The 60,948-nt window shown below is 32.8% G+C and overlaps 2 protein-coding genes and 2 long non-coding RNA genes across 5 annotated transcripts; 3 read left to right on the top strand and 1 right to left on the bottom strand.

Moving 5' to 3' along the window:
- Nucleotides 1–9,260: 9,260 nt before the first annotated feature.
- LOC101267619 (26S proteasome non-ATPase regulatory subunit 6 homolog) lies at nucleotides 9,261–15,278 on the bottom strand. The gene is made up of 8 exons (XM_004242796.5): nucleotides 14,934–15,278; nucleotides 14,713–14,827; nucleotides 11,701–11,791; nucleotides 11,450–11,595; nucleotides 11,128–11,347; nucleotides 10,875–10,983; nucleotides 9,730–9,898; nucleotides 9,261–9,644 (listed from the first exon to the last, which is right to left on the bottom strand). Exons 1-8 carry the CDS (start codon nucleotides 15,067–15,069, stop codon nucleotides 9,470–9,472), a joined length of 1,161 nt encoding a protein of 386 aa, XP_004242844.2. The 5' UTR covers nucleotides 15,070–15,278; the 3' UTR covers nucleotides 9,261–9,469.
- A 2,096-nt stretch (nucleotides 15,279–17,374) lies between these two features.
- On the top strand, nucleotides 17,375–20,963 carry LOC138337128 (uncharacterized). The gene is made up of 3 exons (XR_011210554.1): nucleotides 17,375–17,643; nucleotides 17,802–18,087; nucleotides 20,352–20,963. It is a non-coding gene; the product is annotated as an uncharacterized lncRNA (long non-coding RNA).
- Nucleotides 20,964–25,788: 4,825 nt separating this feature from the next.
- Nucleotides 25,789–27,453, top strand: LOC138337272 (uncharacterized). Of its 2 annotated transcripts, none has more exons than XR_011210853.1 (2): nucleotides 25,789–26,077; nucleotides 26,222–27,453. It is a non-coding gene; the product is annotated as an uncharacterized lncRNA (long non-coding RNA). The 2 variants fall into 2 exon arrangements; XR_011210854.1 differs by having other exon boundaries at nucleotides 25,789–26,083.
- Nucleotides 27,454–37,389: 9,936 nt separating this feature from the next.
- Nucleotides 37,390–38,304, top strand: LOC109120671 (uncharacterized). Its single transcript, XM_069286827.1, has 2 exons — nucleotides 37,390–37,719; nucleotides 37,912–38,304. Exons 1-2 carry the CDS (start codon nucleotides 37,390–37,392, stop codon nucleotides 38,302–38,304), a joined length of 723 nt encoding a protein of 240 aa, XP_069142928.1.
- The last annotated feature ends 22,644 nt before the right edge of the window (nucleotides 38,305–60,948 follow it).

Genomic DNA, 60,948 nt, shown 5'->3' with positions numbered 1-60,948 from the left:
CAAGAGTGGTTGGATAGATTGTCTATTGTATTGCGTAATAATACTATTGTTCCTATCACATCTGAGCAGCTTACTGCATACATGGCTGTCATCGAGCTGAAAAAGTACCATGCCGCACTCATTGCATTTGCTAAGATTGCGAAAGGTTGCTCAAAGGTACAAATCAAATTACTCATATAGAGTTTGGACCACATGTTTTTAATCTAACATGTATTCACACTTTTATTTACTCTTTAATCTTCTCTTTTTGTTGATCTATAGATTTGACACAATACCGTGTAAGTTTTTGAATTAATTACCATCAAATACAGTTGAAACACCATTGTTACCAAAATTGAGTGATGTTTTTAAATGCTACAAAAAATGACCCATATTATAAATGGCATGTACATATTATATCACACTGTAAAACAATCCCTTAACCCTAGGCACTAACTGACAACCCTTAGAGTTGCAACGGATCTCCCTTCTTCTACATCCTTTCCCACTCCCCCCCCCCCCAATACTCATTGTCCAACCACCTTTTCCTCCTCAATTACCATGGAAGCCTAGGGATATATATGTTTTTTGATTAATTACTATTCTTTTATTAACTTGTTTCTTTGTTATGTACTCAAGGAGTTGATCATCTATCACAAACTCATAGACGATCAATTCCATGAGTACATAAACAAGAATAAAGTTAATAAAAGAATAGTTATTAGTCTAAAAACATATATATACCTTAACTTCCATGGTGACAGACAAGGATTAGTTGGTTGGACAGTGAGTGTTGGTGGGGGGAAGTGGGAAAAGGATGGAGAAGAAGAGAGATCTGCCGCAATTCCAAGGGTTGTTTTTAGTGTCTAGGGTTAGGGATTGTTTGAAGTGTGATATAATATGTACATGTCATTTATAATATGGGTCAATTTTGGTAGCATTTAAAAACATCACTCAATTTTTGTCATAATGGTGTTTCAACTGTATTTGTTGGTAACAATTCAAGAACTTACCTGGTATTGTGTCAAATCAATAGCTCAACATAAAGATCAATAAAAGTGAAAACCCTTAAATCTGAAATGAGTTAAAATATTTCAATTATTTAATGTTCTCGGAAAGTTTTTTTAATTTATTGTTCTGAGTTAATGAAACATTAAAGTACTATAGCTTCTTTTTAAACTAAACTTTTATCTTCAAAATCAAAATTAATGATGTGAAATTTAATAATGAAGTTCTTAAATTTCATCTCTATCTAAAAAGAAATTCATTCTAAAGCTAGGAAACATAAATGTTGATGACTATTCAAACAGTTAGAGAAAAGTTCTGGTGAATCCCTAATAAAGTTGAATATTATCATAAGAGAAGCGGACATTACAAATCATATCTAATTTTAGTTGATGCGTAATGTCTTTTTGAATGGTAAAAATATTTCCTTGAAGAAACCCTAGAAGTTATCAAATATATAAACATGAGTGATAAGAATGTTAATGTAGTGGTAAAGTTGGACATGACTAAGACATATGATATGATCACCTAGATTTTCTTAAATAAGGTCCTAAGGAAGTCTGGTTTCTCTAAAATTATTGTTGATATGGTCCTGAGACTTGTGTCTAATAATTGGCAGTCTATGCTGATTAGTGATCAACTTCATGACTTTTTTCCTAGTCTTCTGTGGCTTGAAACAAGAAGACCCTCCTTTCCTAACTTTATTCGCTATTGCAACTTTGCAAAAAGTTTTAGCTAAATGACTTGACAGTTTACAGAGGAATGAAAATTTCAAAAAATATGAATTACAAAAGTTGATCCTAGAGATTAATCATCTATCATATGATGTTGAAGTTATTCTCTTCTACTCTAAAGATAGAGTATCAATAATTAAGATGATGAAGGTGTTGAAAGTCCCTGAAAATATCTCTCGTTAGATGGTTAACAAGTCAAAGAATTTTTTCTAATCATGATAACACTCTTTCAATAGTTGCAATCAAAATAAGAAGATTTAATTTTCATGGCTTAGAGACATTCATTTTCCTAGAAATATTGTGATTGATTTGCTTCAAAGTTATGAACCTACACTTAACTATCCCACAATGTAGTGGAGTTTTTCAAAATAGGGTGAGTAAATGTAGCACAAGTATAGCCAACAAAGAAAACACGAGTCGAAGATCATATAATTTTTTTATAAGATACAATAATAGCGATCTAATTTATGTTGAGGCACAAAGCATAAAAATGACTACAAACATGTAATAAGAGATGACAACAATTTAAAAAGGCTTTATACATTGCCTAAACCAAGGATTTCACCAAATCAATCTAGAGAAAGATTCTCTCAGTCACAAACTATGAAAATGAGGAATTCGAAGAATATCTTTGGAGTTATAAGAGAGGATGGAAAACTTACTTGAGATTATGTGTCAACGAAACATTCAAATAAGACGCATATTCAGAGAAACTCATCACTTAGTTGTGGACTTCATAACAAACACTATGATAAAAATGGTAAAACACAATAATTTCATAATTTTAATAAAATACCAATCATGGGAAAGAAAATCTTGGACATGAATAAATATCACATACCAACAATTAAAATTAAATCAAGAAGTATAAACAACATCAACAACCTTTAAACAAATGGAAAGACACAGAGTCTCACATCCATTATATTTACTAGATAGTTTATGGCCATTTCAAGGGAAATATAATTGTGAGAAAACTAACCTAATATGTCAGCCAAAAACAAAAAGTGATACAGTCACCAACAAAACACTTGATTTCAGGTACTAGATCTGCCTTTTATATTCTTGTATCCAACCAAGATATCAAGATGAAGGAGCTAACCTAGATTTCTCCGCCTCTACTTCAAATGAGAAAAAAAAAGTTAATCTTGTAGATTAATTGAAATAAGGGTGAAGAAAAATCAAGAAATACTTACAAAGATTTACGAATTTTAAATACAAGGTTCTAACTCTCTTTCAAGTTTCTCACAAACTCATGAACCCCCACCGGATGATACACCTTTAATGGAGTAAAGAACACCAAAGCTACTTCGAAATCAAAAGGCAACAAAACAAAAAAGGAATTCACCATTGGTTGTTGAGCAAGAAACAACACATCTATCGACTATGAAGAATCTTTAACACGCACTAAAGAAGGAAAAGGAGATTAAATTTGAAAGAACCAATGCACACATACTTAGTGGCGGCAAGAAGAAGATAGAGAAGATGAAAGGACTAGGGTTTATATTATAAAACCCTATTATTTAGGGTCTTGTTATATACCTCAACTCTGTCATTTTTGGGCTAACTCAGTTGTAAGTTTTTTTTTTTGGTTATATTTGCTTTTTTTATGGGCTCCTTTTTGGAGCCCAAAAGAATATATTTAATTAATAAATAATAGGGCCCATGACAAAATTTGATTTGAAAAAAAAAGTTAGTAAACTAGTCACAATCCCTAATATAATTATTAAAAACATCTAAACTTTAAAATAATTATTAAAATATCAATATGTCAATATTTTAGTAAATAAATTATATCATAATATAATTAATGTCCTTTCATTTTATTTCTCAAATCAGGCCCACATTGGACCATTTTTTTACTCCCCTATCCGGTAAAAGAAACTCGCATTACCCAATTACCCCTCTTTCTATGTTTTACCCCAAATCACTTCTTTCTCTCTTTTACCTTCTTCACCATTGTTATCTCATTTACTTTTTCAAGAAAATCAACTCTTTGAATTTTCAAAACTTTGTTCAAGAAACAATTAATTCTATATATTTTTCACGATTGGTTAAGGTAAATTTGAAGTCAACAAGTATTTTATGAGATTTTTTGTGATTTTGTTTTCATATTCACCATGTATTTTGTATTTTAGATTTTCCATCTTTTAAACAGTATTATTAAAAAAAAATTTGAGTTTGTTTTCGTATTCACCAAGTATTTTTTGAGATTTTACCTCTTTATATATTTCAAATTTTTGGTCTTTTAAACATTATTTTTTTTAATTATTATTTTCATATTTGAGATTTTAGTATATTGTAGTAATCTACATTGGTATTTTTACATCATATATTATTTGATTTTTTTATACATTTATATTTAATAATTTTGAATTTTGCTTATAGCATTACTAATGCACAAGTGAATACGGGTTCGAATTTGGGTTTGGCGAACAAAAAATCGGAGAAGGAGGAGGAGGAGGGTGAACAAAAAATCGGAGAAGAAGGAGGAGGAGGAGAAAATTGATTTCATATTAGAATTATATTCATAAAAAAAAATTGTCAAATGTTTTTCTTTTACTCAATATTTTTTTTTATTAAGAACATTGTATTTCTTTTTTAGTTTGTAGTCATTCCAATAGGTATGCCAAATGGATTTGTATTTTCTAAGCATAGATGTATCCTATTTTTTTCAGAATCAATTTGTAGTTTTCTTAGAATATTATATCCTTCATATTGTATTATTTTCACTAAGTATGTTGTTTTTTAGAATCTTTCATCCCTATTTCTTTCATATTCATTACACACACACACATATATCCCGAACTTTTTCTTTTTTTTTTTTGTAAATTTGTGCACCTTTTTGGCTTACATGACATCCAAGTATCTCCCACGCGCCTCAATTGCGTTGAGTCACGGAGTGTGCCATGTAAAACAAAAGATATACAAAATTAAAAAAAAAAGTTCAGGGGGGTAATAAGACCTTAGTATAGTTTAGGTGTCTCTGAGATTTTGGTCATAGGGGGTACTTGTGCATTAACCCTTTTGAATATTATATTCTTCCTCAACAGATTGTATTATTTCCATCATGTATGCTATTTTTTTCAGAATCTTGTTCCCTTTCATAAATCATATTCATATGTAATAATTAGATTGTATTGGGATACAATCAGTAATATTTTTGTAATACAAATAAAAGAAATATATATTTTGCTGTCATGTAATACAATTTTGATTACGGAATACAATCCATGATTAAGATTTTGATAAAGGAGAAAATAGAGATTGAAATTGTTAATCTCGAATGAGAAAGGGGATTTCTTTGAAATAGTAACTGATGCGAATTTTAAGTGATATGTTTCTTTTTTTTCTTAATGTTTTCTCCCCTGATTTTCTCCTTTCTGTTATTGAATAATTTATTTTTGCAAAATCAAACAAATTAAAAGATATATAAATTAGATACATAACAAATTAAAATATTTACATTTTAAATAAATATTAAAAACATGGCTAAGGAGTCCTATTAAATATCAAAGAAATGACATTTTGAAAAAATTCTCAAAAAAATGCATAAAGGAAAAATTATTTTTAGTTAATAGAGTCCAAGTTGATAAAATGAAAGAAGTAATTAATTTTTGTCATCCAAATTAAAAAATAAATAATAGAAATGAAATAAAGAATATGGGCTTAATGAGAATGTAGGAGAAAAGACATATGATGAAAGCATATGTTGAATGAATAATGTTATGCTCATTTATATAGTATTCTTCAAAATGTAACGATAAAAACTCCTCATGTTTTTTTAAGTATGAGATTGTCTCCTTTTAATTTCTTATGAATTGAAATAAATATGTTTCTACTTGTACATTAAGTAAGGAAGATTTTTTTTTTAAAATGGTTGTAAATGGGGAAAAGTATATATGTGATTAAGATAATTAAAACGTGTAATGAAAAGAATTAACAGGGTGACTTTTAATTTATTTATTTTAATATAATACATAGCATACTAAAAATAAAATAATTAAAAACTAAAATTAATTAGAAAAAATTGACTTGGTCCCAAACTGGGGTTCCTAAATATTCTCTAACATATTGACATTCAATATATCCATGAGTAACTCTTATAAAAAGTAATTTTATAAGTAATTTTATACGTCTTGACAATAAAATAAATTATTTACCGCAAGTAAATTGATATGATAATAAAATTACTTTTTTTTTATATAAAAAAATAGTGGAGTAAAGGATGAGAGGGCAAGCATTAAATCAAAATCATGACTTTGGTGGAAACTTAATAGCTACACATCATTAAGAAGGTGAATTAGTGGTAAACTATAAGTTGTGTTCATGCCAAATAATTAAAAGTTATTGTATATAAAAACAAATGATTTTTTTTTTTACCATAGAAATATGTCCTTCACTTGGACTTCCTAAATTTTATTGGTTTAGAGTTTATATTTATCACCAAAAATTAAATTAAAAAAAATAAAATATTAAATAGAAATTCTAAAGATTGCAACTTGTAATAACTATAGAATATGAAATTCCACCACACTAAATGAATATAATTATCTATTTTCTCTTGTTTAATTTTGATTAAACATTATTATTAATAGACAGGTGAAATTATTTTTTAATACCAAAAATTAAAGGATTAGTGTCTAATTGCATGGCCAATGAACTCTTAAAAGTGGTTTTCTTCCAAAAAAAAAGTGGAATAGTTAGATTTGAGATATCCAAATACTAGGAAAATAAATATATGATATTATTATCCAATGAGAATTAATTTTTCATAAGTATATAAATATACAAAAAAATAAATAATAGATACACAAATATCTAAATATTTTATTTGTGTTATATACATATATACAAAAAAAATAAAGTATCAAAAAATTATAAATCGATACTTAAAATTTTATCTATGAAACATATAGGAATGTGTAAGACATAAAAGTATCAACAATATTCTGTGTTCCATGAGTGCAATGAAATAAACGATACTTTAAAAAAAAAAATCATCCAACTACTGAAAAAGATACAAAAATCAGGATGGATAGAGATACAAATGTTGATACCGTAGGTGGTGTTGGTCGAATGATCGGAGGTGCCGCCTTTCTACCCCTTTTCTTTGGGGTTTTTGGGTATTTTGAAGTTGATGCATGTCTATTCTTTGAAGAAGATCTCTTGCTAGAACTTGGATTTGTCATGATTATAGAGTCATGCAACGATTTAGAACTCAAATCTTCAAAACTTTCGCTTCTGGAAAAAAACAATAATTTTTTTAGAAAAGGAAGAACATTAGATACACAAGAAATGCAAAAAAAAAAAAAAGAGAAAGTAAACTTACTGGAGAAGATGATAAACAAATTCTGAACTCTAAATCGGATGAATAAGGATTGTTATTTCGATCTTGTTAGGGTCATGGAACAGTTTAGAACTCAAATCTTCGAAACTTTCGATTCAGGAAAGAAATCTATAAATTTTTTAGAAAATGCAGAACATTACATACACAAAAATTTTTTTAAAAGAATCGAAGAAAAATTACCTGAGAAGCTCTAAAGCGGAAGAATAGGGATTGAATTTTTTTGAATTTCAAATTTAGTTTAAAAATTTATCCAAAAATTTTAGGGGTGGGGGGTGGAATTTGGGCGAAATTTTTGGGGATGGGTAAGTTCAAGTTTTGATTTCCAACGTAAAAAATTAAGTTCAGTACCATTGGGTGTATAAAAGGGATTTTTGAATTTTAATAAAAGAGTAGGGAAATATTGGAAATAGGTAAAGTAAAGTTGTGTAGTTTAGTAATTATTCCTTATAAATAAGATATTAAAATATCAGAAAGCACAACATTAACAAATAATTTTTTTTTTCATGTTTCTTGTAGATAAATGTTTCTGATTATTTATTATTACAAAATTTTACATAATTTTATAAATATCCATTGATTCAATAAATCAACACTAATAGTAACTAATTTTTATAATATAATCGCTCACATTCTACAAATCATTTCTTCATGTGGAGGTCGGATCTCTTTTGCAAAATTAAAATTATGAGCCTTTTTTTGTATGTATAGCTCATGTGTCAAGCTTTAAATTTATAAAAAGTGAAACTACAAACCTAGAAATGAAATTTTATTTTTAAGGTAAATTTGGTATTTGAAATAATAGTTGAATTTTTTTTTCAAATTTCATAAAACAAACACTGATTCAAATTTGAAATCTCAATTGCATGGCTAATGAACTCTTAATATTGGTTTTCTTCCAAAACAAGTGGAATAGTTAGATTTGAGATATCCAAATACTAGGAAAATAAATATATGATACTTTTGTCCAATGAGAATTATTTTTTCATGAGTGTATATATATATACGGGGATAATGCACAGGTACCCCACTCAACCTATAGTATAAGTGTGTTTCTGAAATTTCGGACATAAGTTGAGAGGGTACTTGTGCATTATCCCTCTTATTTTCGTTGTCTTTTCTTTTTTGTTGTTTTTTGAGGAAATTATGATTGTTTCGACGGTGCAAGAAAAGAAGGTACAAATGGAGAAGAAAATAAAAGTAACCGTGAGGAGGAAGAATATATATATATATATATATATATATATATATATATATATATATATATATATATATATATATATATATATATATATATATATAGGAAAAGGGCATTTTCGACTAATTAAGTAATAATATAAGCATATTTTAATCAAAGTATTGATGGTAAGGGTACTTTTGGACCATAGTATTGATGATAAGGATATTTTAAATCAAAATATTGACTGCAAAAGCATTTTTAAATCAAACTATTAACTGAAAGTATTTTTGTTCAATTTCTCTTAATTAAAGGATATTCTTGATCATTTTCCATTAAAAAGTATATCTCAAAAAATAAATTACAAAGACTAAAAATAAAAAATGTAAAAAAATGAATTCTTTTTTATTTACCCATGTACAGTTACCAACATTTCTGTACCCTCTCTTAAAAATTGAAGAGTATGATTACTTTTTTTCATTTACGCACTATCACGTGTTGATCAAGTAATTATTTATTCACACAAACATGTTAAAACAGTTAATTATACACAATTATAAGCAAACTTTCAAAGTTAACTTCTAAAAAGGTTCAACTTAAATTATTAAAACCTTATCGATCCTATTCTTCATATAAATTCCCATTAAAATATGTATAAATGATATTTCCTCCTTTCTAGTTTATTTATTGTACTTTCAAGATTAAAAAACAGAACAGAGTGTCACATTTTCATATTTAATTAGGTGGTAAATGAATGTATAAAACTAATAAAATGTTTAGTCTATAATTTAAAAAACCCACTAACTAATGCAGGTATAAATTACAAATAAACTTATGTATTGTTTTACGCAAATCAAATAACTAAAACCTTACCTAATTAATCCTCCATAAATGATACATATAAATTCTCTCATAACTAATCCGTGTATCAATTAACTCTAACTAACTACTAAACGGCCCCCTAAATGCATTATTTAGCTTCACTAGTTAGAATTCTCAAATCAATTTCAGCATCAGCTGAGCACAAACTTAAATAGGAAGTAACATTTCAAAAGATGCAATGCTTGTCCAAATATAAGAGCTATCCCAACACACAAAATCTCTTTGATTTCAGAAAATTACTAAAATAATACTCTCCCAAGAATTCAAAATGAAAAGGCAGAATATATCAATATTAGACCTACAGAGAGTTGAAGAAAACAAGTACAACGCCACAGTTTAACGGCTTCAGAGATCAATGACTCGAGAAAGCTTTTGAATGCGATTCAACAAGAAGTCCCCTTGCTTGATAGTTGCCTGATAAAGAGCATTCTTTGCATCAGGACGATTAGTTTCCAATACTCCTGCTACTTTATCAATCTTGCAATGCAACTTCCCAGCTGCAATGAACCGAGATAGTTCCCTGAAGTAAAACAGAAAAGTTCAATTATGTTACACGTTTTATAGTGAATGCACAGTCCATTATCTAAGCATGAAATAGCACTCACAAGTCGATGAAATCCTCAGACACCCCAAAAGCCTTGGCCATGGCCTCAATAGTAACACTCTTGTAGGACTCCAGGAACTGGGAATACACAACTGTTCTGACCTCCCTCATATAATATCTGAAGTGTGGTTGCAAGTAACGATCCAATTTAATATGCTCCATCAAGCCAGCTGAAACACACATTAAGGTAAAATTCAACCATTCTGCAACTGATATATCATTCATGGCCCACATACATGACCCTAGCAATCAACATATAGGTAAATCACAAATCACGAGTATATGACAGATATAGCATGTTTATCTCTCCTGTAACTCGATACTTACAGATCACATTTTAACGCCTGTCTATAAACACACATTTAGGTTTGTCAAATTTTTTTATAAAGGTATCAATCTTTTGTTTGTGTGCGCAAAGGTCAATTGGTCTCTCATTGCCCCATCTCCAATAATCAGTTGGGAAATTCAAGTGAATGTAACTGCCCTACAAATTTGAGTTACTGCTCTGAAGGGAAATCAGTTTAAGATTTTTTAGCTATTATTACGAGGAGAAGTGAGCAGACTATGCAAGCTAAGAATAACTGCAATGAGAATTACAAGTCCACCCACCTACCCCAACTCCCAACCCAAACAAACTCCCTGTCAAACTTAACAAAGATGACAAGATATTACTTTCTATGCAATTGTAAAAGAACTATTATCCCTTCGAAAAGTTTCAAGTCTCAGGAGCAGAAATAGCATCTTTTTTACTGTTTTAATATGTGCCAGAAAGAACATCCCTTTAGTCTAATCAAGCTAACTATACTTGCATGACTAATAAAGAGCACTAAGACCCCATACATTCGTGCTGATATTCAAAAGACTTTCAAACAAGAAAAGGGGGTACGTTTCTATACAACAGTTGTAACCTATTTCACTATCAAATTACTCCAAAAAGGAAACACTGTCATCTGAGGATCAAAACCTCCAAACTGGATTATCAATAATCAAGGCCTTGCAAATACCACTATTCTCAATCAAATTCTCAAGAAAATGCATCAGGGACCCCATCAGACATAATCTACACACTTTTGTGTGCAGACCTTTGCAAACTACGAAGACACACTTCACATACGAAAAGAAAAAATGAACAATGGAAAAGCTTACCAAATGCTGAGAAAAATGACTTGTATTGACAATCATATAACGAGTTCATAAACTCGGACAGATATGGAATCTTTCCAATTACAGTCAAGATCTCTGGCGCATCCACGACCTGCAAAATATACGTAATAAAAATGAATTTGCAAGTACATTCATCACAGTAACAACCCAGATATTCCAAGGGAACACAAATTTTGAAGTTAGAAAATTCCTCATACAGCAAACAAGGATATTAGAGGGAGTACATATTGACTACCTTTTGTTTCAAGGAAACCCGGTCCAAGGTAATGATGCTCGTAAGGACAGTATAAAATATGAAAGTATCATAGGGGAAAAGCTCATATGTGGTAAAAGTTGAGATAGAATCAAGGAAAAGATCTGCTGCTTTCTTGAAGTTACGAGTGGACATGCAGAACAACCCTTCATACACCTTCAACCTGTTCTTTCTCTCCCAGTCACCCCCCTTTTCAAATAATCTGTCAGCCACCAAACATTGGGAGTTAGCTCAATAACTAAAAAAGGCATTTAGAACATCATGTGTGATAACATCTGAACTGGCTGTGAACACTCCGACTTACTTCTTTGCCTTATCTATGCATTTAGAGATGAGGTCAAAATCCAAGTCAAATAATCCCATCTGCAAGGTATAGAACACCAGGTCCATCTTTTGCCCAACTGCAACAGTTTTTTTCTCAGTCACCTTGAGTTGTTCAAGTGCTTTCCCCTGAAATTTTAAATTCAACAAAGCTTGATTGAGATTTGCCCAGTGTGATCAAATGAACTCTGAACAATTATTTGAATGAATAAGAGAGAGATAGAGATAGCATGCCTTGTCACCAATCCTAATGTAGAACAATGATTTAGCCAAATGAGCTTCTCGAACTTCACTTTCACCAAGATTTTCTTCTGCATCAGCAATCCTTGACGAATATATAAAGTCAGATATGTGATTTAAGTTCTGAAAATAACAGTGAATCTCTATTCTATGTAAAAGAAACCAGACACCTTTCTCTCACTTTCGTTGACTATGAATAAAAAAATTGAAACAGCACAAGCAGGTATGCCCAAATTGGCTCAGAGCATCCATACATTGTACGCACTATAACCTTTTTAAGAATGATAATCCCATCCACTAAGCAAGTCATTACTTTCCCTCAATTATTGTAAAAATAAAGATAAACATGAACAATGAGTCAATTATACAAACCTTTTTTTTTAAAAAAGTTAACTGGTATTATAAACAGAGAAGATACCAATAGTGAACTCCTTTAGTAATTACATCAAAAGTATAGAGGATTTGTCAAAAAAGTCTAAACACCTATCTCCTTCATAAACTATTTAAGAATAGGGTGATGTCCCCCGGATCCTTGGGAATAGTATGACACGAACTGAGGGTTATCTGAGGATTAAGGACATTTAGCTCATAGTTTCACCTTACGTTGCTCAGTAAGGATGTTCAAATGAAACAGAAAAACCAAAACAAACCAAAAAAGCGAGTATACCCGACTATTAGTGAAACTGAACGGGTGGTGGACGATGGTGCCAATTTGCATATGTTGGTCGATTATGATAGAGAGAAAAGCTAGAATTTTTCAAGGCGAGCAGATTTCAACACAGAAGCTCAAGATGAGTTGTGTTATGTTGTTCTAGTTTTGGTGTAAAGAAGGTAGAGTAGAGGAGAGACACTCCTTGATAGATTTGATAGGCTCTCTGTAAGCTCCTTTTTGCACAGTAGTGCTCTTGGCTTTCTTGAAGGTATGGTGCTGGTGCTGCACTAGCTATAGCCTATATATATAACAAGGATTGATTGCAAAAATAGTTCACTTTGAAGTCATTACTAGAGGGGTTAAGAATTCTTGTCAAAAATCTATTGACAGAGAATCAATTATGCTGATATTTCTGCAAATACTTGGATGCAATAGGTCGGTATGATAAGTGGAGCTTGCATAAGTCTATAATTGGGAAATGAAGAAAAGTGGGTTAGTTTTGGTTTCTGTTTTTAGTCACATTGGAACAATGTTGGCATTTTGCAAAATGATGATTTCAATCAACTGACCCCAAGTTTATATATTTTGGTTCCTGCTTACCAATTCAACACTCTGGACTTTGAAATCAGATAATTCTCAAAGACCTTATCTACTTCTATTCGGAAAGGGGAAGAGGAAGTAATTGAGGCTAAATCCTCTTTGTTGCTAAACAGTACACTAGCATTCCAATGGTTGGATTTGACTGACATGTTTAAGATCATGTGATCCTTAAATCTTTAGAAATAACAATATATGAATAGAAAAGGAGTTCATATAGGATTAAGCAAAATTTCATGATACTGTTGAATAAATTTTGCATAAATAGGTCGTGAAAATTTTAATAAACATTAAAAATCAATAGAACATATACAAGAGTAGCAAAAACATTCTTTTTTAGGTGCAAACTAGTCAACAGATCCAGAACGTCTTACACCAATTTTGACATACACATTATATGTGACTTGACTTGCACTATTTTTGTCATATGTGTACACTGATTGCCAAGTTAGGTAGTATCAATTTTTTTGACTTATCAACCAAATCTACACAAAACTGAAAATAACCACAAAAAATTCGACAAAACTAAAACCAATGTAGTTTATACTACATTAGTTTTGTTTGGTTTGACTATCAAAAAAAATAATGTACACCCCCATTGCTCATACCCTTCAAAATCATTGCTGCATCCAAATCGATACGATACGATACGTTTAGGATGCAGGGGTGGTATTCAAATTAGATTTGCTGATTTGGACAACTTAGGTGCTTTAACTACACCTAGGCCAAAGAAGTATGGGATGATTGTGTACTTGGTTTGATTTTGCGTTTATGTCATATATGTATATGGTCACATACAGACATACTCACATAAAAGGTGGTAGGTAGCCCGTGGAATTCATAGAGGTGCACGCAAGCTAGCTGGACACCTAATAATGCATATATTCACATACAACACTAAAATACTTTGCTATTACACAAAACTTATGAATAATATATTAAATGTTTACAGAGAATTTGATTACACTAACTTTGATATTGTTTTAGTTGTCAAAATATATACACATAAATATGTATGTCCCCAGACTCTGTGAACTACACTAGGTATGTTCTTGTAGTATACATCGTATTATGCATGTATTGGTTGTATCCTAATACAGCACCCATACTCCTATACGTAAACCCAAATCCTATGATTTAGGTTATGACAAATCTGACTTCGGGATTCAGACCCTCATCTCTGAGTACCATAAGTTTCACCAAATTATACTCCACGTGTTCATCGAATATACCATAAAAAGAAAGTAGGTGGAGAATATGGAAACGCTCATGCCCCAAAAATGCAGGGCATACTAAGAAGCTAAGAACAGTGCTCCCGTCAGTATTACTTAACTCTAATAAAACTAAGCTTCTATGAGGTTGTGAGCATCTCTTTTCCATCAGCCCCTTCAGCCTCTATTTATAATACCAAATATGTATATAATACAGCCAGATCTTTAGATTATAAGTGGATCCCAAAATCAGAACTTCACTTCCAATTTCACTAATCTTTGAATGAAATATACCAACTTTCATTATTTTAGCTCACCAATAATGACCTTCTCAATGACTCTTACCTGATGGGAGAAATTATATGATCATATACTAAAATTCAATGCTCTAATTACAGATTACTTCAAATTTTTTACTCCAATACTATTATGTCGCCTCTTAGCCAATGTTATCTATACATGACTTTTTAACTTATAATTGGTATGCTCTAAAGGGACAAAATTCAAATTCAGAGATCACATAATATGCAGATTTAAAGTACTCACTTCTCATCGAGTTTTTTAAGCTCATCAGCATTCTTAACACGCATAGGATCAAGAACGTCCAGATTCAAACTAAAAACCCCTTTTGAAACTAGGGTTTCAAACAACGGAGCCATATCTGGAAGAGAAAAAAAACACCCCATTTACAAGCAAATCAATACAAATCCATAAAGCAAAACAAAAAATGTGAACTTCAAAAAGAAAACATTATGAATCAGATGTACCATTGGAGACCACAGCTTCCAAGACTTCTTCACGAAGACGAACTTTATCCAAGTCATTGACATCTGGATGTGTCAAAAGGAATAGTTTGTGTGCAAGAACTAGCTGGGGTTGCTGGGTTCCTTCTTCCGAATCCATAGTTCTCTCTCAAAGATTTCACTGTTTTTCAGATACTTTGCTTGCGAAAGGGTGTAAAAAGTTTTCTTCTATTTAGAAAAACTGTATAAGAAGGGTGAAGAGGGGATATAATATGGGCTTTAGAGTGGGCTAAACTTTGGGCCATAAGTTTATAAAAGAGAGATCTAGTATGTTCAAATATATTATGTATCGATTGTATTTAATTTAATATAGGTGAGAGATTTATATTTCATATTAATTGTGTTTAATTAAATATAGGGGAAGATTTCTATTTTATATTAATTGTATTCACAAAATTATTTTTTTATTTTGTATCAACTATGTTTGAATTTTGTATCAAATTTATTCCTGATTCATACGAATATGAATCTGTCTTTATCTGTTAGATATACATGTATTAATTGTATTCCATCAAATATAGGTGAGAGATTTATATTTATATCTCAAAGTACAAAGCTTGTCTTAAAAGACAAAAACTAGCTACCAAAATATAGATAGAGACAGGTAGTTTCAGGACGTCAACTGCTCACTCTTGCTTCTGAACCACTACTGGAATAGGCTCGAATATCAATTTTGGTAGTTGGTGATCGGACCCTTATCATGAAATAGAAGATTCAGCGTGTAGCATGATGGTTAAAAAAATAAATATTCAGTAGGCATCATAGGCAAAATAAGCAAGAGAAGTGAAAGCAACATAAAAAGTGAAAATAAAGCACAAACATAGGTCAAGAGCACGGAAAGGCAAAAGAAATGTACACCATTGTACTAATTTACTAAGGACATAAATGAAATATGTTTAACTAACTAAATCTAGTTGGACTCCTATAAACCCAGAAGGTACACTCGTGCGCAAGTTTAAATAAAATTTCAAATGGATTCCGTAAGCCCGACATGTACACAAATAGCTACAACTACTAAGAACGGATTAGGGTAAGTCTAAAGAAGAAAAAAGTGTAGCCTGAACCTTGAACCGTGGATAGCCTCTCATGTAACCAATAAGAGTCGTCCATAGACAAGGCGTTTAGAGTCTGGACCTCAAACAGTGGAGAACCTCCAAAGGGCATAAGATGTAGCCAATGTGTCACATCCCAACCCACCGAGCCATGCAGGCATCTATGTACCACCATCTAAGTAGGAGAACCCTCATGTCCCAATAATTAAAAACACTTGGAAATTAAATAAAACAGAATAAAGTGTACTAATGATATTTTATAAGTAGAATTTCCTTAACAAAATTTTGATTAAGACTTGTAAGCAAAGCAATTAACGCCCTAAGGATCTAGTCTAAATAGGTTCAAGAACTACTAAGAGTACAACTGGACATAATAAATAAGGACAACTCTAACCATGCAGAAAGAAAGTTGAAGGTTGCTGGAGAATTTTTTCGTTTTCACCTAATGAAACATCACTAACCTGAATCTAGAGTATGTCAAAAAACATAACAAGAATATCATCAGTATGAAACACACGTACTGGTAAGCCTCATCGTTCAACCCAACGCCCACCACATAATATAAGAAACCAACTAGTAAGATTATGAAATCAACCATTCGCTTCTCCACATTTACTCTCTTGAAATACATCGGGGTTACACTAGTACCCTTACGACTAACCAACATCTTAATTAACCTACTTACTAGGTTCTTGATCATGGCCTAACCATTCTAACACATACAAAAGTTTCCAAATATTATTACAACACTTCGACTACTCGCTCACGTCATACCTTTACTTTCTCTTCGTCTTCCAGCCATGACAACATAGCACATTAAGCTTTCTAACCACTAAACATAACTCATTTTCTCCAAAATCTACCCAAGAACTTATTTCACGTACACTACCCCCCAATTTTCACCCTTGCAACTCATACACATCCCTTACTATCAATTATTCAACCCTTGAACCCCTGCCTTTCCAATTCATTTGACAACACGATACACAACAATTTTTCACTCGAAACCAAGAACAATTGAATATAAGTCCTCATAAACATATAATCACTCCAAGAAATCATAATGTCATCATTATGACGAATAAGGTTCAATTTTGCAATTTTTAGTCATTGTTGACACTCAATTTTGGCCTAACATTTTAAAAATTCATGATTTTGAAGTTTTATTTATTTAATTGTTACATTTGTTAATATTTGTGTGAATTTAGCAATAGTCTAAAATAAAGTCAAATACAAAAAAAATTAATTAGGAATGCTATTCAGATAATTTTGGGCCACGATGCTAAGCCCGTCATTTGAGCCCATTTTGTGTTTTTATTTAAGTTATTAACTAGGTCAAAATATTAGGGGGGGGGGGAATTAATTTTTAGAAAAAAAAACCTTCCTCTTCTTCCCTTAGCCGCCCCTTCCCCTTCCTTTTCCTCCTCCCAGACGCCTCTCCTCCTCCCCTTTCTACATTCAACTTCTTCCCCCTCCATCTCCTAACCGGCGCCTCTCCATCTTCTAACCAGCAGCCTCCGCTATACTCTCCGGTGAAGAAATCGACAACACCAACAAACACAGCTACAATCTCAGCAGCAATTGCCCCTATCCCTTTTTCTCCTCCGGCGAAACCGGAAAAGGTATCAGTACCTCCTATTCTTCCCTCTCCCTTTCGTCTTCTCCCTTCCTTCTCTGCCCCTCTCCCGTCGCCCCTTCCCTTCTCCTCTTTCTCTCCCACTCCCAACAACGGAACAACCCTTTCCCCTTCCCCTTTTTCATTTTTTTGTTGTTTTTGCAGATAAACAACAACTCCAAACGGAGAGCAGCTCAAGCCATCTCCCGTCGTCCTCCTCCTCCGTTTTTTTTTCTCCTTTCTCGTAACATCAACCATCAACGAACCAGGAGTGCGAGAACCAGCTCCAACTGACGAGGATGAAATAGCAGCGCCGGCGAGGAGCACGACAGCCGACAGTCCGCTCGTCTGCTCCGTTTTAACGGCGAATTTAAGGCAACCAACAACTGTCAGCAAGAGCTGGAGGCGTCCAGCGAGGCGTCCAGCGAGGCATCAGCAACGTCACATAATGGTAAAAACCCAAATCTCTTACTTTAATTTTATTAAATTTTGCTTAGTGTCTCCTATTTTCTATGTTATTATTGTTCTTTTGAATTTTGTTTGCTTAATCTGTCTTTTTTTTGTCACATTTGGTTCATTGTTGTGTTAGTATTTTTGTTTAAATGCATTTTTTATGTAATTGTTCATGAGGTGTTTATTTCCATTTATGTTACTGCTTTAGTTTTGTTTTTGATTAGTTTTATTAGTGATTATTATATTCATTTGCTAACTAGATGCATCATTTTCTTGAATTTGTTGATTTATTATATTATTATTATTATTATTATGCTTTTATTTTCTTTAGTTTATTATTATTGTCATATTATTATATAATCATTATCTCTTCTTAAGATTAGATTATTAGTGTTATTATTATTCCTGTTAGTTGTGTTATTGTTGTTGAAATTGTTAAATGGGCTGATGAAAAATCTATCCGTCGGATTTAGAGGCTTTCCATTTTGAAAGGCGGAAATTAAATTAAAGTTAATAGTTTTATGTTAAATTTGTCGAATGAAAAAACTCTCTGTCGGTTTTGGAGGCCTCCCCAATATTAAAAGACGAAAATTCTAATTTAAGTTTATATATAATTTTAGTTGTTGGAATTGGCCGATGAAGAAATTACCGTCGATTTCCAAGGCCTCCCATGTTAATAAGACGGATTTTTATTTTTAAGTCATTATTTGAGTTATTCATTTTTATTTATTTGACACTAAGTCTTTTACTAAGTGTCTTTACAGGTACCCAAAACTTGCTTCCTTGAAGCCATTCGAAAAAGCTCGAATTATACTTTTATTTCATTATTTTGTGAATATTGACGTTAGGTAAACTTTAGGCCAATGATTATTATTTTATTGTGTTTATTGCATGTCTATTATACTTGTACATTATTTTATTTTCCTTCTCAATTTGAAAAAAAAATGAATTTAGTCGGGAACCACAATTGTGGATTCCGAAGGGTGCCTAACCCCTTCCCTTCGGAATAACTTGAACCCCTTCCCTAGAATCGAATTGGTTTCGTAGATTAATAATTGGTTTTCCTAATTTTCCTAAAATTAGGTGGCGACTCTTTTCAAAACTCGTTTATTTTTAAAACTTTGTTAAAATTGAATCAATTAATTATTTTTGAGTTGTCGCGACGTTTCGCCCTATTTTGATAGAGTAGGGATGTAAACAGAATGACGACTCTGCTAGGGAGTTTAGAGGTTTTAACCAATATGAATTTGTTTTTTTTTTCAAATTGAGGAAATTTTTGTTTTATTATACCTTGTATTTTTATATTTCAATGATTATTTGTTTATTGTATTTAATCATTATTTATTTTATATTGTGTATATTATCATTGCATTTCATGGCATAATTCCCGTCAAATGACAAATAGTTTGCATTAGGACAAAGGAAGTTACGTAGCTTACCACGACTTCCTTCAGAAAAACACACAAGTCTAATCTTTGGAAGTAATAAATGAATAGTTGGCTTGCGGTCATTCAACGTCGTTTATTAGCTTTACCCCGTTGTCTGTCCGACTCAGGTAACCGTCACTTCTAAACCAATTCTAGTCACCCTATGATAGAGCAAAACCAAATTCGAATTTAAGCATCAACCTTAAGTGACCCAACACCCAAGGCGTGTTGAGCTCATTAGAAGACCACCTTGAGTCCAAAATGACCCACGGCCTAAATGGACGTTCATACTTATGTGTTTCAATTTGAAGGATGTATACGTTGATTGAGAAAATCATTGTCTCATAGGGTAAGAATTAGATTATAGTTTGCTTAGGTTAAAGAAAGAGTTTCACCAGCTGCTAGCCTATTCGAAGTGTTGGCAATCGGAGATGACAAGAATTTCAAGAGGAAGACCCTTCGGCAAAGGCTTAGAATAGGATGGTACCCCTACGTGGAATTGAATATTTGTAATTTTTTTTCCTTCTTTCTTTTCCCCCTAACTTCATAATTCTATTTCATTTATTCATAAATTGTACTAAGTGTTTTGGGGGACAATGGAAGGTTATCAAAGGGTGTAATACATCCTTCGAATCGATAGGCCTACCCTAGGCATAAAAGGGTCACATAATCGTATAGGACGCGCAATAATTGTTTGTATGCTATGTGATATATTTTGTTTGCCTTTAATTAAAACAGTATTTATGTGATTGATTCATTATTTGTGTGATATTTTGCATTATTCATTATGTACAGGAACTAACACTATTACATTTTGAGTTGCTCTTCTTTACAGCGAAAAATTAATTTATGTTCAAATTCAGAAATCATTTTTTGTCCATAGTCGCAAGAGATAAGAGGATTAACGGAATTCGAGTCCTTGTATTTCACAAGGCATTAATATCAAGTCAAAACGATAAATCAGGGGAGTATTTGACTATGAGGTGGCACCCACTTATTTTTATTATTATTTTGTATGACGGTCCTGCTCTCACATATTTCTCATATTTTTGTAGGGATACCGTCTCCGACATCAGTCGGGGATGGTCATAACAGTGTCTGGATCTTGTAAAAATTGGAAGGAGACAAAGGTCCAAGGAAATATCCAAAAAAGTACAACAAATCATTACTGTAGAAATTCGTAGGGTACATTCAACAGACAATATAAATATTGACGATTAAGAGGTTATAAAACATATTGGTGAAAAAAAATCTTCATGACTACAAATTTTTAGTGGCGCTAGACCTAGGAATTTCTTTGAGTTGTCTAAAGCTTTAAATTATTTATGTCTAATCTGAACGAACTACGCATACCTGATTCTCAGTTTAATGAGATACGTAGGCAACCCTTCTTGGGTTCGGTATTATCTTCTTAAAAAAATAGTTTGTGCATATTTTCCAAGTCATATCTGCACGAACTACGCGTACTTGATTCTCATCTTAATGAGATACGTAGGCAACCCTTCTTGGGTTCGGTATTATTTCTCCAAAAAAAATTATAAAATCGTTTATGAATATTTTCCAAGTCATATTTGCATGAACTACGCACACCTGATTCTCAGTTTAATGAGATACGTAGGCAACCCTTCTTGGGTTCGATATTATCTTCTAAAAAAATAGTTTGTGCATATTTTCCAAGTCATATCTGCGAACTACGTGTACCTGATTCTCATGTTAATGAGATACGTAGGCAACTCTTCTTGGGTTCGGTATTATCTTCTCCAAAAAAAATTATAAAATAGTTTGTGCATATTTTCCAAGTTATATCTGCATGAACTACGCATACCTGATTCTCTTGTTAATGAGATACGTAGGCAACCCTTCTTAGGTTCGGTATTATCTTTTTCTAAAAAAAAAATAGTTTGTGCATATTTTCCAGGTCATATCTGCATGAACTACGCACACATGATTCTCATGTTAATGAGATACGTAAGCAGCCCTTCTCGGGTTTGATAATCATTCTTCAAAAAAAAATTGTTTGTACATACTGTAAGAGTCATGTCTTTAGCTCGGTCGAGACCTATGTAGTTAAGAGCATGTAAATATATTCGATATGATTGAAAAGACTGACTTTGCGGTAAACCATAGATTCTCGTGGTACCTCTTATCTGTACTTTTGTGATGCTTGAAAATTCTCTTGCATGCAATCAAGATAAGAATAAAACTAACCTTATGTTTCATGTGCATTGTGTGGTGAGATTTTGATCAAAGTTCAATTGTGTTACACTGTTGATCTAGAACTTGACCTTAATGTTTTTCGAGGCAAAATCATGAGTAATGTTTGGTTTGAAAAAGGATTGTAGGACTTTTTTGACCCGATTGTGCCTTTCAAAGCCTACCAAATTACATTAATCCCTAGTTTTCCCATTTTGAGCCTGAAACCTTTATTTGGACAACCACATCTTAACCACTACCCTTTTTGAGTGCTTACAAGTACTAACCTCTCGTGGCCCAACCTTCTTGAGTGCACCAGGAATGTGCAAATTATAAGAGGAAAATATATGTTTGATATTTCCAAAAGCAAAGATATTGAGTCTCCCAAAATCAAGGAAGCAAAGACTTCTATAGAAAAGAGAGAAAGGAAGAAAGAAAGTGGAAGAAATAAAGAAAGGTAAAAAATACCCTTGCAGGGTCAGTGAAAGGTGGGAAAGAAAATACTCAAACAAAAGGAAAAAATTATTATAATAAAGAAGTGAATAAAAGAAAAGCTCCAACGAATAAGGACTCAAAAAAAAGAAAAGGAAAAACGTTAAAAATGAGAATTCAAAAGAAGATGAAAGGTGGGAGAACAATGAAAAGGATCTAACGCCAAAGGCGTACCAATCATTAAGAGCACAAATTTTGTGTGACACTCAAAGAGGAATTAAGTCACTTTTATCTCAATTAAATATCCTACCCATCCCTAAGCCTACCTTATAAGCCAATGACAAGCCCTACATGATCTCATTCCAAATGTTCTCACATTAGTGGAGATCTACATAAGGGTCAAGCATGTGGTATCATAGTTGTGTGCATTGAACATTCTTGTGAGTGTGAGTGCATTTTGAAAAATATTCTATAATCAAATGTTTCAAATATGTGTGAAATAGGACTAGCATTTGTCGTGAGGGCACTTGAAACATGAAGATTGATACAATTCAAAACCTTTGTTTGAAACAAGATGAACGGATCTTGTTAATCCTTAAGTATATTTGAGGTACCACTTGAAACTATAGCGATTACCGTAATTCAATCTTAAAAAAGAAGAAGAGATATTTACCTGCAATCCTAAGTGTTGGTACCAATCGCGGTGAGGACTTGACTATCTCATCATCTTTTTTTTTATTTTGAAAAAAAAAATCGTCTTTTGATTTGTTCATTATAAAAGGTGTTGTTAAGTTAATCTTATATGTGTGAGACGCCTATTTTACTTCATTGGATTGTCCATCCCCAAAATGTGATATGTCTTGTTTTAGGTTTTGAATATAGCAAAGGATACCATTTGCATATTCCATCATGTTCAAATTGTGCATTTTTCTACTGATAGTCTTTCATATTCTTTGCAGCACTCATCATCCACAAGATTGGAATTATATTTGACTTGATTCCTGCCTCAACAGGATATGTAGGCGCCACGATGGCTCGGTCATATACCCAGTGTGATTATTACTTCTCATTACAATAATAACTTCGATAGAATTTTTGAAAATATTTCAAAAATTCACAATAGAGGTAGCCAACAAGTCAATATTGAAGATCATTTTGAGATTTGCCAAAATTCTAACTGGGACAGAATTTTGAGGAAGACCTGAAAATTCTGATAAGTGTTGCGAGAAGCTTGAGAGCAACTACAAAGATCATGCATCACTAGTTAATATTCATGCATCGAGAGTTAATATTCATGCATCGAGAGTCAATTCATGCATCGAGAGTTAATATTCATGCATCGAGAGTCAATTCATGCATCACTAGTTAATGTTCATGCATCGCGAGAAGATTTCATACCTCGCAGAAAATTCATGCGTCGCGAGAAGATTTCATACCTCGCAGAAAATTCATGCATCGCGAGAAGATTTCATACATCACAGAAATGTATGCATCGCAAGAAGATTTCATACCTTGCGGAATTTATGCATTGCGGGAAGATATTCATGCCCCGCAGAAGGTCATGCATCGAGAGTCAATTCATGCATCACTAGTTAGTCATGCATCACGAGTTAATTCATGCATCGCGAGTTAATATTCATGCATCGAGAGTTAATATTCATGCATCGAGAGTTAATATTCATGCATCACAAGTTAATATTCATGCATCGCAAGAAGACGCGAGAAGATTTCATACCTCAGAGAAATGTATGCATCGTAAGAAGATTTCATACCTTGCGGAATTTATGCATTGCGGGAAGATATTCATGCCCCGCAGAAGATCATGCATCGAGAGTCAATTCATGCATCACTAGTTAATATTCATGCATCGAGAGTTAATATTAATTCATTGAGAGTTAATTCATGCATCACTAGTTAATATTCATGCATCGAGAGTCAATTCATGCATCGCAAGTTAATTCATTCATCACTAGTTAATATTCATGCATCGCGAGAAGATTTCATACCTCGCAGAAATGTATGCATCGCAAGAAGATTTCATAACTTGCGGAATTTATATATTGCGGGAAGATATTCATGCCCCGCAGAAGATCATGCATCAAGAATCAATTCATGCATCACTAGTTAATATTCATGCATCGAGAGTCAATTCATGCATCGCGAGTTAATTCATGCATCACTACTTAATATTCATGCATTGCGAGTTAATATTCATGCATCGCAGATTAATATTCATGCATCACAAGTTAAATTTTATGCATCGCGAGAAGATTCAATTCCTCGCAAAAGTTTACATATCGCAAGAAGATTTCATACCTTGCAGAATTCATGCATCGCGAGAAGATTTCATCTCTCACAAAATTTTATGCATCGTGAGAAGATTCAATTCCTCACAGAAGTTTACATATCGCAAGAAGATTTCATACCTCGCAAAATTTATGCATCGCGAGAAGATTTCATCCCTCGCAAAATTTTATGCATCGCGAGAAGATTCAATTCCTCGTAAAAGTTTACATATCGCAATAAGATTTCATACCTTGCGGAATTTATGCATCGCGAGAAGATTTCATCCCTCGCAAAATTTTATGCATCGCGAGAAGATTCAATTCCTCGCAAAAGTTTACATATCGCAAGAAGATTTCATACCTTTCCGGAATTTATGCATCGCGAGAAGATTTCATCCCTCGCAAAATTTTGTGCATCGCGAGAAGATTCAATTCCTCGTAAAAGTTTACATATCGCAAGAAGATTTCATACCTTGCGGAATTTATGCATCGCGAGAAAATTTCATCCCTCGCAAAATATTATGCATCGCGAGAAGATTCAATTCCTCGCAAAAGTTTACATATCGCAAGAAGATTTCATCCTTCGCAAAATTTTATTTATTGCGAGAAGATCTCATCCCTTGCAAAATTTTATGTATCGCGAGAAGATTCCATCCCTCGCAAAATTTGCACATCGCGGGAAGATATTCATGCCTTGCAAGCAATCCTGCACTGCCAGAAAAAGAATCGTGCATCTCAAAGAAAATATTTATCCCTCAACGTTCACGTTATATGTCGAGGAGAGAAATTAAGTTTCGACACGGTGGAAGACACTGTCTCCCATTTAAATTGCATTTTTAAGCTGACGAGTATTATCTCAGTCTTTGTCAAGAACATTCGAAAAAATGAATTTCTTCAGAAAAAAATTTAAAAAAAAGAAAAAAGTGCAAACTACTTCAACAAGAACGCAACACATCATAGAACCTTTTGGAGACAAGTCTGGGATTGACTTCCACTACATGCGACCGCACTTCTCTACTAAGGTTACGTGTTAGGTCGAAATTGGGTTCGTCAATTTTCGTTGTCCACTATTTCTTTCATCAATCATACACAGCGAAAGGGACAACTGTTGACACCCAATTTTGGCCTAACATTTTAAAAATTCATGATTTTGAAATTTTTATTTATTTATTTGTTACATTTGTTAATATTTGTGTGAATTTAGCAACAGTCTAAAATATAGGCAAATACAAAAAAATAATAATTAAAAATGCTATTCAGATAATTTTGGGCCACGATCCTAAGCCCGTCATTTGAGCCCATTTTGTGTTTTTATTTAAGTTATTAACTAGGTCAAAATATTTGGGGGGGTGGGGGGGAGGGAATTAATTTTCAGAAAAAAAATTAGAAAAAAAAACTTAAAAAAAAAACCTTCCTCTTCTTCCCTTAGCCGCCCCTTCCCTTTGCTCTTCCTCCTCCCAGCCGCCTCTCCTCCTCCCCTTTCTACATTCAAATTCTTCCCCCTCCATCTCCTAACCGGCGCCTCTCCATCTTCTAACCAGCAGCCTCCGCTATACTCTCCGGTGAAGAAATCGACAACACCAGTAAACACATCCACAATCTCACAGCAGTTGCCCCTATCCCTTTTTCTCCTCCGGCGAAACCGGAGGAGGTATCAGTACCTCCTCTTCTTCCCTCTCCCTTCCCTCTCTGTCCCTCTCCCGTCGCCCCTTCCCTTCTTCTCTTTCTCTCCCACTCCCAGCAACGGAACAACCTTTTCCCCTTCCCCTTTTTAATTTTTTTGTTGTTTTTGTAGATAAATAACAACAACTCCAAACGGACAGCAACTCAAGCCATCTCCCGTCGTCGTCCTCCTCCATTTTTTTCTCCTTTCTCGTAACATCAACCATCAATGAACCAGGAGTGCGAGATCCAGCTCCAACTGACGAGGATGAAACAGCAGCGCCGGCGAGGAGCATGACAGCCGACAGTCCGCTCGTCTTCTCTATTTTAACGGCGAGTTTCAGGCAACCAACAATTGTCAGCAAGAGCTAGAGGCGTCCAGCGAGGCATCAGCAACGTCCAACAATGGTAAAAACCCAAATCTCTTACTTTAATTTTATTAAATTTTGCTTAGTGTCTCCTATTTTCTATGTTATTATTGTTCTTTTGAATTTTGTTTGCTTAATCTGTCTTTTTTTTTGTCACATTTGGTTCATTGTTGTGTTAGTATTTTTGTTTAAATGCATTTTTTATGTAATTGTTCATGAGGTGTTTATTTCCATTTATGTTACTGCTTTAGTTTTGTTTTTGATTAGTTTTATTAGTGATTATTATATACATTTGCTAACTAGATGCATCATTTTCTTGAAGTTGTTGATTTATTATATTATTATTATTATGCTTTTATTTTCTTTAGTTTATTATTATTGTCATATTACTATATAATCATTATCTCTTCTTAAGATTAAATTATTAGTGTTATTATTATTCTTGTTAGTTGTGTTATTGTTGTTGAAATTGTTAAAAGGGCCGATGAAAATTCTATCCGTCGGATTTAGAGGCTTTCCATTATGAAAGACGCAAATTTAATTGAAGTTAATAGTTTTATTGTTAAATTTGGCCAATGAAAAAATTCTCCGTCTGTTTTGGAGGCCTCCCCAATATTAAAAGACGAAAATTCTAATTTAAGTTTATATATAATTTTAGTTGTTGGAATTGGCCGATGAAGAAATTACCGTTGATTTCCAAGGTCTCCCATTTTAATAAGATGGATTTTTATTTTTAAGTCATTATTTGAGTTATTCATTTTTATTTATTTGACACTAACTCTTTTACTAAGTGTCTTTACAGGTACCCAAAACTTGCTTCCTTGAAGCCATTCGAAAAAGCTCTAATTATACTTTTATTTAATTATTTTGTGAATATTGACGTTAGGTAAACTTTAGGCCGATGATTATTATTTTATTGTGTTTATTGCATGTTTATTATACTTGTACATTATTTTATTTTCCTCCTCAATTTGAAAAAAATGAATTAAGTCGGGAACCACAATTGTGGATTCCGAAGGGTGCCTAACCCCTTCCCTTCGGAATAACTTGAACCCCTTACCTAGAATCGAATTGGTTTCGTAGATTAATAATTGGTTTCCTAGTTTTCCTAAAATTAGGTGGCGACTCTTTTCAAAACTCGTTTATTTTTAAAACTTTGTTAAAATTGAATCAATTAATTATTTTTGAGTTGTCGCGACTTTTCTCCCTATTTTGACAGAGTAGGGATGTAAACAATCATCACAGTTATATCAAGTAGGTTGTCCTATTATGGAACCCAAACCCAAAATGTTATCATACGGGACGTGGTACTCAATCCAATATTTATGTCGAAATGTGAAAACCGTCTAGTTATGCCAAAACGTGGCAATCGCTCTAGTTAGTTATGCTAAAACGAGGCAATCGATCCCAGTTAGTTATGTTGAAACATGACAATCGATCCAATTAGCAAATCACAATCACAATGTATATTCTAAAAAATCATAAAATCAAGGTAATTCATGGCATATAGTTTATTCGTTAATACTTACTTACAATTAATGTGATCAATAATGCAATATTCACATATACATATATGCGTCATAATGAAGCAATAACAAACATGTATCACACAATCATTAAATCATAATCATCACCTAATCCTAGCTCATCATCTAAGGTTTCTTAAGATTCAACTATATTTCATTCGGTGCACTAGAGCCTATGCATAATTCTACCATTGATTTATATATATTACGCGGTAAACACAGATTGATAACTACTCAATTCGTAAACTCTAGCCTTCGAAGGACCAAGCAATTGCACAGAGCTTTGGTCTTTGATTGTTGATTCCGAAATTCGTGATGGCGATCTTGATAGAAAATTCACAATCCATCGATATATTCACCATAGAAACCTCTCTCTCTCTCTTATTCTAAGCTTGCAACAACTTTTTGGGGGTTTCTAAGGCATTTTACGACTAAATTAGGTATTTTAGGAAGAAGGAGAAAATAGGATTTCACGTTATTTACCTTCTGCTCGCCTATCCCGCTCTGGTGCCAACTCACTCCACCATTGCGCCGCCTCCCTAGCGACATATGGCCCGCCTTGGCGGGAAAGTAGCCCAGTAACTTTCCAAATGTTTTCTTTTTTTAATTAATGACGATTCGGATCGTTACACAATGTGTATCAACTTCGTAGATGATAAAGAGCAGAATGACCAGACCTTGGGTCTAGAACAACTACCCAAGGATCTTATATCAACTCAACATCACAAAACCACCATAGAACAACATCCACTCTCAAATAATCAACACAATACTCCAAGCTCAAATTAATTTTAGTATCTAGTCGCGAAGCGCAGTTGAAATCCTAATCGTAGTTCATGGGGGCCATAGTAAGAGGGAGAATGTATAGTAGGTCCTCAAAGCCTAATCTAAGGCTCATCCTATTAGTCTCAAGTCTACTATACTATTCTACAAGGATCTAAGTCGTCCAAAATGACATCAGAAAAGAGTTTAAGGCCTATCGACTCTTAATATCATAAGTCTATGGCAAACACTAGTCTGGTCCTTGATTAAGGCTAAACATACACCAACAATCAATAACATCAACAAAGACACGCCACAAGGTAACAACAACAACTAATTTTACCAATCTCGAAAAACCTGGTATAAGCCTAAAAGATGAATTCAAAGCAGGTTAGTTTGATCTACTAGTACATACCCCCGAATTCACACAAAACAACATGTTTTCTCATAATCGAGCGCAATATAAAGATTGGGAATCTATATCCACCTTGTAGGCTGATTACGTTCTCAAATCACGTCCTCAAAGTTTTTCCTTTTGAGTGACCTTCGAGTATCGTCACACTATCATATATAGAATCACACTGTTAATACGATTGTTTAGACACTAAAATCACATAAAATAAAAACAAACCCAAATTGGAGTCAAAATGAAAAATCTGAGAACCACAATGAAATTTTAAAAACAACTGCGTCAAAAGGACTAAAGCAGTTCCCTAGACTTGTGATCCAAATAAAAAACAATTTAGAGCTTGGAACAACATAATTCATCAATATGCAACAAATTGATTGATATTTAAAGAACAAAAAATAGACTAAGGCAGTCCTTTACGACAGACTTTTGCCACAGATGACGAGCCTCAATGATCCCCGATCACATACCCACGTAACCTCGCATTTTCCGAACAATTCAGGCTTTGAATCACCAAATTTGGAGCTATAAAAGAAATCACACTTTGAAGTGTAACACCAAACCAATTGAACCTTCGTAAATGAGGATTGAAGGGCCCGTGAATATAGAAGCTCGATTGGATAAACCTTTGTGAACACGGTCCGGAGCCTGCAAACTCGAAGGCAAAGGAAACCAGAGTCCCCTGAACGCGATAGAGGACCCACAATTATAGAAGGAAGAGAGTTAGCCCATCGTGAATGCGATGACCAGGTCAGCTGGTCTCTGTAACCTAATACCCGGGAACGTGAAGGTCATTATATGGTCTACACCAATTGATGCATATTAACTGGTTGGCAAGTCTCGAATCTCCGATGGGGTGCTCGAGATTCGTTTGAAACCTTATGCATGCTAATGTGATATGTTATCTCTTTAAATTTGACATTTTGAACTCAATAGAGCATTCAAAAATTTTAATTGAGATTGTATCGTCAAAAAGTGGATCTCACAACTAAACTCTGTGTAAAGCCAAAATCTATAAAAGAGCTTAAAATTAGCCAGAAAACCTTAGGAACCGCACAAAGGATCGTTCTAGGTAAAACTAGGCATCTCAAAGCTAACCACACTAAGATAATTCTCATCAGAGCATGTTTTCCAAAAATTTTAGCCGAAGCAAAACTTAGGTCAAACATAAAAGATAAAATGTCTAATGAAACACACTTCTACCGAAGGACGCTCGAGGTTCTATTGGGTTCCTAAGTTCACAAATCAGATATGATACCCAACTAAACTTGATGTTTTATACTCAACGGAACCATCTAATCATGGATCTGAGGTTTCCTTAACCCAAAACCCGTAAAAATCGTCATAAACTAACTAAATGCTCGAAAATACAAAAATACTCTCGAAACTTCTGAAAACTCAACCAAGACCTCACTTAGGCCTAGAATCATCTCCCGAATTCAATGGAATTGTCAAAATTCCGATATGAGAATCCAAACTATGAATATTGACCAAAGTCAACCCAAGGTCTAAATTCACTTAAACTTCCAACTCAAGGCTCCAAATCTACGAAACAATTTTGAAATAGAAGAGGATAATATTCCGAGACCAAATTCCACAATTAAGAGTTGATGAGACTAACGAAATTTCCATTTTGACTCGAAACTTTGGATTGTTACCAAAAATCACTTTTAACAACTTTGAACCTTTCGAAAAAATCAAAAACTTAAAAAAGCTACAAATTCTCAATCGAATTCCAAAACCAACATCATAAACTAATCAAACATGATTCAAGACAACTATCAAGGGGTATAAAATGGTAATTTTATGAAAATTTCTAAACATGACCTTCTCGAGTGTACGGCACATTAGTAGAAAATTTCACGTATATGCATGGATGGACGACATGTGGCATAAAAAGGGTGTTTTTAAATTACTTAATCAAATAGATATGTGTTTTTAAATTACTTAATCAAATAGATATGTGTTTTTAAGGCTGTCAATTAATATAAAAACTTAAGTAATAATTCACGCCAAATTTGGAGATATCATCAACCCATTTATCTTTTTATAAGAATTGTTAAATTTCCATGACGTAAAAAGAAAAGATTCTAACATTGTAATATAAAAGGGTTTAAAATTGGCTCAAGTTTCAATTTTAAATTTCAATTAGCTAGCATTACACTAAAATATTTATTTTAATATCTTTATATGAATCTCTTATTCCAGTCACTACTAAAATATGCTTCAAAATTGATAAAAATGATTGAAAAATTCTTCTCATAGGACCACCAACTTATTCTCCTCAAAGAAAATTATGACACGCATATTTGACCAAAAATGGATAAATTAAAGTCCACTACTCATGTCTTTAAATTATTCTATTCCCATTTCCAATCCAACATCATCATACATATATACTTTTTGTTTGGTACAACATATATATTGAGATACTAAAATTTTAGTCCAGTACACTAGTACAACATGTATATACTATATATCATTTATTAAAATAATAGTATATACATATTGATATTTATTGGGAAGGATATCTTTATAATACATATATTTTATGTAATATATACTATTTTTAATATATCAAATTAAATAATGCATAAAAAATTATCTTTGTATAATTAATGCAAGTATTATTAATACAAACATTACCAACGTAAATATTATTAATACAGTTTATTTAACTTTATTCTTATACATGTGGTTGTTTGGTAGAGTGTAGCAAAAATAATACATGCATTAGTTTTGTATATTAGTAATATCTTATAATTTTGGTACACCTTTATGTTATGTATAATCAATGCTTGCATTACTTATACACTTTATTGTGTACGTAGGGTCGCTTGGTAGCTGGATAAAATTATGCAGATATTAGTAATGTGATATTAGTTATATAAGTATTAGTAATGTGTATATTAGTTATGTGGATTTAGTTATGCTGGTAATAGTTATACAAATATTAGTTATGCAGAGTTTAGTTGTGCATAAATTATTTCTTTGGATGTTGGCTTTTTATATTAAAAGGTTGTTAAATTATACATTTTTAAAATTGAAATATTCCTTTATAATTATACGCTTTCCTTCTTTAACTTTGTATTTTTCTTCTTTAATTTTGTATTCAAATTATTTTTTTTAAAAATTATGTACATGAAATAACTTTATTTTTATCCACATATCAAATTTCGTATAAGTTATATGAACTCTAATACATAAATATAACTTTTTTATACAACTACCGAACGATTCCTAAGGTGTATATTACTAATATCATGAATTTCTAGGTATTAATAATCCAAGAGATTTAATACATGCATTAACATGGTAATAGACCGATATCCATCAAAACCATTTTATGTTTTTTTTCACCATAATTGTGGATGATGCTTTGTAAATAAATTCTTTTATGCAATGCACGGAATTTTAGTACACCAATCCAAACAATGCATAAGAAATAATATGTACAATTAATTAATGCAAGCACAACTAATACAAACATTACTAATACACCATGTTTAGAATTATTAATATATACTCTACCAAATGAAATGCATGTATTATTTTTCCTAATCCACTTTACCAGACGATTCCTAAATAATCATTAAAAAAAGGGAAAAAATACACTTAATGATTAAGATTCAAAACTCTAAAATAACTCGATCTAATTATTAGGATTTGAATGATTAAAATTAGGACTTCTATTAAATGTAAATTTTGAGATCTGAAATGCAAAAATATAAGTTGAAATTAGTGATATCAATGATAATCAAATTTTGTGGAGGATATTTCTTTCTTATGAAATTTGAGGAGAACGTTTTTTAAATTTATCTACTTAACTACGTGTATAATATTTATTATTTATTAATATAATATAATCTTAATTTGTAAGAATTAAAAAACATATATTTCCATCTCAATTAGATATGTACTTGAAGGAAAAAAAAAGGTACCGAAGAGGAGTTAGATCCATTTTTTTTAATACAAAATGTCTACAGAATATGACAAGTCAAGTCCAAAAATATTTTTAGTGAATGAGTCCAAATGTTTGATTTTGCTAAAATAGTTTTTTGATAAAACGGAGACATACTTAAAATTTAAGTGTATGGGTTTTTCTTATAATGATTTTAAGTTAATAACAATAATAATTGGATTCATAATAAGATATTTTAGGAAAATTTTAATAATTTCAGTCTTAATTTATGTTGTAATTTTTGCTTATCCAGATTCAAACTTTTCAATTATGAAGAATCCTTTAGTTTTTAATTTTAAAATAAAATTTACATATTTAAAAATTACGTGTAAAATTATTAAATTTACGTAAATCCGGAGAATAATAAAACGACCCACGGATTCTTCAAAAGGCAATGTGATCTATATGTGGACATGAGAATATATTATTTTGCTAGTATATATATAGAGTAATTTATGACCATTCCATGTAAGATATACATATAAATATATATATATATATTTTTTTTTTTGTGGAAGGGAGTTTACATGATAGAAATGGAGAGTGGATTGCAGCCAGGGATGACTTGCCGATGATTTCTTTCGTAGTTTTCCTATTAAAGATTATGTATCGGCAAGTTGTCCCTGGCTACCTTTCGCTCTCTTCTTCTCATGCAAATTTTTTACTCACACTTATTTAATTTTATTTTATTATTTGTCATAATAAGATTTTAACCTTCTTTGATTGAGTTAGAATTGAAAATGAATAATTCATTTAAACACTTTAACTAGGACTGATATCTATTGAACACTTCTATTGTTCAGAATAAGTATTTAGTTGACACTTTTCGCTGACATGGCAAGGAAAGTGTCATTCGGCGCGTCAGAACGTATTTTTGTTTGTTTTTTTTTTTTAAAAAAAAAATCTCTTTCTTCTTCCTTGTTCCTTAGTCATTTCTTCCAAAATCAATACCATCTCCACCGATGATGTTGCCACCAACACCTTCCATCATTTTCTTTTCTCCTGCCTCCTCTTCCTCCCTCCCCCTCACCTCTATCATATTCAACTAAGGAAACACCATTAGGATTTCCTTCTCCATTTTCTTTAAATTTGTTCGATATTGTGATATTATTTACGGGAAAAAATATAGACTCATACAATGACTGCTCTATTTCTTCTTCCATTTTTTACTTATCGAAAATATATCTAATAAATTAAATTTAAAATAAAAAAATGAATCTGCTTAGATGATTATTTAGTCAATGATTTTATTGATATCTAAAATTATAAATAATTCATATTTTCTAGGTTCATGTATTGACTAATTTTTATGTATATGCAATTTGCTATTTTCAACTTAAAAAAAAAAAACAGATCTGAAAATAGAATAGTGGGTTAAGAGGATTTCAAGGTGATGACAACTATGGTGGAGGAGGGGGCTATGGTGAAGAATAGGATTTCAAAGTGATGACAACACTTCAATTTTTTATTTTTTTCCCATCAAAATGCCACATGTACGTAATTGATTTGTCAACTTTCCACGTCATCGCGAGTGTATTACACACATTTCATAGTTTTAGCTGACTGTCACAAAAGTATTCAAAAGGTTCAAATCCGAATTAGTAGAGGTGTCCAATAGGTAGAAGTCCTAATTGAGGTATCTAAGTGAATTATGCGGACAACTTTAAGGGGTCATCGATGACTTAAGCCATTGAAAATTTATACCTTCATTTCTAGCTCATCGACTAATGTACATATGCATATACATGTATGGTAAGAAATGATTCAACTTATGATAACAAAGCATATGGTAAACTCATTTAGCATATCGTTTGACAAAGGCTTCTCTTCTTCTATAGTATTTCCCCTCTCTTTTTCTTTGATTTCTTATTCACAATAAATAATATTAAGGAGGTCATTTCTCACTTTTATCTCTATTGGTTTTTAATTTATACCCCTTATGACAAATAATTGTTTTTGTGGAATATAAATTTATATTTTCGTATTATAATATATCACAAGTAACAAGTTATAATCGGACATGCCTTTAGTTTTAAAGAACTTATACATCACGAAGTTCAATTGCTACAGAGTAAAAATTAAAGATCAAGTCATTTGAAGGATAAAAATTAAAGAACAATAATTTATTTGAAAAACAAAGCGTGTAATGATTTTATGATGTTACGTTTCTTATTTTGAATAGATGTCAAATGAACGAATTGAGCTGAATTTGTGCCACTCAAAATAGATAGAGTTCATAAATTGGCAGGTCATTGCTCCTTGGCTGAAATGACCTAATAAGCGGATCAAAACCCAATCTACCCACTTATTAGTTATTACTACTAAATTTTATTTGTTTTATTATTTTAAAATATTTTTTACTACCTAAATTAATTTTTTTTTTAATAATGACTATGTATAACATGCCAAATTTAAAATAACTATTTTTTGAATTTTTTTTGATAAAATATCTGATGAATCAATTTAGGTTAGATATCAATTCAAATTTTGATACAGAAATGAATTGAATTGAACTAATAAATAAGTGAATCAATAATCAATCCAAATTTAAATAATTTGAGTGAATTATAATTTTATATGCTAATTTTACCATTTCTGACTAACCTAATAAACAATATGACACTAATGGAGAAAATCCTACTAAATTTATCAGTTTGGAAAAATGTGTTTTATTCCTTACTATCATCTACCTTTTCTTCATATATCAACACCACAAATTCTCTACCCCAAAAAAGATAAAAGGCATAATAATCCATTAAGATATTCATTTTCTTAAACAAAAATTTCAAAATTTAAAATGTGAGACTATATTCTAGGCATCTTTGACTAAACACAAGGATAATCCACTTGGATATTGACTTAAATAAGCTATTATATGTAGCAACTCATCAAAATAATATGTTTTTTTTTAAATTTTATAAAAGTAGTATAAACGTATTTTACAGTAACGTTTTAGGGTATATTTCATTTTTTAAAAGCTGACGGTGTTTAAGGAGTAAAATGTTACTCACAGTAACATATATCAGTGTAACGTTGTTAGTATTTAAAAAATGAAATATACCCTAAAACGTTACTATGAAATACATTTATACTAATTTTGTAAAATTTTGAAAAAACATATTATTTTAGTGAATTGTTTTAGATAATGACTTAATTTGGTAAAAAGTCCTGTATTCCACATCATCATTAAGATAACTATATGTAAGGAAATATTGAAAGTATGAACTCTAAGCACACATATTGTTCATGCTATCACATAAATTCGATATATTTTAAAGGAGATACATTTCCATTTCAATATTTATTGAAAAGGCATGATAATTCTTCACAAATAATCTACATTAAGATGAATTTTTAATTTATTTATTATTATTAGGGTTTTATAAAATCTCTTTTCTGCTTTAGTACTCTCTGCCTTCTACCTTTATATTCCATTATTGTTATACAACATTTTCCTACAAAATCTCCCCAGCAGAAATGCAAACATATCAGAAGTAGGACGAAACGTAGATTTTTGTGTATAAAAATGATCTACCAAGGTATGTTTGTACTACATATAATGTAGACAAAATTAATAAAGTAGAGGTAGTTTGTGTTCGTTTTAATAAGCTATGTTAGGGTTAAAATATCTATCGTTATGTTTTTTTCTGCTATATAATGACTGCAGTAGTAACATTGAAATGTATCAGTCAAGAAAATTTCTTTTCACATTTACTGCTTCTCTTTCTCTATTCTATTTTTGCTTTTTGAATCTGTTTTACTGGCATCAGTGCCAAGTGAGATCAAAAAAAAAAAAACGGAGAGAAATATTGCTAGTTTATGGCTTCAGAGAGCAATTACGTTCAAGCAGTTATTCCGCGTTTTGATGATCATTATGACCATTGGAGTGTGCTGATGGAGAACTTCTTACGGTTAAAAGAGTATTGGCCAATTTTTTAGGACGGAATCGACACTCCGGCAGAAGGCGAAGCCTTAACGAATGCTCAAAAGGCGGAGTTCGAAGCAAGAAAGTTGAATGATTTAAAGACAAAGAATTATCTCTTTCATGCTATCGATCTTCCCATCCTAGAAACTATTCTTTGCAAAGAAACTTCTAAGGATATTTGGGATTGGATAAAGAAAAAGTATCAAGATACTGCTAGAGTGAAGCGCGCACAACTTCAAGCCTTGAGAAGGGATTTCGAGACTTTGCAAATGAAGGAATGAGATTCTGTAACGAGTTATTGTGCTAAAACATTGGAGATAAGCAACAAAATGTGATTTCATGGTGAAAAGATGACTGATGTCACAATTATGGAAAAGATATTGCGATCCCTGAAACTGAAGTATGACTATGTCGTTTGCTCCATTGAGGAGTCAAAAGATATTGATGAGTTATCGCTTGACGAATTGCAAAATTCCTTATTGGTTCATGAGCAAAAGATGAACCGCAGTTTATCTTCTAAAGAGAAGGCTTTAAAGGCTTCTACTAATACTCGTTTCTCAAATTTTAGAGGAAGGGGTAGAGGTAGAGGAAGAGGAAGAAGACATCAAGGATATAGAGATGAAGTCAACAAGAGGGCAGTAGAAAATTGCAGAGCCAATGATGACCACAATAAAGACAGAGTAGGAATTTTGACAAATCCTAAATAGAATGCTATCGATGTCATAGATTTGGTCAATATAAGTCTGAATGTTATACCAGGTTGCCTAATGACAAGGATGAGAAGTCAAATTTTGCTGAAAGTAACTAAGTTGAGACATTGTTGATGACAGTTCAAGAAGAGAAGGAACCTGAACAAAATGTCTGGTATTTAGATACGGGCTATAGTAATCACATATGTGGAAGTAAATAAGTCTTCTTTTTCTTTTCTGAATGAAAACTTCCGTTCAACGATTAATTCTGGTGATTCATCCATTGTGAGTGCAATTGGAAAGGGTGATATTAAGATTAGAACCAAGAATAGTTTTGAAGAAACGATCTCAAATGTGCTATATGTTCCTGCTTTGAAAAGCCATCTGCTAAGTGTGGGTCAATTGCAAGAAAAAAGATATGTTATAACTATTCAGAAAGGTGCATGTGAGATTTATAATCCTACTAGAGGAGCTATTGTTATTGTGAAAGTGAGTTCAAACAGGTTGTTCCCACTGAAGATAGAGAATATTCACCGTTGTTTGAAAGAAGAAGTAAGAGATTCATCATGGTTATAGAATTTTAGATATGGTCACTTGGGTTTTGGCGGATTAAAAGTTCTCCAACAAAGAAAATATGGTGATAAATCTTCTTGAAATTACAGTTCCATCCCATGTATGTGAGGAATGTGTTGATGACAAACATCGTTCTCAATTTTTAAAAGGAAAGTCATGGAGAGCCAATAATGTTTTGGAGCTGATACATTTGGACATTTGTGGCCCAATCAAACCATCTTCTAATGGAGGTAAACAATGCTTTATTACCTTTACGGATGGTATTTTTCGAAAAACCTGGGTTTATTTTTTACATGAAAAATCTAAGGCTTTTAAAGCATTTAAAAGCTTCAAGGTTCATGTAAAAATGAGACGCGAAAGAAAATCAAGACTCTTTGGATGGATTGTTGTGGCAAGTATTGCTCTAAAATTTTTGATGATTTTTGTGAACCTGGTGACATTAGAAAAGATCTTACAACAAGTTATACACCACAACAAAAATGGTGTATTGGAGAGGAAAAATAGAACCATCCTTAATATGGTTTGGAGTTTGCTGGCAAAAGGAAGAACGAAAAAGAGTTTTCGTCCAGAAGCGATAACTTGGAGCATTAATGTCTTGAACAGAAGTCCTACATTTTCTTTTAAGAACATTAATCCAGAGCAGGCATGGAGTGGAAGAAGTCCTGCAATAGATCACTTTCAAATTTTTGGGTGCATTGCATATGCACATGTCCCAGATGAAAAAAGGAAGAAGCTCAATGATAAAAGTGAAAAATGTGTATTTCTTGATTTTAGTGAAACATCCAAGGCATATAAATTATTTAATCCACAAATAGAAAAGATTGTGATCAATCGAGATGTTTTTGATGAAGGAACTATATGGTATTGGAATATGCAACAGCCTACCCCAGTCCTCTTTGAGAATGAACTCGAAAAACTGACCTTAATACCCAAAATTCATAGGATTATGCTCCTACAGCCGTTGAAATTACACCAACAACTAGTGAAAATTTTCCAGCAGTTTTGTAAGAAACTGATTTAGCAGCTCAGTCACTTCGGTGTACTCGAAAAAAAGCCTGCATGGATGTCAGACTATGAGGTAACAGGAATTCAGGTAAATGATGATGTAATTACTCATTTTGCATTGTTTGCGAACTAAGACCCTATAGTTTTTGAGAGTGTTGTTAGCGAAGAAAATGGAGTAAGACAATGGATGCTGAAATTGAAGCTATTGAAAGGAACGATACTTGAGAGCTTATTGATCTTTCCGCAAAGCAAAAAATTATTGGCGTCAAGTGGGTATACAAAACAAAACTGAAGGAAAATGGTTAGTTCAAAATTATAATGCGAGATTGGTGTCTAAGGGATACAAGCAGGAGTACGGTGTGGACTAGATTGAAGTATAGGTTCCAGTTGCAAGGCATGATTATATCAGAATGGTAATTGCATTGGCGGCGCGAAATTCATGACCTATCTTCCAGTTGGATGTCAAATCAGCTATCCTACATGGATATTTGGAGGAACAGTTATTCATCAAACAACCTTCTGTTTATATTAAGGTTGGAAATGAGCATAAAGTTTATCGCTTAGAGAAGGACCTTTATGGACTAAAACAAGCCCCCCTAGTTTGATATAGTCGCATTAAGACTAATTTTCTAAAAATGGGTTTTCAAAAGTGTCCATATGAGCATACACTTTTTGTGAAGATTGGATATGATGCGAAGATGCTTATTGTATGATTATATGTTAATGATAATATATACACCGGGAACGACTTAATGAATTCAAGAAATATATGATGGATGAGTTCGAGATGTTTGATCTTGCTAATATGCATTACTTTCTTGGATTAGAAGTGGTGCAATCTGATGATGGGATAATTATTTTTCAAAAGAAGTATGTGATAGAAATTTTTGACAAGTCCAAGATGCTGAATTGCAATCCCACCAACGCACCGTTTGAGTTTGGCTTAAAACTAAACAAAACTGGGAGAGGAACAAAGGTTAATAGGACACTTTTTAATCAAATTATGAGCAGTTTAATGTACCTAACTGCCACAAGACCCGATATTATGTATTCAGTAAGTCTTGTAAGTAGATATATGGAGAGTCCAACAGAGATGCATTTGTTAGCAGCGAAGAGAATTCTTCGCTACTCACAAGGAACGAAAGATTTTGGCATTTTCTACCAGAAAGGAGAAAAGTCAGATTTGATTGACTTTACAGACAACGACTATGCAGGAGATCAAGACGATAGAAAGAGCACTTCTGGTTATGTTTTTATGCTAGGTACATGAGCTGCTTCGTGGTCTTTCAGGAAGCAAAAAATTATCACTTTATCGAGTATTGAAGCTGAATTTGTTGCTGATACTGCTTGTGCTTGTCAAGCTTTTTGGTTAAGAAGAATTTTTGAAGAACTACAATTCAAACAAGAAAGAGCAACTACAATTTTCTGCGACAACAACTCTTCCATCAAGCTATTAAAAAATCCTGTGCTACATGGAAGAAGCAAGCACACTGATGTGAAGTATTATTTTCTGCGAGATCTCAACAATGAAGGAACAATAGAGTTGGAATATTGCCGAAGTGAAGATCAGTTGACCAACATTTTTACCAAACCTCTAAGATTTCTCCCTTTTCAAAATCTGAGGAGGTCGATGAGTATTGACATTATGGAAGAGCTCAAGAAGCTGAAGTTAAACTAAAGCTAGAAACCTTTTGGTTTAAGGGAGGGTGTTAGTTTTAAAGTTATGTTAGGAATAAAGTATCTATCATTATGTTTGTACTAGTATTGAGGAAGTCATTTTAGACGTGGATTGTCATTTAGTGTTTAGGAAAAATCTTTTTAGGGTAGTTCCTAATTTTTAGTTAAAGTATGCTATGTTTTTTCTGCTTAATGACTGCAGTAGCCGCATTGAAAGTATCAATCAAGAAAATTTCGTTCCACATTTACTACCTCTCTTTCTCTATTCTACTATCACATTTTTGCCTAAGTGATGGACCTGTTTAATTTATCTATTTCATAAATATTGCTAGATACTTTTATTTTTAAGAAAAAGTGAAAATTAGTGACTCAATATTTTTATGTGAAAAACACCTGGTTCATAAGGGTGAAAAACCGCAAAATTAGTTCCACCATCCAAAAAATAATAAGCCTCAACATATCTTCATATTACAAACCCTTGCTCTACAAGAACTATTTCTTACCCCTAAACTGTCAAAGTAACCTAAAGTAATATGCCTTAGAAGGTAATTATATAATTGAACTAATGACTCATATTGTAAATGATATAGAATTACCCTCTAAGACATTACTTTAGCAAACTTTAATATCACTAATATTAAAGTTTAATTAGTGATAGAATATTATTGAATATTAGACTTCATATATATAGTATATTCTTTCTTTAATAATTTAATTGATAAATCACAAGTTTCATTAATGAACTTTAACATTGAGACATGATATTAAATGCCAAAGTATGAAAGGAATCCCTAGCATAAACAAGATGATCATGGGTTCACATTTAGTCTTCCAATCACAAACTCACAGAATTAAAATTTTGGATCCACTTTCGCGCACTCATTCTATACACATTTGGACCATGAGGTGCTACGATAAGTTCTACTCGTGTTGATGCTTTTAAGAACATCATTAGTTTTTCACGAAAACTCAAAACCTTGGCTGCATCAAGTTCATTAGAAGGTCCAACAATCATCTTGGAAAGTGAAGGGGAATTCGCCAACATGAGCTTCAAGAAAATGAGTTCACATACTGTCCCCTCAAACTCTTCTAGTTTCACATATTCAAGCTTCTCAAATTGTTGTTCAATACAATTTGGATTGGCTAGATAATGTATAACTTCATTTGTGCTTCTTGTACTCATGTTATTAAAAACCTATTGAATTTCATATGGTGCAAGAAGAAAAATAGGTTAGTAATGCATTAGTGTAAAAACACTTAAAATAATTTACTATAACAGCGTAAAAGTTACTTGATAGAGTAAAATTTCTAATAGTACTATTGATGTATACATAACTTAAACTCAATAGAAAATTATTGAAGGTGAAATAATCTTACATCTATCTCTAGTGAGCGCAAGGAGGGAGAACTTTGAATTAAGGAAAGAACACTAGAGACTTGGTTTAGATCACCAATCTCAACGCGCAACTTTAAATGCTCCAAATGGTAGAGTTTGGATGGAAAACTCTTTGGAATAATTTCTGCACCCAAAAGCTAAGAAAAAACCAATTAAACATTCATTAAGATCTCTATAACAAAATTTTGAAATATATCTTGATCAAATTATACTTACTCGAATACAAACATTACTCAAAGCAAGCCTGGTCAAATTAGGGCATAAATAAAGAAGCCTTGACCATGTAATGAACCTCCCTTGTTCATACCTTCCTGATTCTTCGAGGAATACGACCATACACAAAACCCTAATATTTGAAAATTTATCAAAAAATTTTGCATGAATTTGATGACTCTCATGAATAGTCAAGAACTCGATCTTAGGAGCAAATATGTTGAGGAAATGAAGGCCATCACAAAAAGTGAATGTTAAAGTTGAAAGTAATGGGGTATTCAAGACATGATTTGCTAGGGTTGGGTTAAATGTAATGAACTCCAAGTTCAATTCATGGAGATTTGGAAATAATGTGGTGGGATAAGGTAGGTTTACTATGCAATTGATAATATCTAAATATTTGAGAGTTGAGCAAGAAAATATGTCAAAAGGCAAAGTATAAGGATTGTGAGTGTAATTATCTAAGGTAAGTTCCTTGACATCTTTTTTTGTTACATAAAGTAACCAAAGGTCAAGGTTTCGATGATCGCAAAATATAGTTGATAAATCAAGAACAAATTTAACTATGGATCCAACATGTTGCAAGATGATATTGTCAACTATGTTATATAAATCATATTCAATCTCTTCCATGAACTTCCCATCTAAAATAAGATTTGGGTGCATAGTTGAGAAATGTTTCCATTTCTTTGATAAAACACACATTTTTGTCAATTCTCTAATTGACATGTCCTTAAATATTTCATTGAAAATATCTGTAGGTAAATTAGAGATCTTGTCTATCTCATTTTCTTCAACCATCACTTCTTTACCACAATGATATGTGTTCATCACTCTGTATACAATACAAGCCAAACTTTAGTCCATATTTTAAACAAATAAAGACAAATACATATCTCAAAGTCGTTATGGATTAAAAGTCTTTTAGAAACAACAAAACAATGAAAATTTGCTTCTACATAGAGGAAATCCACGTGGAATCGATACATATCTAATGTAGATGAAAAAGTTAGATCGCAAATTTAAATTATTTAATAAATGTATGACGGAATTTTATGTTTGTGAATCCTAATAAAACTTTATACATAGATATATCTACCTACAAATCTAAACCTCTCGCTAGATCTAATGAATTTCACATATATATCAACATTAGATCTACAACACAATTTATCAACTATGAATTTTAATTTATTGGATTTACATGATTTTGTTAGTTTTCACCATTTCTAAAATATTTGTTAATAAGAAGAATTTCGTTTTTTTTTAGAGTTTTACACAGCTACACACAATACTTCATAGACCAGGCCAAACAATTCATATAAAATTATTGAGATGAAAAAAAGAAGATAGAGTTCAAAGAACATAAAAAAAATAAATTCAAACAAATGACCAAAAGAAGAAAAAATAAACTCTACCTCAAATTTTCTTGCATCCTTTGATTGTTTTGTATAAAAATTAGAACAATTAGTTGTACACTTATTTATACTTAATTACTTAAACAGTTCACACACAAATTTTTGGTCAAAAGTAATTTATGTTGACTTATTAATTTTTCTTATACATTTTTTGCCAAAAAATACTTACAGAATCTCACATTCTTAAATGCAGATAACTTTTTTTCTATAAAAGACATTTCTACCTAGCAACAATTTTCCTGATTATAAAGTGGAGTATAAATTTTGACATCTGTTCAACTAAAATTTGACTCTTTTTTTATAATTACAGATCCTCTTATTTAAATTGGTTAGTTGAATTAATTTTTATTAATTCTTTAATTAATAGATATGGGTATTCTACTTTTTTGTACAAAGATATTTGTAAAATATTTTTCTCATTGAAAATTTAAAAATTATCTATAATTAAATCTAGTAAAGTAAATTAGTATTGGTTTCTTTTTTTATCTCTGACTTTTTCCAGTAAGATTTATAAATAGTATGATTTTTATTTTTATTTTTATTCCTTTTATATCATCAAGAATCAATGATTAGTCAGTTGAATTCTTTAGCACACGAGTGTTACCAAGGTGTTTGGTGTGATCTTATTAATACATTCAATTGTGAGTTTTTGGAGTGTGGTGAATAGAGTTGTCAATATGAGTTGGTCTAACCCATCTGGGTTAATTCATACAGATTTTGAAATTTGAAGGATTAAGTTGGGTTAGCCCATTTTTTAGGCAAAAAATGGTCTACCAGCCCACATAGGTGGGCTACGGGTTGTACCGTGTCAAGTCATTTTTTTTAAAAGCATATTTTTTATAATTTTTTGTATCAAATTATAATTTATATTCAAAAGACAATTTTGGGCCGAGATAGTGGGTAGAGCAGTCAAAATGGGCTTAGCCAATGGGGTCGGTTCAACCCAACCCGTTATTGGGGAAGAGTTGTATATATGATTTTTCAAGCCCATTTAAAACTAGAGCTTATAAGTCCGACCTATATAAACCCTTAGTCATTGAGCTTGATTGGGGCGGGGCCGAGATCGGCCAATGGGCCAAAACTTTTTATTTAATGGTAATTACAATAATCTCACTAGTATATAATTTAAGGGAAGTTTTTCAAAATGTCAATATATTAACATTTAATAGGAACCATTGTCAACACTTTTAATATTTAGTAAAAATGTCAAAATTTTAGTTTATTATGTATCTTATTTATGTTTTTATTATTTGTTTTAATTTAAAGAACATAATTGTTGACTAACAAAAACGGGAAAATTTAGGGGAGAGATTTTTTTTTTAAAAAAAAGAACAATTGCTTAAAAGTTTCATCTGTTATAAAAATTCAAAAGTAAATACAAATAATTCAAAAAAAAAAAAAAACACAAAGAACTCATCCCACTGGTTCATCAAATTTATAGTATCGATTTTTAAATTTTCATTGATAATACTCTATTTTTGTTGAAATGAATTCGATTAAATTGCATTTTTTAAATTTGTATTATTTAGAATATTGTATAAACCTTAACAGATTGTAGTATTTTAATTATGTATGTTATTCTTATTCTAGAATTATGTATCTTTCTTTAATCGTATTCATAGTAAATTATTAGATTATATTGGAATACAATACGTAAAAATTTTATAATACAAATAAAAGAAAAATATATTTGGAAGTTATGCAATACAATTTTGATTGCTAGGATACAATTTTAGTTTCACTATGAAAGTAAAATATCAATTTTAATTTAAATGGTAAAGTGAGCATATAAAATACAAAATTTGTTGATTTAAAATTATGATGAAAACATAATAAAAAGAAATACAAACTTGTTGTCATTGATGTTAGGTAGTGAAGCCTGATTAATTTTAGGTTTTCCTATTTATTCTCTATTTTAGGTTTTCCTATTTATTCTCTATTTTAGGCTTTCCTATTTATTCTCTGTAATAAAAAATACTCTTATTTATTAATATAAATATACCTCACCGCCGTGGAAGTTTACTCACGGGGTGTTACCACGAAATATTGGGTTTTCTCTTTCTCTCTCTAGGTCTCTCTTCTCTTTCTCTTGAAAGTTCTTGTGTTCTTCATTCATCTAGTGTGTGTGCGTGAATTCGATCCTAACAACTGGTATCAGAGCTAAGGAGATTCAACACGATCACAGAAGATGGATAATTAGAAGCTTGGAATCGAGAAGTTTGATGGATCCGATTTCAATTTCTGGAAGATGCAGATCGAAGATTATCTGTACCAGAAAGATCTTCACGAACCGTTGACCGGGATGAAGCCGGAATCCATGACGGAGGAGAAGTGGAAACTCAAGGATCGCCAGGCTCTAGGGTTGATCCGATTGACTTTGTCAAGAAACGTGGCGTTCAACATCGTGAAGGAGAAGACTACGTCCGGTCTGTTGAAGGCACTGTCAAACATGTATGAAAAACCATCGGCTATGAACAAGTTATATTTGATGCGTAGATTGTTCAATTTACAGATGTCTAAAATTGGATCCTTTTCTGATCATATAAACGAGTTCAATATGATTGTGAGTCAACTCAATTCTGTGGATATTAATTTTGAAGATGAAATTAAAGCGTTGATTTTGATGTCATCTCTGCCCGAGTCTTGGGATAATGTTGTTGCTGTGATTAGCAGTTCCCGTGGATCTGAGAAACTGAAGTTTGATGAAATCTGTGATGTTGTTCTTAGCGAAAGTATTCGCAAACGAGAAGTGGGAGATTCATCGGGCAGTGCTCTCAGCGTTGATCGAAGGGGGAGAAGTAAGACGAAAGGCCAAAATCAACATGGTCGATCAAAATCAAAGAATCGAGGAAAATCACTGAAAAGATCAAACGTGACTTGTTGGAACTGTGGAGAAAAAGGGCACTTTCGGATGAACTGTACAAAGCCAAAGAAAAAACAGAATCAGAAATTTGGAGATGACAATGATTCTATAAATTTAGCAGAGGACATTGGGGATGCTCTAATCCTTAGTGTGAACAGCCCGGTTGAATCATTGATTTTGGATTCTGGTGCATCTTTCCGTTCGTCTCCAAGCAATGAGTTGTTCCAAAACTTCAAATCTGGAAATTTTGGAAAAGTATATCTTGCTGACAATAAAGCCTTAGAGATTGAAGGAAAGGGGGATGTTTTCATAAAGACCACCTCGGGAAACTAGTGGAAATTAGAGGATGTCAGATATATTCATCGGATCAAGAAAAATCTGATCTCTGTTGGTCAGTTGGATAGCACAGGATATGCAGCAGAGTTTGAGAAAGGTTCGTGAAAGATCGTGAAAGGTGCTATGGTAGTAGCTCGTGGCACCAAATCTGGAACCTTGTACACCACTGCAGGGTGTATATACATGGCCGCTGTTGCGGAAGGTGCTTCCGGTTCATGTCTTTGGCATAATAGACTTGGACACATGAGTACTAAAGGAATGAAGATGCTGATTGCAAAAGGAGCATTAGAGGGTCTGAAGTCTGTTGATATGGGTCTTTGCGAGAGCTGTGTTATGGGCAAACAGAAAAGAGTAAGCTTCATAAAGACTCCTAGAGAGCCAAAGAATGTGTGGTTGGGAATGGTCCATACAGATGTTTGGGGACCATATCCAGCATCATCACTTGGAGGATCTAGATTCTATGTTACCTTCATTGATGATTTCAGCAGGAAGGTATGGGTTTACTTCTTGCAGCATAAGTCAGATGTGTTTGAAACTTTCAAGAAGTGGAAAGCTGAAGTTGAGAATCAGACCGGTTTGAAAGTCAAATGCCTAAGGTATGACAATGGAGGAGAGTATGACAAATCAGAGTTCAAGGCATTCTGTGTAGCTGAGGGAATCAGTTTGATGAGAACAGTTCCTGGAAAGGCAAGGCAGAATGGAATTGCTGAGAGGATGAACAGAACATTGAATGAGCGTGCAGGGAGTATGAGGATACACTGTGGGCTGCCCAAAACACTTTGGGCAGATGCTGTGAACACAGTTGCATACTTGATCAACCGGGGACCATCAGTTCCTTTAGGGTTCAAGATTCCAGAGGAGGTGTGGACAGGAAAAGAACTCAAGTACTCACACTTGAGGACTTTTGGTTGCACTGCTTATGTTCATGTTGATCCAGAAAAGAGAGACAAGCTTGATGCCAAGGCTGTGAAGTGTTACTTCATAGGATATGGTTCTGATTTGTTTGGTTACATGTTTTGGGATGACAAGAACAGAAAGATCCTGAGACATTATGACGTGACATTTGATGAGTCTGTCCTGTACAAAGACAGAGAGCTGAAGGTTCTAGATATTACAAATCAAGTGGGAGTTGAGGTTGAGTTGGAGAAGAGTAACCCCAGAGATGTCGAAGCAGATACTCAACCAACTCCTACTGATGAATCTGAAGTGGAGCAAGTTACACCTGAGCAGGTGTTAAGGAGATCATCAAGATCCATCAGGGCACCAGATAGGTATTCACCTTCATTACACTATCTATTGCTGACTGATGAGGGGGAACCAGAGTCTTTTGATGAGGCCCTACAGGTGGAGGATTCGATCAAGTGGGAGCAAGCCATGGATGATGAGATGAGGTCACTTGAGAAGAATGACACATGGGTGTTGACTGAGTTACCTGCAGGGAAGAGAGATTTGCTGAACAAGTGGGTGTTCAGAATCAAGACTGAACCAGATGGCAAAAGAAGGTCCAAGGCTCGTTTAGTGGTTAAAGGATATTCATAAAGGAAATGTATTGATTATGCTGAAATATTCTCTCCTGTTGTAAATTTGACCTCTATTCGAATTCTATTGAGTATTGTTGCATCAAAAAATTTGCATCTAGAGCAAATGGATGTAAAAATAGCGTTTTTACATCGAGATTTGGACAAAGAAATCTATATACAGCAACCGGAAGGATTTGTGGTTCCAGACAAGGAACACATGGTGTGCAAGCTCACCAGGAGCTTGTATGGACTAAAGCAAGCACCAAGACAGTGGTACAAGAAGATTGACTCCTTCATGACCAATAGTGGATTCTGCAAAGCTGAAAATGATCCTTGTTGTTACTTCAAGAAATACACTGATTCATATGTCTTTCTACTCTTGTATGTGGATGATATGTTGATTGCAGGATCTAGTATGAGAGAGATTAACAATCTGAAGACAAGTTTGTCTGCAGCGTTTGAGATGAAAGATTTGGGTCCAGCAAAGCAGATTTTGGGAATGAAGATTTCTCGGGATAGATCTGCTGGCACTTTAAATCTATCTCAAGAGTTGTACATTGAGAAGGTGCTGAGCAGATTCAGGGTTAATGATGCTAAACCCAGGACTACTCCATTGGCAAATCACTTTCAATTGTCAAAGGAGCAGTCACCCAAGACTGGCGAGGAGCGTGTTCACATGGCACTTGTTCCATATGCTTTAGCAGTTGGTAGTTTGATGTATGCTATGGTCTGCACTAGACCTGATATAGCACATGCAGTGGGAGTAGTTAGCAGGTACATGGCGAACCCTGGAAAAGAGCATTGGGAAGTTGTGAAGTGGCTTCTGAGATATCTGAGAGGTACATCCAGTACTTCACTTTGTTTTGGCAAAGGCAAGGTGACTCTACAGGGTTTTGTGGATGCTGATCTTGGTGGGGATGTTGACTCGAGCAAGAGTACATCCGGGTACATTTACACCATAGGTGGAACAGCAGTGAGTTGGATGTCCAGGCTTCAGAAGTGTGTTTCTCTTTCATCTACTGAAGCTGAGTATGTGGCAATAGCTGAAGCTGGGAAAGAGATGATATGGCCGGCAGATTATCTTGAGGAATTGGGCAACAAGCAGAACGAGAAGATTCTTTACTCAGATAGCCAAAGTGCCATACAGTTGGTGAAAAATCCAGTCTATCATTCGAAGACAAAGCACATCAGAAGGCGATACCATTTCACTTGCAGGGCAGTGGAGGATGGTGATATGTGCTTGGAGAAGATAAAGGGTGTAAAGAACCCGACAAACATTTTGACGAAATGTGTTGATGTTGGGAAACTGAGGTTATGTAAAACCTCGGTTGGTCTTCTATAGTTGTTGCTATAGATGTTGCGGTGCGGTAAGATGTTGATGATGAAGAGATTTTTTTTGAGAATGTATTTTTTGGATGACTGAGTCAGTCTTCAAGTGGGAGAATTGTTAGGTAGTGGAGCCTGATTAATTTTAGGTTTTCCTTTTATTCTCTATTTTAGGTTTTCTTATTTATTCTCTATTTTAGGTTTTTCTGTTTATTCTCTGTAACCAAAAATACTCTGATTTATTAATATAAATATACCTCACCGCCGTGGAAGTTTACTCACGGGGTGTTACCACGAAATATTGGGTTTTCTTTTTCTCTCTCTAGGTCTCTCATCTCTTTCTCTTGAAAGTTCTTGTGTTCTTCATTCATCTAGTGTGTGTGAATGAATTCGATCCTAACAATTGAAATTGTGGCTAAAGTACGAAATGAGTACAATAAATACTCACATCAATTGAACTACAAAATTGACTTTGTTGATATATCATTATAATGAACACAAAAAAATACAGACTTTTCTGAATATAATGTGAGAACTAAATACAAAATGATCACAATAAAATAATCACCACAATATGATATTCAATTTTAATTTGAATTGTAAAGTGAACACATAAAATATAAAAGTTGTTGGTATACAATTATGATGAAAACATAATAAAGAATATATAAATTTGTTGCCATTGAAAATTAAGACTGAAAAACAAAATGAGCACAATAAATACGCACTTCGATTGAAATACAAATGTGACTTTGTTGATATACCATTATGAATAATACAAAATTAAAAAAATAGAACTTGTTTATATACAAAGTGATATGAAATACAAAATAAACAAATTAAAATATAAAATTATCGTCATAAACACTACTAAAATACGATAAAATTATAGATTTATGAATATGACATCGAAATTTATTCGAGTCCGAATCGAAGCTTCAATTAAATTTAGGTTGAGCCGCTTATTTAGGAGGACACTTTCAATAGGATTCTCTTTCAAGATTGAATTAGAAATTTATGATTAAAGGTAAAGTAGTAATACATCCCGAATTAATTCATGCACTTTCAAAAAATATAATTTTATAAATATTTATGATTTGATTTAAAACCTTTAATATATTTGTTGAAAAAAAGTTACCTATGAAGTAACATCACAAGATTGAGACATAAGAATAATTAAGATGAACATAGTCAGACTTTTAAGTTTATCGTTAATTTTTATTTAGACACTTGAATGTATGATAATTTATTTCTATAAATATTTTCGCCTCAAATTTTTAAAAACACTCAATTGGCAGTAACTTTTCTGTTGCTGCATTAATAATGTGACGGTTAATTAATTTGGAGGAGTTTAATTAGTAATGGGTGGGAAATGGATTATTTATAAATTATACTAGTAAATTAAATTATAACAAATAGCTGAAAGCCACTTATTTTCAAAAATTTTTAAATAATTTAAATATAAAACCGTTAAATAAGTGGTCAATTTTGAAACAAAAGATGGATGACAAGGGTATTTTGGATCCAATAGGTGGGTGGGAAGGGTATTTTGGAGCCAATAGGTGGATGAAGGGTAATTTTGTACCATTTTCAATACTTTGAGAGTATTTTAGGCCTTTTTCCGTATAATAATTATAACATAAAGGATCCTTATTGCATAACTTATGCAAGATCTTTTTTACACTTTTCCCGTCTTATATCATAATTCTTTAAGAATACAACGATTGTGCTGATAACGCGTTATAATATTATATAAATTAAGAAAAAGAATAAAGTAGGGAGAAGAGAAAATACTTTTCTCCACTCCCTACTTTGTTCTTCTGAATTTATATAGTTTCATAACAATTATTATTATTATTATTAGGATTAAAATCTCTTTTTTGCTTTAGTACTCTCTGCATTTTACCTTTATATTCCATTATTGTTGTACAACATTTTCCTACAAAATCTCCCCAACAGATCAAATGCAAACATATCACAAGTACTACCAAGTGTAGTTTTTTGTGTATAAAAATGATCTACCAAGATATGTTTGTACTACATATGTTGTAGACAAAATTAATAAAGTAGAGGTAGTTTATGCACCCCCTACAGATTTTTTGCAGAAGGGATAGACCTGTTTAATTTATTTATTTCATAATTATTGCATTTTATTTTTTTGAAAAAAATGAAAATTAGCGATATAATATTTTTATGAGAACAACACCTGGTTCATAAGGGTGAAAACCCGCAAAATTAGTTCCAACTTCTCTAAAATAATAAGCCTCAATGTATCTTCAGATTACAAACCCTTGCTCTATAGAAACTATTTCTAACCCATAAACTGTCAAAGTAACCTAAAGTAATATGTCTTAGAAAGGTAATTCTATAATTGAACTAATGACTCATATTGTAAATTATAGAATTACCCTCTAAGACATTGCTTTAGCAAACTTTAATATCACTAATATTAACACTTCCTTTTCAATTTTGTAAGTAGAAATATGTTTTGAACTCTAAGCTCGAATCTAAGAAACTCATGATGTTGAACTTTGACCTGCTTGGTTAGCATGTCAGTTGATTGTTCATGTGTTGAATATATTTGATACACAATAATTTTTGTACATTTTTTTTATTTTTTTATAAATCGACAATTAATTTCATTGTGCTTTGTTCTCCCATGATAGAATATTATTAAATATTACTATTTAAGACTTCATATATATAGTATTTTCTTTCTTTAATAAAAAAAATCACAAGTTTCATTAATGAAAAACTTTAACATTGAGACATAACATTAAAAGCCAAAGCATGAAAGGAATCCCTAACATAAACAAGATGATCATGGGTTCACTTTTTAGTCTTCCAAATCACAAACTCATAGAATTAAAATTCTGGATCCACTTTCGCGCACTCATTCTATACACATTTGGACCATGAGGTGCTACGATGAGTTCTACTCGTGTTGATGCTTTTAAGAACATCATTAGTTTTTCAAGAAAACTCAAAACCTTGGCTGCATCAAGTTCATTAGAAGGTCCAACAATCAGCTTGGAAAGTGAAGGGGAATTCGCCAACATGAGCTTCAAGAAAATGAGTTCACATAGTGTCCCTTCAAACTCTTTTAGTTTCACATATTCAAGCTTCTCAAATTGTTGTTCAATACAATTTGGATTGGCTAGATAATGTATAACTTCATTCATGCTTCTTGTACTCATGTTATTAAAAACCTATTGAATTTCATATGGTGCAAGAAGAAAAATAGGTTAGTAATGCATTAGTGTAAAAACACTTAAAATAATTTACTATAACACCGTAAAAGTTACTTGATAGAGTAAAATTTCTTATAGTACTATTGATGTATACATAACTTAAACTCAATCGAAATTTATTGAAGATGAAATGATCTTACATCTATCTCTAGTGAGCGCAAGGAGGGAGAACTTTGAATTAAGGAAAGAACACTAGAGACTTGGTATAGATCACCAATCTCAACGCGCAACTTTAAATGCTCCAAATGGTAGAGTTTGGATGGAAAACTCTTTGGAATAATTTCTGCACCCAAAAGCTAAGAAAAACCAATTAAACATTCATTAATATCTCTATAACAAAATTTTGAAATATATCTTGATCAAATTATACTTACTCGAATACAAGCATTACTCAAAGCAATCCTGGTCAAATTAGGGCATAGATAAAGAAGCCTTGACCATGTAATGAACCTCCCTTGTTCATACTTTCCTGATTCTTCGAGGAATACGACCATACACAAAACCCTAATATTTGAAAAGTTATCAAAAAAATTTCCATGAATTTGATGACTCTCATGAATAGTCAAGAACTCGATCTTAGGAGCAAATATGTTGAGGAAATGAAGGCCATCACAGAAATTGAATGTTAAAGTTGAAAGTAATGGGGTATTCAAGACATGATTTGCTATGGTTGGGTTAAATGTAATGAACTCCAAGTTCAATTCATGGAGATTTGGATATAATGTGGTGGGATAAGGTAGGTTTACTATGCAATTGATAATATCTAAATACTTGAGAGTTGAGCAAGAAAATATGTCAAAAGGCAAAGTATAAGGATTGTGAGTGTAATTATTTAAGGTAAGTTCCTTGACATCTTTTTTTGTTACATAAAGTAACCAAAGGTCAAGGTTTCGATGATCGCAAAATATAGTTGATAAATCAAGAACAAATTTAACTATGGATCCAACATGTTGCAAGATGATATTGTCAACTATGTTATATAAATCATATTCAATCTCTTCCATGAACTTCCCATCTAGAATAAGATTTAGGTGCATAGTTGAGAAATGTTTCCATTTCTTTGATAAAACACACATTTTTGTCAATTCTCCAATTGACATGTCCTTAAATATTTCATTGAAAATATCTGTAGGTAAATTAGAGATCTTGTCTATCTCATTTTCTTCAACCATCACTTCTTTACCACAATGATATGTGTTCATCATTCTGTATACAATACAAGCCAAACTTTAGTCCATATCTTAAACAAATAAAGACAAATACATATCTCAAAGTCGTTATGGATTAAAAGTCTTTTAGAAACAACAAAACAATGAAAATTTGCTTCTACATAGAGGAAATCCACGTGGAATCGATACATATCTAATGTAGATGAAAAAGTTAGATCGCAAATTTAAATTATTTAATAAATGTATGACGGAATTTTATGTTTGTGTATCCTAATAAAACTTTATACATAGATATATCTACCTACAAATCTAAACCTCTCGCTAGATCTAATGAATTTCACATATATAACAACATTAGATCTACAACACAATTTATCAACTATGAATTTCTAAAATGTTTGTTAATAAGAAGAATTTCGTTTTTTTTTAGTTTTACACAGCTACACACAATACTTCATAGACCAGGCCAAACAATTCATATAAAATTATTGAGATGAAAAAAAGAAGATAGAGTTCAAAGAACATAAAAAAAATAAATTCAAACAAATGACCAAAAGAAGAAAAAATAAACTCTACCTCAAATTTTCTTGCATCCTTTGATTGTTTTGTGTATAAAAATTAGAACACAATTAGTTGTACACTTATTTATACTTAATTACTTAAACAGTTCACACACAAATTTTTGGTCAAAAAGTAATTTATGTTGACTTATTAATTTTTCTTATACATTTTTTGCCAAAAAATAGTTACAGAATCTCACATTCTTAAATGCAGATAACTTTTTTTCTATAAAAGACATTTCTACCTAACAACAATTTTCCTGATTATAAAGTGGAGTATAAATTTTGACATCTGTTCAACTCAAATTTGACTCTTTTTTTTAAATTACAGATCCTCTTATTTAAATTGGTTAGTTGAATTAATTTTTATTAATTCTTTAATTAATAGATATGGGTGTTCTACTTTTTTGTACAAAGATATTTGTAAAATATTTTTTTCATTGAAAATTTAAAAATTATCTATAACCAAATCTAGTAAAGTAAATTAGTATTGGTTTCTTTTTTTATCTCTGATTTTTTCCAGTAAAATTTATAAATAGTATGATTTTTATTTTTATTTTTATTCCTTTTATATCATCAAGAATCAATGATTAGTCAGTTGAATTCTTTAGCACACGAGTGTTACCAAGGTGTTTGGTGTGATCTTATTAATACATACAATTGTGAGTTTTTGGAGTGTGGTCAATAGAGTTGTCAATATGAGCTGGTCTAACCCATCTGGGTTAATTCATACAGATTTTGAAATTTGAAGGATCAAGTTGGGTTAGCTCATTTTTTAGGCAAAAAATGGTTTACCAGCCCACATAGGTGGGCTACGGGTTGTACCGTGTCAAGTCATTTTTTTTAAAGCATATTTTTTATAATTTTTTGAATCAAATTATAATTTTTTGAATCAAATTATAATTTATATTCAAAAGACAATTTTGGGTCGGGATAGTGGGTAGAGCAGTCAAAATGGGCTTAGCCAATGGGGTCGGTTCAACCCAACCCGTTATTGGGGTAGAGTTGTATATATGATTTTTCAAGCCCATTTAAAACTAGAGCTTATAAGTCCGACCTATATAAACCCTTAGTCATTGAGCTTGATTGGGGCGGGGCTGAGATCGGCCAATGGGCCAAAACTTTTTATTTAATGGTAATTACAATAATCTCACTAGTATATAATTTAAGGGAAATTTTTCAAAATGTCAATATATTAACATTTAATAGGAACCATTGTCAACACTTTTAATATTTAGTAAAAATGTCAAAATTTTAGTTTATTATGTATCTTATTTATGTTTTTATTATTTGTTTTAATTTAAAGAACATAATTGTTGACTAACAAAAAGGGGAAAATTTAAAGGGAGAGATTTTTTTTTAAAAAAAAGGAATAATTGCTTAAAAGTTTCATCAGTTACAAAAATTCAAAAGTAAATACAAATAATTCAAAAAAAAAAAACACGAAGAACTCATCCCACTTGTTCATCAAATTTCTAGTATCGATTTTTAAATTTTCATTGATAATACTCTATTTTTGTTGAAATGAATTCGATTAAATTGCGTTTTTTAAATTTGTATTATTTAGAATATTGTATCAACCTTCACAGATTGTATTATTTTAATTATGTATGTTATTCTTATTCTAGAATTATGTATCTTTCTTTAATCGTATTCATAGTAAATTATTAGATTATATTGGAATACAATACGTAAAAATTTTATAATACAAATAAAAGAAAAATATATTTGGAAGTTATGCAATACAATTTTGATTGCTAGGATACAATTTTAGTTTCACTATGAAAGTAAAATATCAATTTTAATTTAAATGGTCAAGTGAGCATATAAAATACAAAATTTGTTGATTTACAATTATGATGAAAACATAATAAAAAGAAATACAAACTTGTTGTCATTGATGTTAGGTAGTGGAGCCTGATTAATTTTAGGTTTTCCTATTTATTCTCTATTTTAGGTTTTCCTATTTATTCTCTATTTTAGGCTTTCCTATTTATTCTCTGTAATCAAAAATACTCTTATTTATTAATATAAATATACCTCACTGTCGTGGAAGTTTACTCACGGGGTGTTACCACGAAATATTGGGTTTTCTCTTTCTCTCTCTAGGTCTCTCATCTCTTTCTCTTGAAAGTTCTTGTGTTCTTCATTTATCTAGTGTGTGTGCGTGAATTTGATCCTAACAACTGGTATCAGAGCTAAGGAGATTCAACACGATCACGGAAGATGGATAATTCGAAGCTTGGAATCGAGAAGTTTGATGGATCCGATTTCAATTTCTGGAAGATGAAGATCGAAGATTATCTGTACCAGAAAGATCTTCACGAACCGTTGACCGAGATGAAGCCGGAATCCATGACGGAGGAGAAGTGGAAACTCAAGGATCGCCAGGCTCTAGGGTTGATCCGGTTGACTTTGTCAATAAACGTGGCGTTCAACATCGTGAAGGAGAAGACTACGTCCGGTCTGTTGAAGGCACTGTCAAACATGTATGAAAAACCATCGGCTATGAACAAGTTTTATTTGATGCATAGATTGTTCAATTTACAGATGTCTGAAACTGGATTCGTTTCTGATCATATAAACGAGTTCAATATGATTGTGAGTCAACTCAATTCTGTGGATATTAATTTTGAAGATGAAATTAAGGCGTTGATTTTGATGTCATCTCTGCCCGAGTCTTGGGATACTGTTGTTGCTGTGATTAGCAGTTCCCGTGGATCTGAGAAACTGAAGTTTGATGAAATCTGTGATGTTGTTCTTAGCGAAAGTATTCGCAAACGAGAAGTGGGAGATTCATCGGGCAGTGCTCTCAGCGTTGATCGAAGGGGGAGAAGTAAGACGAAAGGCCAAAATCAACATGGTCGATCAAAATCAAAGAATCGAGGAAAATCATTGAACAGATCAAACGTGACTTGTTGGAACTGTGGAGAAAAAGGGCACTTTCGAACGAACTGTACAAAGCCAAAGAAAAAACAGAATAAAAAATTTGGAGATGACAATGATTCTGTAAATTCAGCAAAGGACATTGGGGATTCTCTAATCCTTAGTGTGAACAGCCCGGTTGAATCATTGATTTTGGATTCTGGTGCATCTTTCTATTCGTCTCCAAGCAATGAGTTGTTCCAAAACATCAAATCTGGAAATTTTGAAAAAGTATATCTTGCTGACAATAAAGCCTTAGAGATTGAAGGAAAGGGGGATGTTTTCATAAAGACCACCTCGGGAAACCAGTGGAAATTAGAGGATGTCAGATATATTCTTGGGATCAAGAAAAATCTGATCTCTGTTAGTCAGTTGGAAAGCACAGGATATGCAGCAGAGTTAGGGAAAGGTTCGTGAAAGATCGTGAAAGGTGCTAGGTAGTAGCTCGTGGCACCAAATCTAGAACCTTGTACACCACTGCAGGGTGTATAAACATGGTCGCTGTTGCTGAAGGTGCTTTTGGTTCATGTCTGTGGCATAACAGACTTAGACACATGAGTACTAAAGGAATGAAGATGCTGGTTGCAAAATGAGCATTAGAGGGTCTGAGGTCTGTTGATATGGGTCTTTGCGAGAGCTGTGTTATGGGCAAACAGAAAAGAGTAAGCTTCACAAAGACTCCTAGAGAGCCAAAGAAAGTGTGGTTGGAAATGGTCCATACAGATGTTTGGGGACCATCTCCAGCATCATCACTTGGAGGATCTAGATTCTATGTTACCTTCATTGATGATTTCAGCAGGAAGGTATGGGTTTACTTCTTGCAGCATAAGTCAGATGTGTTTTAAATTTTCAAGAAGTGGAAAGCTGAAGTTGAGAATCAGACCGGTTTGAAAGTCAAATGCCTAAGGTATGACAATGGAGGAGAGTATGACAAATCAGAGTTCAAGGCATTCTGTGCGGCTGAGGGAATCAGATTGATAAGAACAGTTCCTGGTAAGGCAAGGCAGAATGGAATTGCTGAGAGGATGAACAGAACATTGAATGAGCGTGCAAGGAGTATGAGGATACACTGTGGGCTACCCAAAACACTTTGGGCAGATGCTGTGAGCACAGTTGCATACTTGATCAACCGGGGACCATCAGTTCCTTTAGGGTTCAAGATTCCAGAGAAGGTGTGGACAGGAAAAGAACTCAAGTACTCACACTTGAGGACTTTTGGTTGCACTGCTTATGTTCATGTTGATCCAGAAAAGAGAGACAAGCTTGATGCCAAGGCTGTGAAGTGTTACTTCATAGGATATGGTTCTGATTTGTTTGGTTACATGTTTTCGGATGACAAGAACAGAAAGATCCTGAGACATTGTGACGTGACATTTGATGAGTCTGTCCTGTACAAAGACAGAGAGCTGAAGGTTCTAGATATTACAAAGCAAGTGAGAGTTGAGGTTGAGTTGGAGAAGAGTAACCCCAGAGATGTCGAAGCAGATACTCAACCAACTCCTACTGAAGAATCTGAAGTGGAGCAAGTTACACCTGAGCAGGTGTTAAGGAGATCATCAAGATCCATCAGGGCACCAGATAGGTATTCACCTTCATTACACTATCTATTGCTGACTGATGAGGGGGAACCAGAGTCTTTTGATAAGGCCCTACAGGTGGAGGATTCGATCAAGTGGGAGCAAGCCATGGATGATGAGATAAGGTTACTTGAGAAGAATGACACATGGGAGTTGACTGAGTTACCTGCAGGGAAGAGAGATTTGCTGAACAAGTGGGTGTTCAGAATCAAGACTGAACCAGATGGCAAAAGAAGGTTCAAGGCTCGTTTAGTGGTTAAAGGATATTCACAAAGGAAATATATTGATTATGCTGAAATATTCTCTCCTGTTGTGAATTTGACCTCTATTCGAATTCTGTTGAGTATTGTTGCATCGAAAAATTTGCATCTAGAGCAAATGGATGTAAAACAGCGTTTTTACATCGAGATTTGGACAAAGAAATCTATATGCAGCAACCGGAAGGATTTGTGGTTCCAGGCAAGGAACACATGGTGTGCAAGCTCACAAGGAGCTTGTATGGACTAAAGCAAGCACCAAGACAGTGGTACAAGAAGATTGACTCCTTCATGATCAAGAGTGGATTCTGCAAAGCTGAAAAGGATCCTTGTTGTTACTTCAAGAAATACACTGATTCATATGTCTTTCTACTCTTGTATGTGGATGATATGTTGATTGCAAGATCTAGTATGAGAGAGATTAACAATCTGAAGACAAGGTTGTCTGCAGCGTTTGAGATGAAAGATTTGGGTCCAGCAAAACAGATTTTGGGAATGAAGATTTCTCGGGATAGATCTGCTGGCACTTTAAATCTATCTCAAGAGTTGTACATTGAGAAGGTGCTGAGCAGATTCAGGGTTAATGATACTAAACCCAGGACTAATCCATTGGCAAATCACTTTAAATTGTCAAAGGAGCAGTCACCCAAGACTGGCGAGGAGCGTGTTCACATGACACTTGTTCCATATGCTTTAGAAGTTGGTAGTTTGATGTATGCTATGGTCTGCACTAGACCTGATATAGCACATGCAGTGGGAGTAGTTAGCAGGTACATGGCGAACCCTGGGAAAGAGCATTGGGAAGTTGTGAAGTGGCTTCTGAGATATCTGAGAGGTACATCCAGTACTTCACTTTGTTTTGGCAAAGGCAAGGTGACTCTACAGGGTTTTGTGGATGCTGATCTTGGTGGGGATGTTGACTCGAGCAAGAGTACATCCGGGTACATTTACACCATAGGTGGAACAGCAGTGAGTTGGATGTCCAGGCTTCAGAAGTGTGTTTCTCTTTCATCTACTGAAGCTGAGTATGTGGCAATAGCTGAAGCTGGGAAAGAGATGATATGGCTGGCAGATTATCTTGAGGAATTGGGCAACAAGCAGAGCGAGAAGATTTTTTACTCAGATAGCCAGAGTGCCATACAGTTGGTGAAAAA

Source organism: Solanum lycopersicum, chromosome 7, assembly GCF_036512215.1.
Source record: "Solanum lycopersicum chromosome 7, SLM_r2.1".
Taxonomy (NCBI): domain Eukaryota; kingdom Viridiplantae; phylum Streptophyta; class Magnoliopsida; order Solanales; family Solanaceae; genus Solanum; species Solanum lycopersicum.
Note: the sequence above shows the minus strand (reverse complement) of the source record. Positions and strands in the feature narration are given on the sequence as shown.

Coding starts and splice junctions, on each gene's coding strand:
- LOC109120671 (XM_069286827.1), top strand. CDS start 37,390: ATGACTGATGTCACAATTATGGAAAAGATATTGCGATCCCTGAAACTG. Junction 37,720..37,911: donor ATGACCACAATAAAGACAGA/GTAGGAATTTTG, acceptor TCTGGTATTTAG/ATACGGGCTATAGTAATCAC.
- LOC101267619 (XM_004242796.5), bottom strand. CDS start 15,069: ATGGATTCGGAAGAAGGAACCCAGCAACCCCAGCTAGTTCTTGCACAC. Junction 14,828..14,933: donor GGAAGCTGTGGTCTCCAATG/GTACATCTGATT, acceptor TTTCTCTTCCAG/ATATGGCTCCGTTGTTTGAA. Junction 11,792..14,712: donor CTTAAAAAACTCGATGAGAA/GTGAGTACTTTA, acceptor ATATTCGTCAAG/GATTGCTGATGCAGAAGAAA.